We start from the raw sequence: 72,089 nt of genomic DNA, 5'->3' as shown, positions 1-72,089 counted from the left end.
GCCGTCACAATCCTCTACTTGTAACTAGTTCTATGATCTGGTTTAGTTATATACCTCTTATCATTAAATCGTTAGAAACTGATTCTAACCATCGTCGTCTTGGTCTCCCCCTTCTTCTCTTACCCTTCATAACAGAGTCCATTATTCTCCTAGGTAACCTATCCTCCTCCATTCGCCAATCATGACCCCACCCCCGAAGCCGGTTTATGGGTACAACTTCCATCATGTTCATTCGTAGCTTATCCTTTATCTCCTCATTCCGCATACCTTCCTGTCATTGCTCCCACCTGCATGTACCAGCAATCATTCTCGCTATATTCATGTCTGTTATTTCTACCTTATGATTAAGATACCATGAGTCCATCCAGCTTTCACTCCGTTAAAGCAAATCTGGTCTGAAAACAGACCGATGTAAGGATAGTTTCGTTCGGAAGCGGACTTTCGTCTTACAGAATACTGTTGATCGCAACCTTCAGCTCACTGCATTAGTTTTGCTTCACCTTGATCAATCTCACTTACTATATTGCCAATCTGGGAGAACAAACATCCTAAATACTTGAAATTATCTACCTGTTCCAGCTTTGTATCCCCCAGTCTGACTTTAAAACCTCTGGGATTTCTTATCTACTTGCATCAATTTAGACATGGAAAGTCTAATTTTCACGCCATACTCATGACACCTATTTTCAAATTCCAAGACATTAGACTGCAGGTTTTTGGCACAATCTGCCATTAAGACCAAGTCGTCAGGTCGTCAGCATAGGCCAAACTACTTACTGCATTATCACCTAACTGAATCCCTCTCTGCCACTTAATACATTTCAGCAGATGATCCACGTAACCTATGAACAGCAAAGGTGAAAGATTAGAGCCTTGTCTAACTCCTGTAAGTACCTTGAACAAAGAACTCACTCTACCACCAATTTTCACTGCTGACAATAACATAAATGTCTTCGATTGATTTTAATCATCTACACTTAATCCCATAGTCCCCCAGTACGGCGAACACCTTTTTCCTCAGTACTCTGCCATATGCCTTCTCTGGACCTACGAAACATAACTGTCTATTCCTGTCGTAGCATTTTTCAATTACCTGGGGTAATATGAAAATCTGGTCCTGACAGCCCCCCTATAGTCTGAAACCACACTGGTTTGCATCCAACTTACAACCTCTGATCGCACCCTCCCTTCCAAAATCCCAGTGAGCACCTTGCTTGGTATATTGATCAATGAGATACTTCGATAGTTGTTGCAATCCTTCGTTTTCCCTTGCTTGTAGATACGTAGATGCATTGTCGTTCAGCAACCTTAGTGTGTCCCTGAAATTTTTTCCATACTCTAGAGACAGCGTCACTCCGACTCACTCAAACACGAGTATCGATATCTACTTTTCGCCGTCCTTCTTGCAGCAATGTCACAATTCGAATGCTGTCAGTAGCAGAAATGGGTACACTGACCATGTTTACTCCAGTCCTAAACGTGCTAGCCATACACCACCGACCTCACAAGTGATGGTGTTAGACTTTTCGACACGACAAATGCTTCCTGTCGGAAAAATACGAAACCTCATCTGGGTTTAGCGTCACTACTTGCCTCAGACAGTAGCCAACAGCGCATATCGTAAACATATTTTAGGTAACGTGACATATACCATGTGAAATCGTAATGTGCAAAACTGTTTTGAGAACTGTACTAGTCTATAAGTAGAGCCGTGCGCGGATATACAAAATATTATCCGCGAATAGTTATCCGCGGATATTCTAAATATTTTACTACAAAATATTACATCCAAAGTATTGAGACGGATAGATCTGTTAGCATAATACACAAGGCCTGACACCTGGCACCAGAACCCCTACAGTCACAGGTCTAGAAGGGATTTTCTCTTGCGACAACTACCGACGTATTGACCTTTGTTCATTTCTTCCATTTATTGCTGCCAGGAGCCAGTTAGGCCTACTTCAGATTTACGGCTTTATGGTCTCAACGCTCTTCGTATATCACCATTCTCCCATACCAATGCCAACAGTCGCCTCACAACAACCAAAAATAACAGTATACCTGAGTGAAAATCAATTAACTTCATTATTTAGAAAGTATCAGCAAAATTATCCGCACTGGCATACAGTTTGCATCCGGCAAGACACTAACTTCGCGGATAAATTCGCGATGTTATGGTTATGGCTTCCCTCTTCAAAAACAGTAAAATATTCCCATGATTAGTGCAAACATTTGAGACACTTCATAAAAGAAACCTACCCCGTAAGCGAGTAATTTTTATGTTAAACAATTACAAATATTATAAAGGAAACCTTACATTGTTTTAAAATATCCGTTTCTTAAACGTTTGACAGAGAAGAACATTCTAAAGTGTATAAATCTGTAAAGCAATTCTTTACCTCCAAAACAAACAAAAAAGGACCAGAAAGTTAATCTAAACATCTCTCCAAATAATCTTCAGATAAATATGAAAGTTATGAAAGAAACTAGAGTGTGAATGTTAAAACAAAATAGTTTGGCGACTTATATTGGAGAGTTTGCAGGAATACCATTCTCAGACATTGCTAGAGAGTGACCTAATACATTGACAAAGAAATATATGATTAGTTCAAATTTTAAATTTGAGGACCATCTCTTGTGATGAAAGAATATCTGCAGGGAGGGAAATAATATAGTCTCTGTCAGTTCGAGTATGTTGAACATGATATTCACGATAAAATACTAGTTGCATGACTTTTAATGAGGCGTCCGTTTAACCATTGGAACCCTCAGAATATAGATCGGGAGAGCCATTCAAGTTGAAACTTTCCACTTCCGCCTTCAAATGAAGTTCTGAGGGATTGTATCTCAAATGAGAGTGGTTAGGAAGGGAGAAGTACTGGTCTTTCGTCTGGAACTCTGAAAGTGCTGTGGAGGCCACGTTATAGCATCCTGACTGACCGGAAGATCTTCGCACACAGACATTTTATCCGCTACACAGAAAAACAGTGTGCCGTGGAAAATGCGCCGTCCATCTCCAAGAGACTGCTCATAATACGTGATTTTATGGTTATGGCTTCCCTCTTTACTCTTCACAGAACAGTAAGTAAGGTAAGGTAAGGTAAGTAATGCGCCATCCATCTCCAAGAGACTGCTCATAATACGTGATTTTATGGTTATGGCTTTCCTGTTTACTCTTCACAGAACAGTAAGTAAGGTAAGGGTTATTCTGCCCGAAGGCAGGTCCGAACCTCCGCAGAGGTGTTCCTGAACCGGAGTTTACGTGGCCAGTTCCTTTCCGCTCCTCCATTCCCTTACCCCCCACCAACAGCGCGTGGCAACCCATCCAACTCCTGACCACGCCCAATGTTGCTTAACTTCGGAGATCTCACGGGATCCGGTGTTTCAACACGGCTACGGCCGTTGGCACAGAACAGTAAAAGCAGCAAAAAATTTGAACACTTTTGAATGTTCTTCTGTGGCAAACGTTTAAGGAAATCAGTGTAAGGTTTCCTTTATAATGTTTGTACTTTATTAATATAAATTTACTCGCCCATTTGAATATGTTGATCTCCACAGGAGAGATAAATAGTTCCACAAAATCGCAAGAAGAATGAGTGAATCCATAAAATAATAGTAAGACTCGTGAATTGTGACAAACCGAAAGACATTCTAGGCTTTGTAAATACATTATTATTATTATTATTATTATTATTATTATTATTATTATTATTATTATTATTATTATTATTATTATTATTATTGTCCGCCTCTGTGGTGTAGTGGTTAGCGTGTTTAGCTGCCACCCCCGGAGGTCCGGGTTCGATTCCCGGCTCTGCCACGAAATTTGAAAAGTGGCACGAGGGCTGGAACGGGGTCCACTCAACCTCGGGAGGTCAACTGAGTAGAGGTGGGTTCGATTCCCACCTCAGCCATCCTGGAAGTGGTTTTCCGTGGTTTCCCCACTTCTCCTCCAGGCAAATGCCGGGATGATATCTAACTTAAGGCCACGGCCTCTTCCTTCCCCCTTCCTTGCTTGTCCCATCCAATCTTCCCATCCCTCCACAAGGCCCCTGTTCAGCATAGCAGGTGAGGCCGCCTGGGCGAGGTACTGGTCATTCTCCCCAGTTGTATCCCCGACCCAAAGTCTGAAGCTCCAGGACACTGCCCTTGCGGCGGTAGAGGTGGGATCCCTCGCTGAGTCCGAGGGAAAAACCGAACCTGGAGGGTAACCAGATTAAGAAGATTATTATTATTATTATTATTATTATTATTATTATTATTATTATTATTATTATTATTATTATTATTATTATTATTCATCGTTAGGGCCACTAAGGACCGTGGGATCTCAACTGTTTGTCTTCTTGCGAGCCCACCAGGTTTTCATCCTTTCGAAGTGCGCTTTTTTCCATGCATCAGGATGGACAGTCTTCAGTCGAGTTGGGACGTCTTCTTGAACCTGTCTAAGTCTGTCTGAGTGGTGCTCGGAGTTTAATGTCTGTTTCTGAGATTCCATACTTTAAAAATATCTTTATCGATCTCCATCAACCAAGGAGGAATCGTTATGAGACTTCTGAAGTAGAATAACAAACGTTTGCAGATTATTATTATTATTATTATTATTATTATTATTATTATTATTATTATTATTATTATTATTATTATTATTATTATTATTATTAGCCAGGTCTGTGCTGTAGAGGTAGCGTGGCTGTCTCTTTTTCCAAGGCCATGTATTCATTTTTGGGCCAGTTCAAAGATTTTAATTCTGGACTGAGGTGTAGAATGGCGTTCACATGACACGTGATTTTGTCAAGCTCTTAGTTACAGGAAGAAAGTGCACAGTGAGAAGATAACGTAACTGATTGAGTATACAGAGATGAACACTGGCTGCTATGGCAACAATAGTGTCGTTAAACTGATGATATCAGTTCCAGATAGACCCCAGCCCGAAAACATATCCATGTTAGTAGTGGAGCAATAGGGTTCCCAATCCACCTCGTCAACACTTTTTCTGTTGCGTCAGTACCCGAGGTCATTGACCCCGGCTATTGACCCCGTGAGGTCATAACCACGTGCTCTTGTTTGTAAACAAAGCCACGTGCTTTTTGACAGCTGTCAGCTACCATCTTTAAACAACAGACGATCGCAAAATTCAGTGCTGACATCTTGACGGCACTAAACTTTATAGCTACTACCTTATACACGTGGTAGCGATCGGCTAGCTGCCTTTCCCGACGTCTAAGAGAGCTAGCCTAACCTCTCATCCACCATCTTGAAGGGGGCTATAGTTATTTTTACGGCAAGATGCCCTTCTAGACGCCAATTGCACAAGATGGCTGCTATACACAGGCTCTTATGAGATTAACTCCTAGAACCTGGATCAGAGGTTACTATGCAAGATCGTGGCTATACAAAGCTATTATGAGACGGCTTAGGGGCGCTTGCGCAAGATGGCGGCTATACACAGGCTTATATGGAGAAAGCTAGCCTAGAGGCTAAACAATCTTGACTTAACCGCTAATGTGATAATAGTGTAAGCTTAACCTATCAGGTACGGATTCGACTCCAGACTTAACCTGACATAGGATATAAGCTTGTAGCTCATGCAGGAGCGAAATTAAACAGAACGCCTAGTGCATTAAGAAATACATTGGTTACACTTAAGACCCTAGCAGTCGAACAAATTATCGGATAAACATGTAACTTGAAATTTTGGTTCGTAAATATACTATTTGAATCTGTTGGCATAGGTTATACGCATGTATCTTATGCAGGAGCGAAATTAAACAGAAAGCCTAGTGCCATAAGAAATACAATGCTTACATTTAAGCCCCTAGCAGTCGAACAAATTATCGGATAATCATGTAACTTGAAATTTCGGTTCAGAAATATACTATTTGAATCTGTTGGCATGGGTTTTAAGCATGTAGGTCATGCGGAAAGTAAAATAAGAAATACATCAGTTACATTTAAGGCCCTAGCAGTCGAACAAATTATCGGATAATCATGTAACTTGAAATTTTGGTTCGGAAATATACTATTTGAATCTTTTGGCATAGGTTATACGCTGGTAGCTCATGCAAGAGCGAAATTAAACAGAAGGCCTAGTGCCATAAGAAATACATTGGTTACATTTAAGCCCCTAGCAGTTGAACAAATTATCGGATAAACATGTAACTTGAAATTTCGATTAGGAAATATACTATTTGATTCTGTTGGCATGGGTTATAAGCATGTAGCTCATGCAGGAGGTGAAATAAACAGTTCGCGTAGCGCTATAAAAAATACATTGGTTACATTTAAGCCCCTTATATTAACACCTTGAACTGCAAGTTGCGTTTTCGAAAGGTTCCATTGCGAGTCGGGGTCGAAACATCCACCTAGGGCTCTACCGTCTGAGCCACTCAGCCCAGATTATTATTATTATTATTATTATTATTATTATTATTATTATTATTATTATTATTCTCTATAATGTTGACTAGGAGATATTGTAAAACTGTTAGTTCATGCTTTCACTTCGCTAATATTAAATCATAAATCTTGCACTGCGACATCAGACGTTATTTCACACGTAAAACATTCGTCCAGATGTTTTATATTAGACTAGCTGCAGTACCCGGCTTTGCCCGATTGGTTTTTGAATGTTTACTTAATATTAGTATTAATAGTTAGTTATGTGCGAAGTGAATTGTTATAGAATTTATTTTTGGGATATTGATTTTTAACATCTATTATGAAGCTTTAGAGTTATTTAGATGTGTCTGATTTCAAGTTTTCGATTATTTAATCATCAAGTAGAACTTTATCCTTGTGGAAGCCCGAATTGACTGGGAAGTATTTGATCCTTTCAAAAAATTAATAAGGGGTAACTACATGCATGTATTAGTCGCGCTAAAGTTATCATCTACACGATTTCAACTCTCTTTGAGACTGTCACCAATCAGCCTTGTGACTCCAAAAGCAGTGGATTCAACACTAATCTCGGTCATTTTAGATTACTTACTATCAAACCCCATTCTTCCTCCCGTCTCAATGGAGGCTGAACGTGGACTTAAACGGTATTCAGAGCGTCACAATTCATTTCAGCGACACACAAACATTGGATTAGACTTTAATGCCGGTTATTTCCTGTTATTTTCAAATGCCATCTCCTCCCATTTCCCACCCCCAGCGGGGATTGGTATGTTTTATCTCCATAGTATTATTCTTCCGGGTTGTAAGTCATTTGTGTACCAAGATTCGTTGAGAGCTATTCTGGAACTAACCCACATACATCCATATGTAAGACTTAACCATCCAGAGTATCACAGTTTAACTCAGCGACCTCGTAAACGATGGTATTCGACATTAATATGTCATTTTCGTTTATTTTCATATTTCACCACCTCCGCTAGGAGTGCTAGGGGTGTTTTACACAACAGTATTTTTTTAGATAGTAGAAAATATGTGTACCAATTTTGTTTGAGGGCTATGTTGGAAGAAACACTTGTACATCCGTAATTTCGGTCGTTTTGGGTAATTTCCTTTCCATCCCTTCTCATCTCCATGCCGATGGGGGCTGAAGATAGACTTCAGCGACGTCCGGAGTGTTACTATTCTTCTTAGCGACCACAAAAACTATGGATTCGACACTATTTTCGATTATTTTTACATCTCAGCCCCTCCCACCCCACCCCTAGGGGTTCTAGGGTAACCAAACGTTCTCGCAGTTTGTCTCCTGAAAGTAAGTCATAAGTGTGCCATGTTTGGTTGAAATCTCTCCCGTAATCCAGAGAAGTATGGATTCAACGCTAATATAGGTCGTTTTTAGTTATAATTATATTTCGCCCCCTTCTTTAGGGCTTCTAGGGGTGCCTTGCGCCCACAGTATTTTTTCCAGATAGTCGGTAATATTTTTACCAAGTTTAATTGACACATATGCTGGAACAACATATAAATATCCATAATAAATGGTCATTTGGACATTTTTATTTCTTCGCCCCTTCTCTCGCCCCTTCCGATTGGAGCTTAACTTGGACTTATACGACATCCGGAGTGTCACTGTTCATCTCAGCGACCACGGAAACTATGGATTCGACACTATTTTCGATTATTTTTATGTGTCACTCCGCCCCTCGCCCCCCACTCAGAGGGTGCTCAATATGGACTTCAGAAAACCCAGTGTGTAACTATTCATCTCAGTGACCCCAAAAACTGTGGATTCAAAACTATTTTCGACTATATTATACCTCTCCCCTTCCTCGACCCCTACCTGTAAGGGCTAAAAAGTCCGGAGTGTCACTATTCATCTCAATGCCCCCCGAGAACTATGGATTCGACACTATTTCCGATTATCTTTATATCTCACTCCCCCCTCGCCCCCACCCTAAACGGGGCTGAAATCGGACTTGAACAAATCCGAAGTGTCGCTATTCATCTCAGCGACCCAGAAAACAGTGGATTCGACACTATTGTTGATTATATTTATCTCACTCACACCCTCTCCCCCACTTCAAAGGGGGCTGAACTTGGATTTTAAAAAATCCGGAATTACACTATTTACCTCAGCGGCCGCGAAAGCTATGGATTCAACACTATTTTCGATTATTTTTATATCTCACTCGCCCCACCCCAAACGGGGCTAAAATTGGACTTTCAAATTCCAGAGTGTCAATGTTCATCTCGGCGAGCCCAAAAGCAATGGATTAAACACGTTCTTCGATTATTTTTATATCTCCCCCTCGGCCCCCACCCCTAAGGGGTACAAAATCCGGAGTGTCACTATTCATCACGGCGACCCCGAGAGCTGTGGATTCTACGCTACTTTCGATTATTTTATATCTCAATTCCCCTCCCCCACACCAAAGGGGGCTGAACTTGTACTTTCAAATATCCGGAGTGTCACTATTCATCGCAGCGACTCCGAATATGGATTCGATGCTATTATCGATTATTTTTATAAATCAGCCCCTGCCCCCCCCCTCCACTCGCATTTAAGGGTGCTTGTGATGTCTTGGCCCCATTAAGTTTGTCTTCTGATACTAAGTCACAAGTGTACCAAGTTTGGTTGAAATCGCTCCAGTGGCTTAGGGAAATATCCACATACAATGACATTGATGTATATAGATCTATAGATAGATTTCATAGACTCACTTTTGCTCGTTGGGAACCCTCAGTTGATCTTCGTTAGGAGTGGGTGAAAACTCGTGTTATTCCGCCCTTGATATTCTCTATGTTTCACAGTTTCTTAAATATTTTACACATCTAATAGAGAGATACATTCTTCAAACTGGGCAGACCTATCAAAGTTGGTCCTATATATTGAAAGTACGTCTCGAACACGACATGATGGATTGCTATTTTCAAATAATAGCCACTGTCGTTCATGAAGCTCCTAGCAAGAGATGGTACTTTATAAACCATGGTGACGTGTTCCCATCCTCCTATATACAGCATTTCTTAACGGACTATCAGTATATAGCGTAAGCTGCTGTCGCCTAGCAACAATTTGTCTATCAAGTCGATTCAATCTTGGTGCGGCTTCGCAATTTAATAAAAATTGCATAAAATTACTCATCATAATAAAACTACCTATTCGATTTCGTTCAAACCACATCATAATCCCTCTCAGATGTAATAAGGACAAATTGCGAAAATTTCAGCGAAACCGGTCCAGTAGTTTTTGAGTCTATTAATTACAAATATACCAACATCCAATTTTACTGTAGATACATATTTTCGTACTAGGGAACTTAAAACATACATTCGAGTACTATGACTTTGCAGATTGCAGGTTTTTCAATGAAACGGACGCTTTAAGAAGTTTCGTGACTCTGATTGCTCGGGAATTACATATTATAGAGTTGAGGTAACCTACAGACCAGAAGTGTAATTTCATTAATCAACATGCTCGGTACACATTGACTGCAGACACGCGACCGACAGCGATCAGAAAGCAAATGAATTCTATCGCGGTATAGGCCATGTTCTTTCATTTCTTATCTTTTTGTCTATTATTAAAAACTTGATGAAAAACATGGCCATTATATAGTGAACTGACTAAATCGGAAGAGACGACACGTTTTAACATTGTTTTCTGCCATTGCTACGTTTGTTGTTCATTTATTTTAAGGGCCAGAAGTGTCTTTACCCGTTCAATCCCCATACATTTAATGTGAATAGGAACTGTCTGATATCCTATTTCATTATTGTATTGTCATAGGTGCGAAACTAAAAGCAAGCTTGTAGTTTTACATCACGGGACATCAAAGTTAACGTGGATTCCGAGCCACAGCGACGTGACTTTATATTTCAAAAATACCACCTGCACTGGACGAGATTCGAACAGTGATCAACTTGATGAAAAGTCGGTAATATTGTATCTCGGCTATCATGCCCCTCATAGAGAATGAAACTGTAAAACTTCTTAACATAAAAGTCAGAGTATATTCGAGGATGTAATTTATACAAATATACTAGCTGTGGTACAGGGCGTTATCCGGATAGTTTTTGAAAGTCTACCTTTAAGATTTGTATTACCTGATAATTAGGAGTAAAGTTAATTTACTAGAATCCCTGATTGAGGTGTTGATTGGTATTTTACGACCTATTATATAGTTTAGAATTGTTTAGATGTGTTTGAATTCAAATTTCTGATTTTTTTTTTTTATGTTCGAATAAAACTTTGTCCTAGTGGAAACTGGAATTGCCTGAGAAATGAAAATGAAATGTCGTATGGCTTTTAGTGCCGGGATATCCCAGGACGGGTTCGACTCGCCAGGTGCAGGTCTTTCTATTTGACTCCCGTAAGCGACCTGCGCGTCGTGATGAAGATGAAATGATGATGAAGACAACACATACAACCCAGCCCCCGCGCCGTAGGAATTAACCAATTTAAGGTTAAAATCCCCGACCCGGCCGGGAATCGAACCCGGGACCCTCTGAACCGAAGGCCATTACGCTGACCGTTCATCCAACGAGTCGGACGCCTGAGAAATATTTGATCCTTTCAAAATAAGTGATAACTATATGTATTTACCCGTCATGCTATATACATGATGTACACCATTCCAACTGTCATTGAGACTGTCACCAATCAGCCTTGTGACCCCAAAAGCATTGGATTCAACACTGTTCTCGGTCATTTTAGACTATTTACTTTTAACCCCATCTCAGCCCCCGTCCCAATGGACGCTGAACGTGTACTTAAACGGTATCCAGATCGTCACAATACATCTCAGTGACAGGTAAACAGTGGATTCGACATTATTTTCCATTATTTGTACATGTCGTCCTCATCCATTCCCCGTCCTTACCGATGGTTGGGTTGTTTCATTTTCGTCGTGTTTCCCTCCAGATGGTAAATCATATGTTCATCAAGTTTCGTTGAGAGCTATTCTGGAATGTACCCGGATGTGTCTATGAACTCGGTTATTTTTACATTTATTTTCACCCCTTCTCAGCCTCCATTCTGACTGCGGATGTAGAATGAATTAATCGGCATCCAGTGTGTCACTTCGTAAACAATGGATTCGACATTAACATCAGTTGTTTTAGTTTATTTTTATATTTCACCTCCTCCCCTAGAGTGCTAGGCGTGTTTTATCCCCACAGTATTTTGGCATATAGTAAGTCATATGTGTACCAAGTTTAATTGAGAGCTATTTTGGAACATACACACATACATCCCTAATCTCGGTAATTTTGGACATTTTCTCTTTCACTATTCTCAACTCCTATGCCGATGGGGACTGAAAGTGGACATAAACGACAACCGCACTGCCACTATTTATGTCAGTGACCCCGAAAACTATGGATTCTACATTAATATTGGTCGTTGTCTATTATTGTTATATTTCACCACTTTTTCTATATTTTTTATCATTCATCCCCGCCCCTTGAGGTGCTAGGGTATCTTATACCATAGTAGTTTTTTTCCAGATAGTAAGTCATATGTGTACCAAATTTGATTGACACACGTCATAATCTCGGTCATTCTTCTTCACCCCTACTAACTCCCATTTCGACTGGAGATAAATTTTGACTTACAAGGCATCCAGAGTGTAACAGTTCATCTCAGCGACCCCGAAAACTATGGATTCGACACTAATATCGGTCGTTTTTAGTTATATTTTACCCCCTCTTCTAGGGGTCCTAGGGGTGTCTTGTCCCCTCAGTATTTTTTCCAGATAGTACGTAATATTGGTACCAAGTTTAGTTAACAGCTATGCTGGAACATACACACGTACATCCAAAATCTTGGTCACTTTGGGCATTTTCTTTTCTTTACCCCTTCTCATCCCCCCCCCCCCCCCCGACGATTGATTGGGACTCAACTTGGACTTAAAAGATATCCGGAGTGTCACTGTTCATCTCAGTGACCACGAAAACTATGGATTCGATACTATATTTACTTATTTATATAGCTCACCCCCTCCCACCCCGCTAGGGGTGCAAGGATTGTAATACCCCCTCGTGGTTTATCTAAGTCATAAGTGTACAAAGTTTGGTTTAAATCGCTCCAGTAGTCACGACACTATTGTCGGTCGTTTTTAGTTATATTGCTATATTTCATCCCCTCCCCTATGAGTTCTAGGGGCGTCTTTCCCCCACAGTATTTTTTACAGTTAGTAATCAATATCTGTACGAAATTTAGTGGACAGCTATGTTGGAACATACACACATACATCCCTAATATTGGTCTTTTTCGTCATTTTTCACCCTTTCTCATCCCCTTTCCCAAAGGATGATGAACTTGAAGTTTAAGAAAGCATGAGTATTACTATTCATCTCGGCGACCCCGAAAACCATGGATTCGACACTATTTTCGATTATTTTTATATATTACCCCTCAACCCCGCCCCCTAAGTATACTAGGGGTATCTTACCCTCATAGTGCTCGTCTCCAGGTAGTAAGTCATAAGTGGACCAAGTTTGGTTGAAATTGCTCCAGTGGTTTACGAGGAGATGTGTAATTTACATACACACATACATTATTTTTATATATAGACCAGTTACAGTACTGAACCCTAGCGAAACTCTCAGGTGCACTTAAATTTTGGGCAGCGGTGGGTTTGTAAAGCTTGACCGTTAACAGTTTTGTTACTCTGTAGGCAGAAGATGATGACACATTAGCTTGTACGGCGAGACACGACAGGGATTTTGTTGGAGTTCTTTGCAATAGAGCTCCTATTTCATCGAGCTTTTCCTCTGTTAAAACAGATCGTCTCCTGCGTGTTTTCTTGTTAAGAATGGACCCAGTGGTGCGGAACTTCTTCACTAAATTACAGTACTTATCGTATTCTTAAGGGGAGGGATGATTGCAGGATATTCGCGAATGAATCGAAAGCGGCACTGTAACAGAATAATGCTTCGGATAGAACAACATAATGAATACACGATGTTCACTAACACTTGTACTGTATTCATACAGAAACTACGCTATTTCAAAGCTAACACACTGAACACACTATCAATGCCACAGATGTTAAACTAAACAATTGCTTAATCGTTAAGAAATTAGATCATATTAGCCCGACATGAATCAAAATATCTCTCGGAAAATGAGTTACCCGGCCGTGCCATCGCCTTTCCGTTTAGATTCCCGGGCACTCGCCCAGAGCTAAAAAAAAGAAAATAAGAGAGAGACCCTGTAGAACAGCGTGGTGAAAGTATTATAATTCTATCGTTGAAAAATCGAATGACGAAAGAAAGAGCAAATACAATTGTAATGAAAATGTATGCCAGTATTTAGATGTATTCATGCACCACTTAACCTCTTAAGCAGATTTATTAATGTTGTTTACAATAACAGGTAATGAATTGCCTAGTTACATGAAATCTTCCGTGAAAGTGCATCTCGATCACGGCATGTTGGATTGATATTTCCAAATAATAGTCAATGACTTGTCCAGTTGCATGGAACATGACGGCGTGTTCCCATCCTCCTATATACAGTCGCGGTCATGAACCTCCTAGCAAGAAAAGTACTTTATAAAACATGGCGGTGTGTTCCCATCCTCCTGTATACTGCATTACTCACTGGACTATCATGATGCAGAGTTAGCTGCTGTCGCCTAGCGACAATCTGTCCATCGATTTCGATCCAATCTTGGTGAGGCTTTGTAATTAAATGAATTATATCAAATTACCCATAAACAGGAATACCCGTCGGATTTCTTTCAAACCACTTCCTAAACCGTCTTTGGAGAATAGAAACAAGTTTTAAAAGGTTCATCGAAATCGGTCCGGTAGCTGCTGAGTCCATTCGAGACAAACACACATACTAGTTTCACTTTTATAATATAAGTTTTCTTTTATTATCTTCTTAACGTCGCACCTTAATTAATTCCACAGCCGCTTCCTTCCCAATCATAGCCCTTTCCCATCCTTACGTCGCTGAAAACTTTCAATGTGTTAGTGCGATGTTGAACCAGTAGAAAAAATGAGCGTCCGACTCATGATCCCAAATTCGTGGGTTCGTTCTCGGCTGGGGTAATTGAATTTTGGAGGACGATATAAACTCTTGGCAGTCCATGTCGTTGTTAGCATGCTAAACATCTCTGGTGGTACGCTCAGTGTCATCCAACAAAATGAAATTAAACCAGTCATAGTGTCCGTCCAGTAGAATTCTGCTTTCGTTGTTATGCAACGGAATGTCGGAATTGATTGACAGGTCGTCTACACGGCGTCGTCGTCTACTTTAGGAGTTCTGCAACTTGGTAGCAGAGGCCATTCAGTTATTATTATTATTATTATTATTATTATTATTATTATTATTATTATTATTATTATTATTATTATTATTATTATTATCGCCAAGATACCGGTAATGGGTTCTATCGCATTTGAGGTCGTTAGTATTTAAGGGAGTTTGAATATGAATATTCCATGCCATTAGCTCTCCAGTGCGCCTGCTGCCTGTTTCTTTCTTGGCACAGATCAGCGCAAAATGCAGCTTGCAATGAAGTCTCAGTATCATTTATGACTGTAAGAGTGTGGGAGCTGCTGAGGTATGTGTAGGTAATGACATTCGGAGCACTACTTACTGTATGTGTCTGGATGTTACGATTAGTGCTACTCATAAGACCGATGGTGCTGCAATAGCATTTTCTGGCTCAGTGAGAAAAGCAATGGCAAACTAAATCACTCCTATTCTTGCCTAGTAGGTCTTATTTTAGCATCGCCATTGGTTTTTGTGATTTACGTAGATTTGCGTAATCTTGGTAGTGCTAATTGAGGATGGAACCAACCTCCGGGCTGATGACCTGAGATACAGACAGTTCTCCCGTATCTTAATGAATTACTGTGCGATAAAATTTCAAAAGCCTATCAAGACCGTTTGCTTTTACTTTCTCTTAATTGTAAAAAAAAAAACCTATCGAATAATTACATTTTCTACTTTATTTTACCTAGAAATTTCGGGCGATCATGCCCAGGTCACAAATTATAAACTGATGTCAGGTTTTGCTTCGCCTGTGATCGGATCAAGCCGAGTTAGGTAATTTCAAAACTTTCTGCCCGTGCCGATCTCTGCTAGTGAGTTGGCCGTGCGGTTAAGGGCCCGCAGCTTGAGCTTGCATTCAGAAGATAGTGGGTTCGAATCCCACTGTCGGCAGCCCTGAAGATGGTTTTCCGTGGTTTCCCATTTTCACACCAGGCAAATGCTGGAGTTGTACCTTAATTAAGGCTACGGCAGCTTCTTTCTAACTCCTTGCCCTTTCCTATCCCATCGTCGCCATAAGACCTATCTGTGTAGGTGCGACGTAAAGCCACTACCAAAAAAATAGTTCTATCAATGAGCGTATGTTGACGAGCTCAGATGCGAAGCTTGGAGACTAGAATAATTATTACATTAGGTGTAAAAGAAAAGAGAAGTGCGATGTGCAATACTGTTAGATAACCGTTCAATAGATGAAATATAATCAGTAGTTTCTGCATCGACTCTCTCTTCACCAGTAAGGAAGCAGGCTCTTCCTACCATGTAAATTAAAATCAAAGGATGTAGCTTCCTACCACATCACGGCAGCAGACGCTCTAGCGTCAGCAATCAATATCTGAAACACAAACAATAGAGCATAAACAGGCACAGAACTGCATTGGACATAGATATATGACGCCGTTTTGAACGAGTGTTTGTTGGTCGCGTATCCGTTTTAGGGCTGGAACCGTCGATATTTTTCATTTTCTACATCATACCATATTAACACATGTAGGTTTTCAGGGACGCTAGAGTGGGAAACAGCTAGTGATAGGAAAGTAGTGACCGTGTACTTAATTAAGGTAGAGTCGGTCATTTGCGTAGTATGGAAATAGGTAACCACGGAAAATCTTTGTCATTGTGGTTTGAACTCGCCCTCTCCTAAATTCAAGTTTCGTATGTAGTACTGTATCCTATATAGAGTCGTTCTTTGCCCATTACACCTTTATTTTCATAGTTAGGTGTTAAATAATTTATAATGTACGCTCAGAGTACAGAAATAATGCGATAGGCACCTAATAAAGCGTGACCCCTGTCTGACTGGGCGAAATTCAGCGACTCGACGTGGCAAAGATTCAACAAATGTGCACAAGACTTTAAGTCATTACATTAAGTCGTGCCGTTTAAATAGCTGTCCAAAGCTTCCTGGTATTTGTAGGTGGTGGATCATGGGTACGAATAAACCTTTCCACAACTTTCCAAAAATGTTCGATCGGGTTCATATCGGGCGACAATAAGGCCACACAAGTGTTTTTAGTACTCTCCAAAATACTGAGCAAACCACTCCCGGGCATTGGCTGTCCTATTCGCAGACGCATTATCTTGCTGGAATGGTTTACTGCAGTGGGAGTACGTGAAGGCCACAAGGGATATAAATGGTCATCAAACAAGCCAAACATAGCGGTCAGAATTCGCTGACCGTTGTAAATAGATCAGTGGACCCGACACGAGAACTCACACACACATCATCAGCCCGCATAGCGCCTTCTTGAAACTATCATCCATGGCCTTATGTGGTCTGCATTACGCTCGAAACTGACCATCAGCTTGAAACAACTGAAATCGGGACTTATATGGTAATGTCACATATTTCCAGTCACCTATATTCCACGTAGCGGCGTCACGAACCAGCCACGGCGTCCAGAGCCGCAACGACTGGGGTCGCCAAATACTGAATCCTTGACTTACCACGTAGAATTATGGGTTCAATACGTTGGCGACAGCAGCCGCAAGCGACGGGCACGTGGGGTGCTTTCTTAGACACAACTCCAGCCGCCATTCACGCAGTCCAGTCAGTCAGAAATGGACGAGAGCACGGGCGATTTCGTTAGTGGCAGGGCTTTCCTTGACATTTGAATGGAAGAAGAAGAAGAAGTATCTCGGCCCGAAAAGAAGGAAAGTCAACAGTATATTTGCATCGCACTACGAGGAAGGACGCTATAACAATTTAATTAACAGGCATCTTTTAAGTGATGAGACAAAGTTCAGGAAGTATTTCAGACTGAGTGTTTAGTTATATTCTCTAACATTTAAAATGTGAAATTTTGAAAACCCCATGCAATCGGTACAAGAAGCCTATCAACCCAGCTGAGAGGAAACTTGCACTCACTCTCAGGTACGGTTATTTTAATCTTATTTTAACAGTGTTTAGCTCAGCTGAATAAGTGTTTTTACAGTAAGACATAACGATCAGTAAATCTTTGGTCGTAATAGACTTCAAGACTTTTTTTGCTAGTGGCTTTATGTCGCACCGACACAGATAGGTCTTATGGCGACGATGGCATACGAAAGGCCTAGCAGCTAGAAGGAAGCGGCCGTGACTTCATTAAGGTACAGCCCCAGCATTTGCCTGGTGTAAAAATGGAAAATCACGAAAAACCATCTTCAGGACTGCCGATAGTGGGATTCGATCCCACTGTCACCCGGATGCAAGCTCACAGCTGCGCGCCCCTAACAGCACGGTCAACTGGCCCGGTAAACTTCAAATTTAACAAACCCGCAACTTAATTGAGTGACACAACATTAATCGCACCAATATGCCAATTATTTACATGCCATTCCATCGGTGTAATCTAGGAAATGAAGGAATCTATAAAAACGCATAAAAATGATAATTGCAGAGTGGGATTTGCATTTTATGTAAAAGTACATATTATACTGTATATTCATTCCTATAAATTATGACCCAGTAATCTTGACAAGTTATGAAGACTGTTTACATCTGAGCACGGCTCGGCTTTTATCGGCCCGCGATTGTCAGAGGAGAATGGTTGCGGAGGAGGTGTTGAGCAATGGTCACTTCCGTCGCAGCGATTGCGGTTGCCAGCACTGCTCACTGACCAGTGTGGCGGCTCAAGCCGCAATCGCAGCGAGTCGCAGACCAAATTCAAACTGCGCATGCGCGGAGATGGAGACCGCTGTCGCCGTGCGGCTACAGTCGCCGTTGCGGCTACAATCGCACCTTGGAAAACGCACCTTAACCGAGCACTCTGCTGGCTCGGCTCCACCATTATCCCATGGGTGGTATTGAACATCTCACTGCCCTGTTGCATACGCGTCTGGAAGCTCGAGCACTGAAGTCTAACTGAACTTAACCAGCGTGGACTGTCGATTGCTACGAACCATTTTCCCAAGAAGCCGTGGTTGACCAAGTGCTGTCTGCCGTAGACAGTAATGCCTTCCTCGCGGTATTCACTATCCGCATGCGATACTGTGGGTCGTGGGGTAATTAACGTCTGCCCAAATTCGGAAATGAAACGTTCCATCCTTCTGGCATGACTATCATGTACTTTAAACTCCATTAGCTCAAGTTGTCTTTTCATGAGAGTGGCCCAGCTTGTGTCCATCGACACTACAACAGTTCTAGCTGAGGTTCGTGTACATTTTTAAATTGCGAAAGCCGATCCTACACATGCGTACGTAATTGTTAATTCGTCGTCACGCAGACCCGGTGTTCTACAGTATCATTCAGGCGAGTCAGCAATAGGGAACATGCATGATCCGGGGTTTTAATTAAAAATATGCTAATCTGATTCAAAATTTCATGCAGAATTCAAAAATGTGATCAGAATGTACAAATAATAACTGCAAACATGATAAAAATCTACGAAAATGTCACGTCACGCAAGTACGCGATCTCATTGGCCTGACGTCATCGTACAGGTTGACTGCATTAGCAGACGAAATAACACATAGTGTGCTGTGAGAAGCAGGATACACTTCGCGTATTTCTACTTTACGTTAGTGTCTAGTATGGTTAAATTCGAGGTCTATACATTGGATAATAATCTGAGTGGTATATTTTAGACTTAAAATGAATCCTGCGCAGACAGTGAGGCAGAAAACTTGTAAATGGTGTAGAGTTCCGATGTGCAATAGCACATCGCATACCATACCAAACAAATTGTTTATGCATGTTCCAAAGACGCTAAAACTAGGGAGAAATGGATTTTGGCGAGCCGGAGAAATGCTGGTGATATATCGGAAAAGTCTACAGTTTATTTTTTTGAAGATTTTAACGTAAGATGAATTTGTTTGAATTTTCAAATCACTTTTCCATGTCAGCTGTTCTAGTGGTAAAACTTTAAATTTTAATGTATGATGCTTTATTTAAATGCTTCAATTACATCTTGGAATATGAAAGTAATAAACAGTGCATTAAATAATGCTGATTATTAAAGTATTCTCCAAACCTAATCTATGTTTTGGGTGATCCATGTCAAGATAATAAATCAAAGGGGTTATGAACCATTTTGACAGTTCTAATTCTACCAATATATCTTGGCATGGGACAGTTATGTATGTCTTTATTGAAGAGCTTAATTGGTAAAGAAATTTAGGCTATATCTAAATACTCTATAATGTAACAAAGAATAGGCGTGTACATCATGAAAGGAAACAACGTGAATTTAACAAATGTATAACTCTGCACAAAACCAATGCGTGTCTATTGGGGTCTTATAAGTTAACAATGCTCAATTATAATAATTATCATAATATTAATGAAATAAATAACATAATTACACACAGGTGAAAATAGTGATGTAGGTGTTTAAAATATTATCCAACTTAGCCTAAGTTTTAGGTTATACAAGCCAAGTCAATAAACCGAAGGGTAAAAATACCGCGCGAGTTGGTCGTGCGGTTAGGAGCGCGCAGCTGTGAGCTCGCATCCGGGAGATAGAAGGTTTTGAACCCCACTGCCGGCAGCCCTGAAGATGGTTTTCCGTGGTTTCCCATTTTCACACCACGCAAATGCTGAGGCTGTACCTAAGGCCACGGCCGCTTTGTTCCCATTCCTAGGCCTTTCCTGTCCCATCGTCGCCATAAGACCTATATGTGACGGTGTGACGTAAAGCAAACAGCAAAAAAAAAAAAGTAAAAGTCACAGCACCCAAAGACATTCCTGTATTGAGCGACTAAAATGTCACCAGGACACTTTTCTTTCCTGATATGCTCAGCTTGTTAAAAGCCAAATGTAATTAATGTTATTGGCTTCACGCCCCGCTAACTACTTCTACGATTTTCGGAGACGCCGATGTGCAGGAATTTAGTCCTGCAGGAGTTCTTTTACGTGCCAGTAAATCTACCGACACGAGGCTGACGTATTTGAGCACCTTCAACTACCACCGGACTGAACCAGGATCGAACCTGCCAAGTTGGGGTCAGAAGGCCAGCACCTCAACAGTCTGAACCACTCAGCCCGACTTGTGAAAACTAGATGAAGTCATATTTATCTTTATCATGTTTAACTTTTTCCCTCCACAAAGATATTTAATTCTCTTTCATGGGCCCCGGAAGTGGGTAGGCCAATTGCCCCAACCATAAATATATACTTTTTTCAGAAATGATAGGTTATAGACCTACAGTACTATGATCTTTCTTTCTTTCTTAATCAGTTTATCCTTCAGGGTTGGTTTTCTCTCGGACTCAGCGAGGGATTTCACCTGTACCACTTCAAGGGCAGTGTCCTGGAACGTGAGACTTTGAGTATGGTGATGAAACTGATGAGGAGGGCCATTACCTCGCCCAGGCGGCCTCACCTCTTATGCTCAACAGGGGCCTTGTTGGAGGATGGGAGGATCGGAAGGGATAGACAAGGAAGAGGGAAGGAAACGGCCGTGGCCTTAGGTGCCTGGAGGAGAAGTAGGAAAATACGAAAAACCACTTCGAGGATGGCTGAGGTGGGATTCGAAACCCTTCTACTCAGTTGACCTCCCGAGGCTGAGTAGACCCCGTTCCAGCCCTCGTACTATTTGTTTTCAACTTTCATGGCAGAGCCGGGAATCGAAACCGGGCCTCGGGGAGTGGCACACATTAACCACTACACCACAGAAGCGGACTAGTACTATAATGCTACCTATATCTTTATGTTAGTGCTGAAATCCGATTTCTTACTTTACTAATGCTGAAAGCCCGAAAATGTAATGTTATTCTTTAATAGGGGAATCGGTCTAGAAGGAAATGTTGAAAGTGATGTGATATCTATCCAGGTTCGTTGTTATCCTAATACTATGGTTTACAGTACATTGCACGTATATAAAGGACGCCACTTACAAACTTGCTTGTTATCCGCGAATTTCTGCGGCCACAAAAGTCACATTTTTCAAGAATGATGACTACACATGGTAGATTGTCTGACTGTGCTGTTTTGAACCTTTCTTCTGTCATTTCGAAGTTATTCGCGATCATGAATAATAAACAATCGGCTTTTAGCAACGGCTGATGCACAACGGCTGGCAGAGCTCCATGCGGTACTGGATCGTGACGTCACAGCGCGCCGCTTACGTCAGAGGCCGTTTCACTCGCCTTGCGGAAAGGCACTATTAAATATTTTTTAATGGTAGAAAACAAGGCAACATACCACAATGCAATACGTTTACGTACTATTTCATTGGGGTACTTTTCAAAAAAAATATTTTTGAAAATGATGCATGTTCCGAATTGTGCGGACTTGTCGGGCCTGCTTTAACGGGAATGCACTTAGCCTATCGAAACGAGTTCTGTCTACGCTCAGGTACCCCACTACAACTACCTCCGTTAACGCACGTAAAACTCATCCTGGCCATGATGAATGGTTGACATCAGATCTGAAGTAATGTTGATGGAACCGTTGATGGAGACCAGTTTACATCTTGTAAGGGTTGGCGATTTGGCTACATATTGGCCGTACAGTAGAGAATCTGTTATTTAGCTAGTTGACTATACGGTTTTCAACATGTAGCTGTCAGCTTGCATACGGGGGATCGTAGGTTCGAACGCCACTGTCAGCAGCCCTGAAGATTACTTTCCGTGGTTTCCTATTTCCACACCAGTCAAATGCTGGGGCTGTACAATTAAGACCATGGTCACTTCTTTCCCTGTCCTAGCCCTGTCCTTTCCCATCGCCGCCGTAAGACGAATAGAAGAAAGAAGCTGTTTGTCACTTCTGAGAGTTTCGTTGTCATTGTTTATTTGGTATGTTCACATACTTTGAGGACGCGCTTGTAAATGGTCGGCTGTTGAAAGTGCTCTTGCATTATTGTAGTGATAAAGTAGTTAAAACTATTGAAATTGTTTAATTTTGTGTGTGTGTGTGCGTGTGTGCGTGCGTGCGCGCGCGCGCGCGCGCGTGTGTGTGTGTGTGTGTGTGTGTGTGTGTGTGTGTGTGTGTGTGTGTGTGTGTGTGTGTGTGTGTGTGTGTGTGTGTGTGTGTGTGTGTGTGTGTGTGAGAGAGAGAGAGAGGGGGGGGTCCATTTAATGCTATTTATGTATTGGTAGCAATTGCTTGTTGGTAGAAAATGGGAATAGTGATATTTATTTGGCGTTCAGTAGATGACTTTTTCTAGGTTAAGTAGGCTAGGTAGGTGTACTTTGTTTCAAATTTATCTTTAGGAAATAATTTAGGTAATAATAATAATTTTTGCATTTATTAAAAATATATGTAGATATTTTGTTATAATAACTTACAAAGGCAGATTATCATAAGGAGTTGTAACTTCCGCAGCTTTTACATTTGTTCAGACAATAGACCCGGTATTTCGTACAGATATATGTTCAAACTATCACGAAGGTAATAATTTATTCCATTAAATAACACGATACGCCTGTAAAGTTCGATTTAAAAGAAGTTAAAGAGAATACACGGTATTTCACTGGAGAATTACTCAAGAGTCTTTGGATAATTGACGATTGTTTGCTGCCTTCCGACGAGATCAAACAGTATATAGTAGTTGAGTAAACAAATACAAGAATCAGCTGATTACTGTATTCCGATAATTTGTAGTTCTAAATCCCGGCATTGTTTGTACTTTGCACCTTCGTTTATTCATCGAGTAAAAGTTAATAATCAAATTCCTAAATCCCAATAATATTGCAATTCAGGTCTCCGGCGTAGTTTGGACAGAAGGTATTTTTGAGAAGTTATTGTAGACAACCTCTTATTTCTCAGAATTTATGGATATTTTTATTCTCCGTCCGGTGTAGTAGGGAAAATAATAGTAATCCACCAGCTCTAAAAATCAGACAAGCACATTTCTGTTGAGCATTGTAGTGTAGATTCGATATATTAGATAGTACCTTGCCTGCTATATTCGCGTATATCTCTCTCTCTCTCTGTGTATCTTTCGTGTGTATCTATTAGAGCATAGTAGGATAAAATAGTATGAATAATACACTGTCTACGCATTTAGTTTTGTTGGTGATCTTAGAGTAGTTCTTGCGAATTTCAAACTTTACTTGCAATTTTCATTTCTGTTTGTGCTTAGTAATGACATATTGAAATTAGGATATGTCTGAATGTAGTTTAAAATTATTGTAGTGTATTGTAGTACATAAAATTACATGATTAATCAATTCTTATTAGAAATTAGCGACCGGGCGAGTTGGCCGTGCGCGTAGAGGCGCGCGGCTGTGAGCTTGCATCCGGGAGATAGTAGGTTCGAATCCCACTATCGGCAGCCCTGAAAATGGTTTTCCGTGGTTTCCCATTTTCAAACCAGGCAAATGCTGGGGCTGCACCTTAATTAAGGCCACGGCCGCTTCCTTCCAACTCCTAGGCCTTTCCTATCCCATCGTCGCCATAAGACCTATCTGTGTCGGTGCGACGTAAAGCCCCTAGAAAAAAAAAGAAATTAGCGTGCTTATTCTATTACTAGCTATGTACCCGTGCTTCGCTACGGAATTCTACATTGTATACAGAATTGTAGGTTAGGTACTCTACACGTTGTGAGCAAGACTGTATTAAATTGCATAGCTCTTTACGTTACCCTAGAAACGCGACGGAGAAATCACCAAACGTCTTTTCTCATATGAAGACTGCGTTAGAGAATTTTCATTGTAAAGGTAGGTCCGCCTGCATACCATCAGTCACAATCAGGTTGGGAAATTTCATTATAATTGCGGACACTCGCTCTCCACCTGCCTTTTTACATCCTCAGAAAGACTGTCTTAGTGGTTTTCCCAACTGAAATGAACATAGGTCGTTACAATGACGTCAATAGGAATGACGCGAGTAAAAGCAATGATTTCACATTAAATACTCGGAGAGTCCCAGGGCAAAAACTATGCCCTTTTACTAATCTGTTTCCTAGGAGTACCCGATTAGTCGGAAAATCTCAATTCACTACACTGGCGGCGGAAAAATCTGTCTGACTTGGAGACAAATTTTTCCTCCAAGCCAGAGGAGAAATCCTCACTTCACTGCTAATTTTGAATAAAATGAAGGTAGAATTTAATAAAAGTGAAGAAGAATAAGAAGAAGAAGCTCTTTTTAAGAATCGGCTCTTTTCAGGGTTGAATTTTGAGTTATTTAGTGAATTGTGGTGCTATAATTTGGAATATGCCTAAATTGCAATTTTAGACCAGGTCATACTACTACTACTACTACTAAGTGAGCCTTTGTCTTAAGTCTGCACACTGCTCATTCAAAACAGCGCGTCAGAGTAGAGATCGAATAGCTGGAATACTATGATGAACCAGTGTGTTACATACCAGCAGTACGGTATCAGAAAATGTATGAACCAGAGGAATGGCATGCTAAAGAAGAAAGTTTTCTAACTCCCCAGCTATTTCCCGCCACCCACGGTGTTAAGTGGCAGCATAAGAGAGAAAAACATCACAACAAACAATGGTCAATGTAATGTTATTGTTGATCAGTGTTATGGGCTTTCATTATTGTAGGCCTTCACATTTACTTTTCTTCCGACTCTAAAATAGGTACCACTCTTATCATAGTCGGTACGGTAAGACTGAATAATGAAAATGAATTCTCTATAACTTTTGTTGGTAGAACTTTTCGATAGGACCAATAACATACACATTTTAAAATTTAAATTTTAGGCGCCTTCCCCTAAACTACAATTTCATCGAGGGTGAATACAACTGTTTATAACTTAGACTGTACCGGTAGTTTCTTATTCCCCGACTCTACATACCGACTTCAGTTAAATTCTGTTAAACCATTTTCTTGTGGCTCGGCGTCGATATGGACTTGGCAACAAAAATGCGAATTCATGAATGTCTGTGTTATCAAAGCCTGTATGGTAACAATGTATGACATAAATGATCGGAAATTTAATTCTATATAACTTAAGTCATGTAGTATTTATCGATAGGACCACTAATAATATAAATATTTGAGAATTTAATTCTAGGCCTTCCCCTAAACTACCATTTCACTCAGCGTGAGTAAAATTATTTATAGCCTAGATTGTAGTGGCTCATCCCCCGACATCACATACCGATTTTCATTAAATTCTCTTCAGTCGTTTTTTCGTGATGTGTGTACATACATACATACAGACAGACAGACAGACGGAAATTACGGAAAAGTAAAAAAGTGCATTTCCTTGTTACTGTGGACATGACCGATACAGAAATACCATTATTTTCAAATTCTGAGCAATGTACAGACAAAACTCATATCCATATATATAAAATAACTTGTCCTGACTGACTGACTGACTGACTGACTGACTGACTGACTGACTGACTGACTGACTGACTGATTCATCATCGCCGAGCCAAAACTACTGGACATAAAGAAACGAAGTTTCGGGGATACATTCATATTAAGATGTAGGTGCTCGCTAAGAGAGGATTTTTGGATATTCCGTCGATAAGGGGGTGAAGAGGGGGGTGAAATTTTAAAATGAGTGTATCTATATCTCAAAACTTTAAAAGTTTACAAATGTAAAAATTAGTATTTAGAACCTTCTTTAAAAATAAGGGAACAAGTATTTTTTTTTGTTTTTAGAAAATCCCAATAGGAGGGGTGAAAAAGGGGTTGAATGCCTTAAATCAGGATACCAGTACTTATATCTCAAAAACTGAAGATATTATAGACCTGAAAATTGGTACTTTTGATCTCTTTTAAAATAAAGAAACACTTATCTTTTCGTTTTTGGAAAATCCAATTAATGGGAAGGTGAAAATGGGGGTTACTTCTTAAATGAGTGTATCTATATCTCAAAACTTTGAAAGTTTACAGAATCTTCTTTAAAAATAAGGGAACACGTATTTTTTTGTTTTTAGAAAATCCCAATAGGAGGGGTGAAAAAGGGGTTGAATGCCTTAAATCAGGATACCAGTACTTACATCTCAAAAACTGAAGATATTATAGACCTGAAAATTGGTACTTTTGATCTCTTTTAAAATAAAGAAACACGTATCTTTTTGTTTTTGAAAAATCCAATTAATTAAAAATTGGTATTTAGAATCTTCATTAAAAATAAACACGATTTTTTTTGTTTTTAGAAAATCCCAATAGGAGGGGTGAAAAGGGGTGAAAAAGAGGTTGAATGCCTTTAATGAGGATTCTTATATCTCAGAAACTGAAGATATTACAGACCTGAAAATTGGTGTTTGCGATCTCCTTTAAAAATAAAGAAACGCGTATTTTTATTTTTTTTTTGTTTTTGGAAAATCCAATACATGGGGGTGAAAAGGGGGTGAATTTTTAAAATGTGTGTATCTATAGCTCAAAACTTTTAAAGTTTATAGATGAATCGGTGAGTCTAGAAAGGCACTAACTGACATTTTTGGGTAAAATGAGTTATACATTGGATAGTATATTTTCGAGGTAGGCGCATCGATTGGTGATGAAAGGAACGAGTTGCGGTAGCTGTGTATGGATGTAATGCATAACCTCTTCAATAGCGTCGGTGAAGAAAGGAACTAATTGCTGCATTTAATTCTGTTCAGTTCCAAACGTTGCGCCAGCTGATGTGATAGTGGCTCCATGGTGCAGTGCTGAAGGTTGCGTGACAAAGGAAATACGATATCTATCTGCGCAGTTTGTATGTAGCAGAGTTTATTGTGTGTAAAATAGTATTTTTCAAGGTCTTCTGGAATTATTTAGCATACAGACATTTTATGAAAGACTTCTGCAATGGCCTACCACAAATGCCTGTAACATTGATGATGATGATGATGATGTCTAATGTGTGTACAGTTGTGTTTCAGAAGTTGCAATTTATGTTACGAGTTGAAAAAATAACAATAACATAATATAACATGCCAATCTTTGTCATATGATCTCATTCGGAATTAAAAGGCACTAAGTACAATACATTCATGTCTACTTTATAACTATTAAAATGCCTGAAACATTGGTGATGATGATGATGATGATGATGATGATGATGATGATGATGATGATGATGATGATGTCTAATGTGTGTACAGTTGTGTTTCAGAAGTTGCAATTTATGTTATAAGTTGAAAACATGCCAAATTTTGTAATATAATCTCATTTAGAATTAAAAGGCACTAAGTACAATACATTCATGTCTAGTTTATAACTATTAAAATACACAATGGCAAATGTTACTTCTATTTTTATACTCAGTGGTCCTTTCTGTACTACTTGGAAAAATAAAGTACATGAAATTTATAAAACTGCAATACTCAAACAGTTTTTATCGATTTACCAGAAAGTACTCAATGCGTAATTAGTTCCTTTCACGACTCACCGATTCAGATGTAAAAATTGGTATTTAGAATCTCCTTTAAAAATAAAGAAACACGTAATTTTTTGCTTTCGGAAAATCCCAATAGGAAGGGTGGAAAAGGGTGAAAATGTATTGAATGCCTTTAATGAGGCTACTTATATTTCAGAACCGGAAGATATTGCAGACCTGAAAATTGGTATTTGAGATCTACTTTAAAAATAAAGAAACAGGTATTTTTTAGTTTTTCGAAAATCCAAATAATGGGGGGGTGAAAAGGGGGGTGAATTTTTAAAATGAGTTTATCTACATCTTAAAACTTTAAAAGTTTACAGATGTAAAAATTGGTATTTAGAATCTCCTTTAAAAATAAAGAAACATGTATTTTTTGTTTTCGGAAAATCCTAATAGGAGGGGTGAAAAAGGGGTTGAATTATTTTAATGAAGATACTTATGTCTCAGAAACTGAAGATATTACAGACCTGAAAATTGGTATTTGGGATCTCCTTTCAAAATAAAGAAACATTCCTTTTTGCTTTTGGAAAATCTAGTGGGGGGGCAGGTGTGTGAAAAAGGGGTGGATTTTTTAAAATGAGTTTATCTATATCTCAAAACTTTAAAAGTTTGCACATGTAAAAATTGATATTTAGAATCTCCTTTCAAAATAAAGGAACACGTATTTTTTTGTTTTCTGTAAATCCCAAAAGCAGGCGAGTAAAAGGGTGAATAATGGGTCGAATGCCTTTAATAAGGATACATATATCTCAGAAACTGAAGACATTACAGAAATGAAAATTTGTATATGGGATCTCCTTTAAATATAAACACTAATCTTTGTTTTTGTAAAATCCAATGAATGGCGGTTAAACAGGAGTGACAAATTGGGGTGAATTTTTTGAAAGACTATATCTACAGAATACCTGAGAAACGTAGAATATTACAGACGTAAAAAGTGGTATTTGGAATCTCCTGTAAATGTAAAGAAACATAGGTGATTTGTGTTTGGAAACTTCTCTTAAGGGGAACTGAAAAGGGGGTGAAATTTTAAAATGAGAATTTCTACAGTATATCTCAAAAAACTTAACATGTTACAGAAGTGAAAAATGGTATTTTTTATCTCTATTAAAAATAAAGAACCGTGTATTTTTAGTTCGGAAATACCACCTGGGTGGACGGGGGGGGGGGTGTTAAAAGTGACTGAAAATGGTGTTGAATTCTTTTAATTAGGCTACTGTTATCTCAAAAATGGATATGTTACAGACGTGAAGTTTGATATTTGGAATCTGCTTTAAAAGTAAAGAAACACGTATTCTCGTAAAATCCAATGAATGGGGGGGGGGTGAATAGGTGAAAGAATTGAAAAATTAATTGACTTAATTGTATGAGAATACTTACATCTAATAAAAACTAAAGGTGTTAGGGCCTACAGCCATGAAAATTGGTATTTGGATCTCCTTTAATAACAAAGAAAAAACCCGTTTGGGAGGAATCATCTTGGGGGGCGGCAGTGAAAAGGAGTTGAATTTCTTTCATCAGGACACATAAATTGAAAACTGAAGAAGTTAGAGTATTTAGAAGATCTTTCACTATTAAAGAAACAAGTATTTTTTGCCGGAAAATTCACTTAGGGGGGTGAATTATTTTTATCTCAAAACTGAAGGTAATTGACGTGAACATTGGTGTTTGGAATCTCCTTTAAACATAAAGAAACGTGCCTTCTTTTAGTTTTTTGTGGGGGGTAAATAAACGGCGGTGGGGTGTAAAAGGAGGAGAGACCAATTGATTTTATTGTTCATAATGTTTTTATAAGGAGCCTCCGTTGCTCAGGCGGCAGCGCGCCGGCCTCTCACAGCTGGGTTCCGTGGTTCAAATCCTGGGCACTCCATGTGACATTCGTGCTGGACAAAACGGAGGCGGGACAGGTTTTTCTCCGGATACTCCGGTTTTCCCTGTCATCATTCATTCCAGTAACACTGTCCAATATAATTTCATTTCATTTGTCATTCATTAATCATTGCCCCAGAGGAGTGCGACTAGTTTCGGCAGCCGGCACAATTCCTATTGTCACCGCTAGATGGGGGCTTTATTCATTCCATTCCTTACCCTGTCGAATGACTGGAAACAGACTGTAGATTTTCGATGTACTTATTCTGATCATAAACCGATCAGTTTTAATCTTTCCTGGGTTCGTTTCCAAGAGCCATCTTTTCCTTCGGAGAACGTTCTTAGATTTCAGTAGATTCTCCTGGCATATAAATAAAAATTTAAACATACTTGAAATAAACGATAGGAATGAGATAGACCGTCCAATTGTTCACCTCTATAATAAGGTCAATAATGCACGGAAGTATGTCATTCGTATCGCCAGAAATCCCGCACACTTGCCTACGCGCGACAATGGTGCTGGTCACATTCTCAACAATGACAATGGCAGCAGATGTAATTTACCGCCAAGTAGAGGTCTTGCATCTTGCTGTGGGGTTCAGAACATCTATAATAATTGTTCCGAGGTATCTGTGGAGCAGCAGAGGTGAAAGAAGATGCGGGGGTGAACGGGTCTCAAACTACGAAATTAAAGTTAATTTAAAATTTAACAAGGTTATATTTTCTTTGCAAAATCAAGAAATAACAAGCATTGCAGGTACAGAGTAGCAAGGCAACAAAAGTACAATTACAGTATTTACCGGATTTGGGCTTCGAGCCCCGAACTCACAATTCTCGGGCAATTAGCCCAACTTTACTCCTAAATAAGTTTTAACAGAGGGGCAGAAAACCCCATTCATGCCCATGAGCACTTGCTCCAAATTACACAGAAAAGCCTCCTCGAAGCATACAATATTCAATTTTCAAGAAAGAGCCACTCGCTCTCAAACTTTAAGCCTATCAAAGGCCACACCAAACTCCACCTTCAAGTTGTCCTCTAAGGGCATAAACACAGGGGTAAAATACCCAACCTACTGAGGCCTATTAAAAGAGAAAAGGTTAATTACATGGCCTCTAAAATACCAATTTGAGAGGAGGCGATCTGCACTCCTAATACCTTTTGTTTAAAACCTAATCTGGCTCTAGGCCGCCAATGCAAGGGCTAATCCCATACTAAAGAGGTGACTTTAGAAAGAAACAATTTACATTACGTTAAGGAAGAATCGGTTGTGAAAAATAAGTTCACCTCAAAACAATATGAGTGGGAGCTCGAGAGGGTTAAGCACCCTCTATCCCAATATGTAGCTTTAAAAGAGAATAGATGCTAAGAGTCTTTACATTTTAGGGAAAGTTACATGGTGGAAACGCTTCGGACCCGCCCCGAGAGTTAAACTGCTGAGCTAGCAAGAAAAGAAGTTATTAAACGGCCATTACCTTGTTGTTGAACTGCTGCCCGAAGAAGGAGGCGCTTCCCGCCCCCTGCTACGTACTTTACACTTTGAAAGTTGGTACTGAAGTGGCGCAGAGACCCGAAAATCAGCAGTTTATATACTCTCGTGGAAAGTTCGAGGCGTTTCAGAAATGAGAACACCCACCCACAAAATCTTTACTGGCTAGGGTTAAGCAAGATATTCAAGTTGGAGAAGATACACCTGATTGGTCAGAAATTAATTAAGGAAATTCGGGATTGGCTAAATTCAAAACCAGGGGAAAGAAAGGGTTATACAGCCAACTTAAACAATAACAGAAAGAAATTTAACAAGGAACAAACTTTTGAAATAAAAATTTCTCCAAAAAAAAAAAAACAGTTCTTTCACTTCGCACTAGGGTGCACCATTGTAGTTCTTCAGTAGTGTCCTCTAGAAGAGAAAGTTCACACTTCTTACTACAGGTAAAACAAAAATACATCGAAAACGACCCAGTTCAGAAAATCCAAAATTTCCAAGTAGTGACATCTTCTGAGAAACTTGAAAATTAACACCTTAGATAAAGTTCAGACTTCCTCCAGTAGGGGAGTTTCAACTGGCGCAAAGTTTGAATTAGCGGTGTGGAGGTGTACCGCCCGGTACAATAATAATAATAATAATAATAATAATAATAATAATAATAATAATAATAATAATAATAAATATAATAATAATAATAATAATAATAATAATAATAATAATAATAATAATAATGTTCTGGACCGTCGTCAAATGTGCGGACCGCGCTGGAAACGGGTCCTGGACGGATAATGACTAAGAATGCAGTCCAGCCGCGGGTTCAGTATCGCCAAGGCACCCAAGAAGACTCCACGCTGGATCTCCTGAAGGATTTGATCCATATTAAAAATGCTTATAGGACAAGATGGCAAAGATTTAGGGACCCAACTGACCGGGTGGAATACCTGGACCTAGCCGGGAAGAACGAAATCGATTGCTGGAAAGAAAGTTTGAAAATGGGAGGAAACTTGCCGTAATCTATTAGAAAACTAGTCAGATCGCGAATTTTGGCGGATTCTCTCAGAAAACTAGTCAGATCGCGAATTTCGGCGGATTATATATAAAACAATAAGCATTCAATTATAAATTTCAGTATAATACCGTAGCGAAGTAGAAGTATCTGTAGAAACTCTCTTACTAGTATTCTGTTGTTGTAATTACGGTAGGCTAAACTGCTGTTTAGAATTGTGAAATTCTTGGGTATTCTTTGCGGTATTCAGTAATAAACGGCAGTTTTTACCCGCTTAAGGTGTTGTAGGATAAAAATATATTACGACTAAGTAGTATTGAAGTGTAGCAGTATATTAATTACATTAATGTCGTGTGATCTTTGTGTACTATCCTAGATAATAATTCTTTACTTTCATTTTCTTGCACAGATTTATTTTTTTCCTTTTCTTTTCATTTTCCATAAAGAACGCCTAATGAATGCAAGTGTAGGAACTCTGGGTGTGGCCAAGCATTGAGGATTATGAGGGAGGAGTTGGAGAGTTTGTGGGAGATAATTAGGATTGTCTCAGAAGACAGGAAGGAAGGTAGGCCACCTCAAAAAATGTACAGGATATAGTAGCTGTAAAAGATGGATGAGAAGGAAAGGGAGGATTGTGGAAGACAGTGGTGTAATGTTTTCAGGGGAAGGAGTATGCAGGCTAAGGGATTTATTCAGAATCAGAATTCAGGACATGTTTCAGTGAGAAACCGGTACGAGTCACTGCAGGTAGAACAACACAGGGAAGATGAGTAACAGGGAACTGTTGCTGAGAAGTGTGGAATTAGGAGGAACGGAAAACGTATGAAAGGGAAATGTACAGTAGAGGATAGGAAAAGACAGGTGGAACAGGGTCATAGGAGGGAGAAAAGAGGAGAGGAAGTAGTTTCTGTCGCTGTCAAGAAAGAGCTGACCAGGAGGGGAGGGATCAAATGAGGTGGGTCATGGTCATGGGAGATCCCATTGTTAGACATGTGGGGAAAGTGTGTGGAGGAAAGAGAACCAGTGTTTTCCAGGAGTTAGCTTGATGCATGTTTGAAGAAAGTAGAAGAGAACGAGGAGGGAAAGGAGAAGGTGGTAGTGTTTCACGTTGGTACCAACAACGGACGGGAGGTATAAGTACCAACATATTTGGGGATGTGTGGGGTCTGGTAAATGCAGCACGGGTGGAGTTTAAGGAAGCGGAGATTGTTATCAGTGGAATACTGTGTAGGAGGGATACTGACTGGAAGGTGATTGGGGATTTAAATGAGACTATGAAGTGGGTAAGTGGGAAACTGGGAGTGAGATTTCTAGATCCTAATGCGTGGGTAGGAGACAGGGATCTGCGCTCAGTTGGTCTTCACTTAAACCGCAGTGGACCGGGCGATTTGGCCATGCGGTTAGAAGCGTGCGGCTTTGAGCTTGCATCCGGGTAATACTGGGTTTGAATCCCCCTGTCGGGAGCCCTGAAGATGGTTTTCCATGGTTTCCCATTTTCCCACCAGACAAATGCTGGGGCTGTACCTTAATTAAGGCCATGGCCGCTTCCTTCCAACTTCTAGGCCTTTCCTATCCCATCGTCGCCATAAGACTTATCTGCGTCGGTGCGACGTAAAGCCATTAGCAACAAAACCGCAGTGGTACGTATAAGTTAGGACAATTGTTTAGAAGGGTAATAGGGAGGTATATTCAAATAAACGAGGTGGTCTTAAGGAGCGGTGATAAGGGTACATGGATCTGGAGTTCAAGTAGGTATGACATAAAAATGTTTTATTTCTTATTTATTTAGTCTGATCCAGGACACCCTAGATTTGCCATAAGACACAGAATAATACACAATAACAATTTTGAGGGAAGATAAAAAAGAGTAATGTTTTAAAAAATGAGAGGTTACTATTAACCATGTTAAATGGCATGAACTCCATATAAATGGTGACGAAGAATCGAAACGGAGTACTTGATGAGTGAGACGACTATCTCATCTTGTAGGCTTCTCGCTAGTTTATATTTTTGTCGCCATGTGACGAAAGATTTGGGAATTGTTCCCCTCGCGCCAAAGAAAAGTCCAGTCACCGTAATTCTTTTAAGGTTATACGACTCAAGAAAGAAAGGGATGGTTGGATTATAGATATCCTTTTTCTCATTGTCTACGTCAGTCGGCTGAGAGGCTAAAGATTCAAAGCGTACCGTAGGATCAATAATTTCTGCTTCGTTCCTCCGTCTGTCAATCGCTATAATATCAATCCTGCGAGTGCTGCCTCCTTCGGCGAGGCAGTGGACTTCTTCGAACACTTCCAGATTTTTGAGACGAAGAGCATTATCAATCAGGTTTCTGATGATGTTATGGCGTTTGATCCTAAGCAGTTCTCCTTGAGGGCAACTCCCCAGCACATGTGGTAAGGTTTCATACTCACTGCAGTGTCTGCAGTGGCCTGTGCTGGTAGAACGTCCCGGCAGAGTACGTACTGGTGCAACCATCGCGGTCATCTTCAACATCTCCCTCCATTCCGAACAAGTTAAACCATCTCTTCTGGTAACCCAAGAATTAGCAGCAGGAACTTGAGCAAATAACTCAACACCTCTTCCTTTTTGTAGACAAGCACATTAAGCTTCAAATTCGCGTGTTCTAAGTATATCGCGCAGTTGTCTAACAGATTTCGTTGATGTCTCTTCATTGAGTTGAAGTTCAGATAGGCAGCGAGTTTTTATTGCTGTGAAATTTCGAACAGCATTTACGTGCGAATCATTCACAGCTTCTAGCTTAAGATTGATGTTCAGCTGTTGAAGGTACGCTTCCCAAGTAGCGCGCATTAGTGCTAACCCTTTATATTTGTGGCTCGAATAGATCATACTTGTCGGTGTGTCACTCGGAAGTTGTAGAATTTCTTTAAGTGCGCTTCTGATCATGTTGTCGGCTTTTAACAGACTTGATTTGGGAATTTTCTCAACCGAAACAGTCTGGAAGGGGTATATCAGTGTAGGGCCAATAAACTGATTTATTACAGTCAATTTTTGATGCGGTTGGAGTAAGTGAGTCCTGGTAATCTGATCTAAGTTAGCTTTCAATTTTTCAAGTACCTGATGTTCATTTAAGACTAAAGTCTGTCTGAAAGTTGCCCCTAAATATTTTATTTCTTCACTATCATTTATATTTCTAATGTTTCCAGAGACCGTCACGATATCATCAGAATGAAGTTTACCATTTTCTATAATAATGGCATTTGATTTGTCTGCATTTATATGCAAGCCTATTTCTTGAAGCAGATTTATGACAGAACTGACTAGGATAGAAGCTGCTGCTTGGTCTTTAGCTATGATCACCAGATCGTCGGCAAAGCATAGGGATGTTAAAGGTACAGTGTTAGGACTCAATTGAAAACCATACATTTCCGATACTTTGATATCTGTGAGTTCATCAAGGATGTGGTTTATACCCCAGTTAAATAAGAAAGGTGAAATGGGATCTCCTTGCATCACTGTAGAAGTACTATAAAGAAAGGAATATAATTAATTTAATAGATATATACTTTCCAGATATTGTAATAGGACTTGAATCACGGCTGAGAAATGATATAATGGATGCAGAAATGTTCTCACGGAACAGGAGTGTGTATCGTAGAGATAGGATAGGAATGTTAGGAGAGAGAGTATTCATTCTGGTGACAGAAGAATTTGTAAGCTATGAAAATATTAAAGCTGGCAAACATGAAATTCTACGTGCAAGATTCATTTCTAAAGATAATAGGCAACTTGATGTCTTGGAAGTGTACTGGCCGGGAAAGGGTAGCGCTGACGCTGATTCAGAATTATTTGATAAGATAATAATCTATGTGGGAAACGATATGGAAAGGAATGTAACTGTAGCGGGAGATCTCAGTTTACCAAATGTCAACTGGAAAGGTAATGCGAACAACAGGAAGCATGACCAACAAATGGCAAATAGGTTAATATGGGAAGGACAATTGATTCAGAAAGTGATGGAACTAACTATAGGGAAGAATAATCTGGACGTGGTGCTAGTAAAACCAGATGAGTTCTACAGAGAAAACGAAGTAATATATGGTATTAGTGATCACGAAGCTGCTTTTTTCGTAGTTAAAAATAAATACGATAGAAAGGAAGGTCTTAAAAGTAGAACTATTAGGCAGTACCATCTATATATATAAAATACGAGTTTTGTCTGTACATTACTCAGAATTTGAAAAGAATGGTATTTCTGTATCGGTCATGTCCACAGTAACAAGGAAATGCACTCTTTACTTTTCCGTAATGTCTGTCTGTCTGTCGGTCTGTCTGTCTGTCTGTCTGTCTGTCTGTCTGTCTGTCTGTCTGTCTGTCTGTCTGTCTGTCTGTCTGTCTGTCTGTCTGTCTGTCTGTCTGTCTGTCTGTCTGTCTGTCTGTCTGTCTGTCTGTCTGTCTGTCCACGCATCACTAAAAAACGGCTAAAGAGAACTTAATGAAAATAAGTATAAAAAGTCGGGGAATAAGTCGCTACAATCTAAGATATAAATAATGTTATTCAAGCTGAGTGAAATGGTAGTTTAGGGGAAGGCATAAAACTTAATTCTTAAGTATTTGGATTATTAGTGGTCCTATCTCATTGAAAATTGGTATGCGAAGTCGGAGATTGAGCCACTACAATATGTGCTATAAACCATTTAATTAACGCTGAGTAAAATGGTAGTTTAGTGGGACGCCTAAAATTTAATTCTCAAATAGTTATATTATTAGCGGTCGTGTCGATTAATACTACATAACCAAAGGTATATAAAATTAAATTTCCGACCATTTATGCCTTATACATTTTTACCGTACTGGCTATGATAACATAGATATTCATGAATTTGTATTTTTGTTGCTAAGTCCATATCAACGCCGAGCCACGACAAAATAGGTCAACAGAATTTAATTAAAATCGGTATGTAGAGTCGGGGAATAAGAAACTACAGTCTAAACTATGAACAATTGTATTCACCCTGGATGAAATTTTAGTTTAGGGGAAAGAACCTAAAATTTAATTTTTAAATACACATGTCATTGGTCCTATAGAAAAGTACTACATAACAAAAGTTATAGAGAATGCAATTTCCGGTCATTTATGTTTTCTTCAGTTTTAACGTACCGACTATGATAAAAGTGGTATTTCAGAGTCGGAAGAAAACTGAATGTGAAGGCCTACAAAAACGAAAGCGCATAACATTGATCAACAATAACATTACATTGACCATTGTTTGTTGTGATGTTCTTTGTCTCTTATACTGCCCCCCACCTCCAATAGATGGGATTACTGCTCCGCACCGAGTATAATAGCCTGACTGAATATTGGCGGGAAATAGCCAGGGAGTTAGAAAACTTTGTTCTTTAGCATGCCATTCCTCTGGTTCATACATTTTCTGATACAGCTGGTACGTAACACACATTGGTACATCATAGTATTCTAGCTATTCGATCCCTACTCTGACGCGCTGTTTGATGGAGCAGTGGGCATACTTAGGCAGAGGCTCACTTAGTAGAGTAGTAGTAGTAGTAGTAGTAGTGGTAGTAGTAGTATGGCATGGTCTAGAATAACAATTAGGGCTATTCCAAATTATAGCAGCCCAATTCACTAAATAACTCAAAATTCAACCCTGAAAATAATCTTAAAGAAAGTTTCTTCCTCTTCATTTTTATTAAATTCTAAATTCATTTTATTCCAAATTAGCAGTGAAGAGGCGTTTTCTCCTCTGGCTTGGAGGAAAAATTTGCCTCCAAGTCAGATAGATATTTCCGCCGCCAGTGTGGAGAATTGATACTTTCCGACTCATCGGTACTCCTAGGAAACATATTAGAAAAAGGGCATGGTTTTTGCCCTGGGAGTCGCCACTATTCGACCCTCCCCTCTCCCCACCGAAAAGGGACGAAGAGTGTTCACGGCCCACGGCAGTCTGCGCCTTGGTCATTCCAGCTCTAGAACTTTGGGGTGTTAGATCGGCAGCGCAGTCCTGTTCGTTAAAAGTGAGAAAATGTGTGGTTTTCCATTTGATCGAGTATTTCATATGAAAGCATTGCTTTTTATCGCGCCATTCCTACTGACGTAATTGTAATGTATGTTCATTCCAGTTGGAAAAACCACTAAGACGGTCTTTCTGAGGATGTAAAAAAGCAGGTGGAGAGTGAGTATCTACCATTGTAATGAAAGCTCCCCAACCTGGTTGTGACTGATGGTATGCAAGCGGGTCTACCATTACAGTGAAAATTCCCTAACTCAGTCTTAATATGAGAAAAGATGTTTGGCGACTTCCCCGTCGCGTTTCTAGGGTAACGCTAAGAGCTATGCAATTTCATACAATCTTGCTCACAACGTGTACACTACCTAACCCAGAATTCTATATACCATGTAGAATTCCGTAGCGAAGCACGGGTACATCAGCTAGTAGACTGATAAAACAGGCATGAGGAAGTTTAAAAAAAAGTAACTGTGATCGGCGGAAAGCGAAACAGACTCTGGGATGGGTTTTAAGCAGTTCTTGAGGAAAGTTAAAAAAGGTTTGTACCTTTAAAGGTGATAAGGAATGGTAAACACCCCCAGAGATGTAAAGAGCCTAAGAAGGAGGTGCAGATTGGAAAGAAGTAAAGAGAAATTGAAGGAACTTACTAGGAAATTGAATCTAGCAAGGAAGTCAGCTAAGGATAACACGATGGCAAGCATAATTAGCAGTCATACAAATTTTAGTGAAAAATGGAAAGGGTGTGTATAGGTACTTTAAAGCAGAAACAGGTTCCAAAAAGGACATCCAGGAATTATTAATGAACAAGAGGAGCGTGTATGTGAGGACCTTCAAAAGGCAGAATTATTCAGTCAGTAGTATGTAAAAAATTGTTGGTTACAAGGATAATGTCCAGATTGAAAAGCTGAATAATACTAAAGAAGTATTAAAATGTACCTATGATAACAACGACATTTACAATAAGATACAAAATCTGAAAACTAGAAAAGCGGCTGGAATTTATATGATTTCTGAGGATATACTGAAGACAATGGGTTGGGATATAGTACCATATCTGAAGTACTTATCTGATTATTGTTTGCATGAAGGAGCTATACCAAATGAATGAAGAGTTGCTATAGTAGCCCCTGTGTATAAAGGAAAGTGTGATAGGCATAAAGCTGAAAATTACAGGCCAGTCATTTTGACATGCATTGCTTGTAAGCTTTGGGAAAGCATTCTTTCTTGATTAATTAGAAATGTTTGCAAAATAAATAACTGGTTCAATAGAAGGCAGGTCGAGTTTGGGAAAGGTTATTCCACTGAAGCTCAACTTGTAGGATTCCAGCAAGATATAGCAGTTATCTTGGATTCAGGAGGTCAAATGGACTGTATCGCGATTGACCTGTCTAAAGCATTTGATAGGATAGATCATGGGGGACTACTGGCAAAAATGAGTGCAATTGGACTACACAAAAGAGTGACTGAATGGGTTGCTATATTTCTAGAAAATAGATCACCGAGAATTAGAGTAGGCGAGGCTTTATCTGACCCAGTAATAATTAGGAGGGGGAATTCCTCAAGGCAGTATTATTGGACGTTTATATTTTCTAATATATATAATATAAGTAAAGAAGTGGAATCAGAAGGTTTTTTGCGGATGATGTTATTCTGTATAGAGTAATAAATAAGTTACAAGATTGTGAGCAACTGCAAAATAACCTCGATAATGTTGTGAGATAGACAGCAGGCAATGGTATGATGATAAACGGGGTTAAAAGTCCGGTTGTGAGTTTCGCAAATAGGAAAAGTCCTCTCAGTTTTAATTACTGCGTTGATGGGGTGAAAGTTCCTTTTGGGGATCATTGTAAGTATCGAGGTGTTAATATAGGGAAAGATTTTCATTGGGGTAATCACGTAAATGGGATTGTAAACAAAGGGCACAGATCTCTGTACATGGTTATTAGGGTGTTTAGGGGATGCAGTAAGGATGCAAAGGAGAGGGCATATAAGTCTCTGGTAAGACCCCAACTAGAGTATGTTTCCAGTGTATGGGACCCTCACAAGTATTACTTGATTCATGAACTGGAAAAATCCAAAGAAAAGCAGCTCGACATGTTCGGGGTGATTTCCGACAAAAGAGTAGCGTTACAAAAATTTTGCAAAGTTTGGGCTGGGAAGACTTGGGAGAAAGAAGACGAGCTGCTCGACTAAGTGGTATGTTCCGAGCTGTCAGTGTAGGGATGGCGTGGAATGACATTAGTAGACGAATAAGTTTGAGTGGTGTCCTTAAAAGTAGGAAACACTATAATATTAACATAAAGTTGTAATTCAAGAGGACAAATTGTGGCAAATATTCGTTTATAGGAAGGGGAGTTAGGGATTTTAATAACTTACCAAGGGAGATGTTCAATAAATTTCCAATTTCCTTGAAATCGTTTAAGAAAAGGCTAGGAAACAACAGATAGGGAATCTGCCACCTGGGCGACTTCCCTAAATGAACATCAGCATTGATTGATTGATTGATTGATTGATTGATTGATTGATTGATTGATTGATTGATTGATTGATTGATTGATTGATTGATTGATTGATTGATTGATTGATTGATTGATTGATTGATTGATTGATTGATTGATTGATTGATTGATTGATTGATTGATTTATTTATTTGGAGGCAATCAACTTCAAGCCAGAGGAGAAACCTCTTCGTTGATAATTTGGAATATAATTAGTTATGTTGGGGAAGGTGAAGAGGAAGGAGTTTTCTTAACAAAGGGCGCTTTTCGTGGTATATACAATTTGGATGTATTTAGTGGAAATGTGGTGCTAATTTTTTGAAAAGTCCGAATTTGTTATTCTAAACCAGGACATAAGTGAGACAAGGGCCGCGGTGTTTATAACGAGTGTTAGGCTTCTTTGTCCTTATGACCTGTTTAAGAATGGAGATACCCTGATCGGTAGACTGGGCTAGGAGAATTCTAGCCTTGGTCATCATGGCTACCTTATTTATCTGAGTCCTGATAGTCGGACTACGGACGTCGAAGCATGTCTTTCTATCAGATCTCAGAAGAGGAGCTCGTGTCATCTTTCTAAGTATTTTGCTTTGAAAAACTTCTAACTTTGAAAGTGGAGCCTTGGGAATATATCCCCAGGCCTCGCAGCCATAAAGCAGTATGGGCCTGATACATGCTAAATACATTTTTCTCTTGATGGAAGTAGAGATATATTTATTAAAAAGCAGAGGTATCAAGTTTGCCACACGTACCCATACTCGTTGCAGGGCGTGTTCTATGCTCCCACTCCACGTGAGACATTTGTCCATTGTTAGGCCGAGATATTTAACTTGATTGGTCCAGGGCAGAGGGACATTGTTGATATGAAGATGACCAGGTCTAGGCCTTCTTTTAGAAAAAAATAATTGCCTGAGTCTTGTCGGCATTCATTTTTATTCTGTTCCGAAGGCACCACTTCCAGAACAGAGAGATCCAAGTTTTCAGTGCGAGGATGGTATCTCTGTTTCTCCTTTTAGAGGCATAAACAGCTATATCATCGGCGTACTGTTGGATTTCCACTCCCTGCCACTGTGATAGATCATTTACATATGGGACGTACAGGAAATCTAAGATGCGAAGGCCTTGTTACTGAACACGTAGGCAACTGTGGTAAAGAGCATGCAGTATAAAACGATTGAGGTGGCGGTGTAAAGGAACAGTCCGCACTAGACATCACAATTCTGCCTTGTATTGTATGGGTAAATACAGTAGTATAAAATGTGATATGAAGCATAATAAAATGGGTGTGACATGACTCATTCCATATCTCACGCAGCTGTGCGAGAGGTCCACTTAAACTCACTTTGTTGAGAACACTAAGACAAAATGATGTGAAAGAATACTTTAAAACACCTCACTATATGAAAATCCAGTTGTAAAAGACATTATATTCTGTTAAGAGATTTAGAGTAATTGTCTAAGGGACACAGTTCATTTTATTATCTCACCCTTTCAGAGAAGGATGTTGTCTTTGTTCAACGTGGTCCTGTTAACTACACATGATGTGATAGCAACTCAATTTATACGAACAATACCGCTTCATTGATCAACTCAATTTACGAACTGCACATATACTATGAATCGGAGTTTCAGGCGAGGGCATATTGCTAGTCGGATCTCAGGCCTCCGTCTACAACATTTTGTTTTCATTGCCAAGTTGTGTTCTGTGATATACAACACATATGCCTTTAAACGTAGTCCTGTGATATTCAGTACTAATTACTTTACTGAATGGTGGAATAATAGTTACCGTACAAGTGGCTGTGTGGTTCGAATCCCACTGTCGGATGCCCTGAAGATGGTTTTCCGTGGTTTACCATTTTACGCCAGGCAAATGCTGGGTCTGTACCTTAATTAAGGCAATGGTCACTTCCTTCCCTCTCCTAGCCCTTTCCTATCCCATCGTCGTCATAAGACCTATCTGTGTCGGCGCTGCGTACAGCAAATTGTAAAAAGAATCAATAGTTACACAATTTCACACCTTTCAATTGAATTTATATTATGGAATTCATCGCACAAATGATCTATACATTGACTATTACATCTTCCCTAGGGATTGATATTCCAGATGAACGTCTCTCCTTTAAAAAAAAACAATCACCATCACTACATCTTTCTAATAAAATGATTTCGTTTTGAAATTTCCCGTCGCTATCTGAATTCACAGGCATGAAGCAGTATAATTTAACGAGACACATGTTCACTTAGATGAAACTACCAGTATTGTGCAAATCACAGGCTACTGGTTCATATGTAGTATTAAACACCGCAGGTGATGTAAGTCATCAAAAAAGAATAGAAAAAAGAAACAGATCCCTGTGAAGTAGAATTTTCACCTGAAGAGACACCTCGTGTTAAGGAGGACATACGACATTAAACCACTCTCCATAATAATAAAGAATGGTTCCAACAACCTCAGAAATCACTAGTATAAGCTGAGGAGCCTTTTCCAAGTAAAACTGGAAGGAAAATATGGGAATGCATGAGCGACTTGAACCGAAATCACCCACTTTCTGACGAGAGCCACTTTCGCCATCTAACTCCACGAATATATGAGAGATCCGTATCTCTGTCCAAATTTATCAAAGCTGTGAGCTACAGCAATGCCGGTCGAAATAGCACTGTCTTTTTAACCACTACTTTCGTCAACCAATTTCCGAAACCTGACTGCTGTTATAACACAGCTTTGGAGGCTAACTTCTCCATAAAATTAAAAAAAAATTAATATAATCCTCTTTCTCCAGCAAACTTACTGAGGCATATCTAATAGATCTATGGTTTCCTTCCTTAGATTACGACTGAGAACTTCGTGGATAAGCGTTGTGGACCCTTTTGGATTGATATAGACAATGTAAGCAACGGTCAACAATGCTGAACTCAGATCTACCAATTGTGACTCTGTAGATAAAACATCTTGTGGTTTCATAGTTTGAGCAAAGCCTAGAGGTTTTTTCCCTTCCAAATCTCTAGAAATAAAAATACTTCGTAATTCTATACAAGTCATTTATCATAGTAATAGGATACTAAGGCGAACTCCTACCAGCTTTACATTTTAGGAATTCGTAATCACGAATTAGTAATTCGTGAAATTTGAGTGTTAATAACAGAATACAAGGTTTCAGCTCAATGATGTGTAAATGTTGCATGAAATTTGCTCCTTCACTAGTGTTACATGCTATATACTTAACAAATATTCTCAGTTTCATCTTCCCTCCTTTCTTAGTCTTTGTCTTTCTTTACCTGATACCTCATTTCTTAAGGGTCCTCTTTCTCCAGCAATTAGCGTTAATAATTCCGTTGTTTTTGGTCCTTAAGTCAATATAATATCCATAATTATCGCATTTCTCGGAGCCACTTTATCCTTATTTTTATTGGCGCTGAAGTAATGTGCTTGACATAGCGGGATGAACTCAGATTTGAGTCTCGAGTGAGTCTATCATTCAAAACTCAGTGAACTTATAACTAGGGTTACTAGAGCGGTGAATTGAAAATAAGATTGAAAATAAGAGTTAATTTGTCAATGACTCTTGGGAAAATGACTAGATTTAACACTGATGGTGGGGGTGGTGGCTGCAATAGGCACTATATGGCTAACTCTTACTTTGAATTATTAAGACAAGAAGAAAAATGCATCCTAATTAAAATGACCAGGCTTGTCCTCATCATGTTAACTATACGCATATTTTATATTATTCATTTAATATGTAGTCGTATTTTGAAGAATTTATAATGTTATGAAGTAGTTCTTTGTTCCTCAAACAATATTCATAAGATTGGGTATAATTTGGGGTAGATCTTTAAAATCGGATTGAACAATCAGTTTTTTCACTGGATTCACTGACATTCCAATTCTTCCTAGAGTCCACTGAGCTTTCACTAAACTAAAACGTCCACATTTATTCTGTGAGCAGGCACAGCACAAAAAAACTCACGCATCTTCATAAATTCTGAAGAAGGTGTAATTTCAGTAGCACTGAAATAGCTAGGCAACCTTTCATTGGATAGTAGTGAACGTAATTCCTTCATATCTTCCTTTTCTCTTTCTGTTTCTCAGGGACTCTTTTTTGCATTTGAAAATTTATCAAATAAGAGGTATTCCTAAATAATGTATAAATTCTACAGACAAGTCAATATCAGCCCTTCGTGGAATTTCATTATCATAAAATTGATCAATATTCTCGGTCCATTTCTTTACATACTGCAAATAGTTGTCATATACATACAGTAGAGTAATATTTTTTCTTAACACTAACCTTTTCTTTATGTTCACTTTGCTGGCTATTTTTAATTATTTCTTTTAACTTTTATTGGAAATAATTATGTTTTCTTTTAATTTTCTTTCCACTGGGGTCCTTAATTTGTTTGTTAATTCAGGTACGTAGCGTTATGAAAGATGACAAAATAACACTCTACTGAATAAAGAGAGAGTACAAAAGCAGAGACCTAAAACAAAGGGTATAAGAGAGGACCGAGAGCTACTTGTAAAGGCATAAATAAATAAATGAAATAAATGTAAATAAATAAATAAATAAATAAATCTGGTATTCCTATATATAGTGCACTAGTCAGATCTTGATCTTCTCTCTCCCGCTGAAAACCAGAAATGGTTTCGCTGACGCAAATGTTCATTGCGTTGAAGCGATGTAATAAAAACCCTTTAATGGAAAGTGCCACGTGAATTCCTTCCAGTTCTGGGAATTTAACCTTCCACGAATCAATGATTAATTTATGAACAAAACAAATTTTTCCCCAGTCACCATATATATATATACAGGATGGTCGGGAACAACGTGAACAGAGTATATGAACGTTAGAGCGTTGGTCATACTGATAGGTAATTTGAAAAAATATCAGCATCTCGCACCGTTATCATTGTATCAGCTATTGAAGTTAACCAATCAGATCGCTTAGTGGGCGAATTCAAATGGACTTCACGAGGCGATGTTGCTAAATCTGTACGTGGCTTGGTTGGGCTTGAGAGTCACGCCGAGAAATGAGCATCAAAAGCTAACACAGGGCATGAGATTCAGCAAATCCCACCGTAGCGTGCTTGCTGTGCGCCGAGCCTATCAGCAGAGAGTTTCTTGTTCAGGTTCCTCCCCTGTGGAAGTGTATTTCTCCTATTGAGTTCTCAAGCCGGTCATAATCCAGGTGCAGATTTAGTAACACCGCCTCGCAATGGCCGTCTAAAATCGCCCGCGAAGCGATCTGATTGGCTACCTTCAGCAGCTGATAAAATTATAACGGCGCGAGATATCGACGTCATTTATTCAAATTACTCATCAGTACGGCCACGCTCTAACGCTCATATATCAGGTACACGTTGTTTCCGACCACTCTGTATATTCTGTAGAGAAAGAGTTTCGCATGAGTTGAGGTCAAGAATAATCAAACCAAAAGAATCGACCACTGGTTTCCCTCAGGACAAATTCTCAGGCGGAACAAATTCCTCGTTACGGAAAATGACCCGAACTTGAGCCACTTAAAAAGTTAAAGAACAAGTTAAAGTTCCAAAGTACGCTCGAGGATCGAACGCCGCCTTCCTCCAAGAGAGTGAGCAGGCGATATCACTGAACCTCTCAGAATATTAATAGCTACATATTTTTCGCGTCGATTAGCATTTTTTCAAACTAATTTAAAAAATACCTTGGAAAAGTTACTTAGATACTCGAAGTTCAACTATCTCAATAGCGAGTTCGCTCTTGAGCGCGGGTTTTTAAGAAAATTATTTGACGCCTGTCAAGAAAACCAGATAGTCTCCAGCAATTTTGTAAAGAAACAACCACTTTAAGAGCAACTAACTTCTGAAACGAATTAAGTTACTTTCATAACAATTATCGTACATATTTTAAAACATTTTTGCCTATTCTAGTTGCGGGGACATGACAGCTGAGCGATATCGGCACTGGCTTTTCACCAAGGCGGTCGTGGTTCGAATCCCAGCGAATCCTTATGGAATGTTATTCAACGAAAAGGCACCCCGTGGTTTGGATTGCGGGTAAAACTGGCGGTGTCATGACAGTGATCATGACATCAGCTGCCATGTACACTTTAACGAGTAATACGATGGCAATACATTATAGCAATAATTCGAATTGCGCATGAGATGGATACAAATCCAACTTTCAGTCTAATCCGCCCAAGCATATACAGTAGATAACGCACTATCCTACAAAGTACCGTAACCTCGGAGTACGGAGACCGCATTGCATTTACCAATGACAATAACAGACCAGATGTCATATTTGTTGATACCGAGCAAGTGACCGTGCGGTTTGGGTCACATAGCTGTGAGCTTCATTCGGGTGATAGTGGTTTCGTACCCCATTGTCGGCAGCCCTGAAGGTGGTTTTCCGTGGTTTCCTATTTTCACACCAGGCAAATGCTGGGACTGTACCTTAATTAAGGCCCTCCCATTTTTAGCTCTTTCCTATCCCATCGTCGCCATAAGACCTATCTGTGTCGGTATAACGGCGTGTGGCCTCCGAAGAGGCCTGGTGCAGGTTTTTCGAGTTGACGCCGCATAGGCGATCTGCGCGTCTGTGAAGATGGAGCCCTACCTATGATGAATTCTAATGTTGAAAACGGCACTCACACCCAGCCCCCGAGCCGTTGGAATTAACCAATAAAGGTTAAAATCCCCGACCCGGCAAGGAATCGAAACCGGGACCCTCTGGAGTCTGGACCAAAGGCCAGCACGCTAACCATTTAGCCATGGAGCCGGACATCTGTATCGGTGCGACGTAAAGTAAACTGCACAAAGGAAAAAATGTGTAAGGATTGGGAGACTGTATGTCTTATCGAGACTGTCTGCCCAAACATGTGTAATGTGCAGACAACAACAGCAACTCAAAAGTTGTTCCTCTGAATACCTGCGGCAATGAGAGGAAGTTACAGTGAACCAACCAAGTTCTCAGGTGGTATATGACGTCAGAACATATAATAATATAACTAAGACTTAATCCCATTGTTAATTTTCTAATAAATTCGTGGTAAGTTATTTAAAAACTCTGCATTTTAAGTCACTTTTTAGATTAATTAAAAGTAACAGACAGAAAACGTCCGTCATCCAATGTGTATTCATCTGACGAAGGACCGCACGTTCCGTTCTCCTCTGCTCCCCACCCTCCTACACCCCACCCCCACCCCCAACCACATACGGCTGCAGGATAGCGAATTGAAACTGTCTGACTTAATGTGGAATATTTTATTTACAAAGATTATTCTATTCTGCAATGAATAAACAATAAATAATCGTTTCAATAAAACACTACTTAATACACGACGGACTAAATATTTTAATTGTCGGAAGAGTACAAGATCACACGGCTGACAAATATACTGAACCCTTTGGTCCATATTGAGGGATACCTACCTTTCTTACCTATCAGCAAACTTCATGAGATCTGTCTCTTGGGTCGTATCGGGTTCTTCGTCACTTGCTGAGGTAAAGGTAGGGTTCAGTAATTCTAATCTATCTACTGGAATGAAAGGTCTATTTAAAAGATTCCTATTTATTCAGGAAAATTCTGAAGCAATCTGATATATCAACGGTACCATAGAAGTCAATTGTGTCCACCGGACACCACAATCATTTTTACATAAAGGTCAGAACACTGGTGTGAGACTTTAACGTAACTGCCTGATGGGCATTCTTACTAGAAACCATTGTCTCAATTATTAATTATTTAAGAAAGGAAAGTCTGGAAATCCTTAAATTCGGCTACCATGTGAGACCACATGTACCATCATAGTGATTCGTTATGGTCCAGCCCTCGTAAACGAACTCTGGACTCTGGGTATAATTAAGGCAGTCCAATTGGTGTGTGCCACACAGTGGTTCTACGGCATGGACCCTTAATTGAATCGATGTGACCTGCGTCTATGTCATGGACCGACATCTAATCTTCTAAGTTACTTTAAAGTCATTGTGGATGATGACCGCAAGGAAATGATGCTACAATGGCATATGGCCCTAATCTAAGTCACTGAGGTTGATGACCCCCTGACCATCCAAGTTTCTAGGCTGAAGGCTAAACACAATTAAGTTACATCGGTTGATGACCAAAGTTTCCACTTTATATCCCCAGCACATTCACTGCTCAATCAATCAAAGTTCAATAATTACAACAATAGCAATGCTCACAAACTTTGTGGCAGTACAATCCATTTCCTTCGGATATGTCCCCTTAATCGTTACTTTACATTTTAATATTCCCCAGAAAACAAACTAAAATTTCCAGAATGCATCTCCAAGTTATTCGCTTGATTAAAGTTATTTCAAAATGCGGTTTCACTGAATTTAATAATTAAATAAATTTAAATGATTTATCGAAATGTTAAAGAACAGTAAATTTTATCTCCGCGGACTCTGGTTTCCTCACAAATTTCTACGCAGCTGTGATGTGAATTCAATATTGCGATGTTTATCTGGCTGGAAAAGAATTGTTACATAATTCATGTCCAGTTATATATCTTGTCTCGTGATCTCACACTTTTAAAATCTAATCTAGTCCTAACCGTTATTAACACTTGGATATCCTAATAATCTACGTACAAACCAAACAACTCGCCATATAATTACGATGTCATCTCTCGTCATACCATTTATGAATTTTGCACACCTCTCACAGACAAACCGATCATCACAACCATCGCTCTATATTTTGGACAACCCTGAATTTGGTTACTCTGTTCCTTATACTCAAAGTTCGTGATTTCAAATGTTCATTACGTCCCCAATTAAACAAATTTTACAGTATTTCACAATACTCAGATCATTACCGGCTATGAATTTCAACTAAATCCAGCATTTTAACGTTTTCCCCGGCCGAGAATACAGTACAATCTCAATTCCACGCCTGTCCCGTTATCACAGCTGAGGCCTCTCGTCCCCAAGTTCGCTTGGCAGTAACATGAAACACCTGGTTTATTCCAGTTGACTGGCTTCTCAAAATGCTCTCTTTAAACTCTGCCGACAAAATTAAACATATACGATATTCTAACCAACAAAATGCACAGATTAAGCTTCAAGATGCCCACACTAATTATACGCGTCGCCAATTAATACCGCTATGGATTTCTATGAATTTCTTTCCATTCCCAACATTATAAAATATTCCTCGGGCTATCACGTCCCGGCTTCAATGACAGGACTCTAACCTGATTCACACATCTCATCTCAACTCATATAAAACATTCCTCGGGCTTCCGTGTCCCGGCTTCAATGGCAGGTCCAACCTGATTCACAAATCTCATATCAACAAAACTAACCTCTGTTTCCCAGCTCCACAATTATCATCGACAAAGAACTGGAATAAAATCCTTACTAGAAATCTCGACGTCTAATATCGCACAATGCATTAATCATGAATAACTTCGCATAAAGGATATCGTATTTAATAACTTGATTTTTACGAGAAAATGACTGAAACATTCTACTAGATCTTTTATTGTCAGTCAACACAGTTTAAAATGGGCCTAGAAAAACGTTTCTCTCCGTGACCAAATTCATCACCCTAGGTTCTCACCCGACAGCGCGCTTCCACTCGATTGAAAATGAGTGACAATGGATTCCTATATTATTAACGTCAAATTGCAGACAGGAAAAATTTTACGTCGAATGAACATCTTAATTTGACATCACAAAATATAGGCAGTACAGTCTCACGGATGACGATCTACATTGGACGTGATATCACTTCGAAACCCTATTCAATAACTTTTACAACATTATACGGCACTCGCAAGACTTCAAAAATTTATCCAAGTGGAAAATGAAACAAATGACTCTTTTAGTCGTATCCTCACATTTACAAAACTTAGTAGGGGTGACCACTGCGTCGTATATCCCCATTCAAATACACTTTTAGAGATCATGAGACAAGATATAAGAGGTAGTAAGATGGAAAGTCACCTACCTCATGTAGTCACACCATTGTTCGTCATAGGGCTCACCTGCGACCCTGGCATTTTATTTAGCCATTTTTACATTCATGGCTGTACAGATCATTATGTTTCTTCAGGTTTCCTGGAATAAAGCATAAAAAAAGAAAATACCCTTCACTTGTTTGCTGAGCGCACACGATGGACTATAATTATTTCCGCACACGAATTACTTAATCACATTAGAATTTATTCAGTACTTTGACCGTCCTATCTGGTACAATTATTTCACTCAAGGAAACTATCTCCTCATGGAGACAAGACCTAGCCACAATGGCTAAAATCTGCAGTTGAACTCAGTCTACTTTTGTTGGTTTGATTTCGCAGAGCAGCTCAACAATTTTTCGTCCGCTTTGTATCACAAATGCCGGAGAAGGAGACTTCGTCATGGCGTCCCTTCATATTTATAGCAGTTACTCCCTCTCTTCGGATATCTCCCTTTGCCGCCAAGAAAATTTCTGACTTACCTAAACTGTAATTTCAAGAGTTTTGAAAGTGACTACATGCTTGCTACATTTCTGGCGGTAGTGTTCATGGGCATTTAAAATGTATACGGGTTCGATTTGTGAGATGATTGACCTCCTTTGATAGGCACTATATTTTTTTGACTTGGCTTGGATCACGCCATGTACACGCGCTTTGAAATAGTTCATAAAAATGACTTGAGATTCTTCCGCCGTCGACACGTGTGGCTGACGTCACGTACCCCAGAGCGTGGGACCGAAGGTAATCACCCCCTCGTCACGTGTCAAATCCATGCTATCAAGAATCCTACTTTTAGTTTAATTGTTAATTTATGCATAATGTTCTTAGGGCACAAAGGTCATGGGTTCAATACATAGTCCCTTTCTGTATGTATTCAATTTGCACATCTTTGTTAGTCAGTGATTCAAGTTGTACGTTTTTGTTCTGACCGAGCTCGATAGCTGCAGTCGCTTAAGTGCAGTCAGTATCCAGTAATCGGGAGATAGTGGGTTCGAGCCCCACTCTCGGCCGCCCTGAAGATGGTTTTACGTGGTTTCCCATTTTCACACCAGGCAAATGCCGGGGCTGTACCTTAATTAAGGCCACGGCCGCTTCCTTCCAATTCGTAGGCCTTCCCTACCCCATCGTTGCCATAAGACATATCTGTGTCGGTGCGACGTAAAGCAAATAGCAAAAAAAATGTTTTTGTTCTGGCCACTGAATGAATACAAGGGAAGTATTAATTGTGGATGTAAAACGTTTTAGAACCCGTCACGTACGTGCGCTTTCCCCATCTTTCCAAAAGATGAAAAATCAATGACGTCATATTTGAAGGCAGCGTTATTGGAAGAGTGACGAAAAATCCAAGAAACATGACTAAAACTATTACGAAGACAGTGATGAATAAACTGGCATAAGTTATCAATGGAAAAGATGGCTGCACGAAGTTCTGAACTCCAACATCAGTGTTTAAAAAGCAAGAACAAGGCAGAGACGAATAGTTCTTGGAAACCATAGTACGAACTGATACGATGTCTTCATTTATTTTGTCAATAACACAGAAAAATGTTCAGTTTTCCTTTTTCTTGGTGAAAATTATTATTTATGAAGATTTCAAAGAATTATAACATCATGTCTGAGCCTATATTTTCTTCTTAATAAATAATCTTACATTATGAGTTATAGTGCGATGAATACTTCTTGGAGCCTCTGTATGTAACGAGTTTTCCTCTTCTAGTCTAAGTGTACATATGAATTGTGTAACCTTTACTAAGGTGGTTACGCCAAAACTAGTACTAAACACAATAAAGGAGGGAAGTAAGAGCAACTACACACTATCGGAAAACACTATACACTCGGAGAAACATCAGCTGACCTACGCGGATCTCAGCCAACAAAAACATAATACGAAATATCAGTAGGGCCAACTAGTGGATAATAAAACAGGAAAAGTGGAAACAGGCAGGACCTACCGAGGGCATGGACAAGTCTTGGATTGCAGATTCCGAAATGAATCACTGTGATCCTTAAATTTGAAAAATATTATTTACAAGTGAAATTTTACAAATACATTCCGAACAAAATCCACCAAATTACAACTTACGAACTATAAGCTCCGTGATACACATATCTTAGAAGTTCTTTGATAATGGGCTTCACTACGAGTTTCTAACTTCAAACCAACTATACAACTAGTTACAAATCCAGTAGTACAATGCAAGTTAGTGGGTTAAACGCAATTACAATATACAGTGAAGTGAACGTATTCTCCTAAACTCGTACATCAAGTGACACTGAACTACCAGAGGCAAACCCCAAGGTAAATGTATTAAATTACAATCTACATATCGAGTGAAATAAGAAGTGGGAATGCCTCGAAAACAAACTGGGAACCCCAGCAGAAAAGCTAAGGCGTCGTAAATAATTAATTTGGTGAATCTAGGTTAGGCTAGGGCAGACTCCTATACGAAATAGCAACCGAACATAACGGAAATTTTAACCGGGACGGAAAGTGAGAGTGCTTACCCGAGGGTGGCCCATCCCGGAGGCGAGGCGTAGCACACAACGCAGACCAACACAGGCTAAAGGCAGACGGGCCAAGACACGACCGAATTTTCGCGAACGCAGCCTCGCTCACTTTATATAGGAAAACTCTGGCCTTGGAGTAGCCAATCAGAATGCATGAGTCCGCCCATCCCCTCCTAGGTACACCAATCACAATTCCTACTTCCACCGTTGGACCCCACCACCTGGCCGGTAGATAGGTAGTAGCATAGCGCCAGGCTGCGGGCCTAGGACTAACAGTAGGCTCCCCATACTTTTTCTCCTGCCGAATAGCGGCCATCATAATCTCCCCTCGCAGCTGGGCTTGTCAGCCGGCCCAGCCGCCTCAGTGCCGATGAAAGACCGGGTTCGTCGTTGTCGTCGTCGTCTCATCCAGGCAGCTTTGGAGTCTGGCCAATAACAAATTTTCTGTACTTATTTTTCAGCCAAGCATAGGCTTCTTGTAGCTTTCTGTTTAGCCAATAAAATGAGAGGGTGTATCCGGATTTAGTCCAGAGCCTTCTCGAATCGTCCTCTCGGGTATAAAATCTGCGGCCTTTTCAAGTTGCCTTGTCTTACAGTGTGTGTGTGTTAAGGCAAGAGGCGGAGGCCTCATTCTTCGGCAGGCAGAACAAAGCTAAGGTAATGGCCAACAGTTTTTCCATCTAAGTAGTTATCTCCGCAAAACGACACGAGGGGAAGGTTCCAACGTTTAACTATAACGTCTGTTTTCTAAAATGTAAACTTTATGCTTTTTCGTGTAAAATTTCATGTAAGTCCTAGAGTATTTACTATGGATAGACATAAGTCATGCTTTAGGGGAACAGTAGTCCTCAGATGTCTATACGATCAGCATATGAACGGCAAAAGTGAAGATTGTTTTAGGAACCAACCATCCCTTCCTAACACATGAGAAGTGGAGGAGTTGTTCTGATTTTTCGAAGGATGGACGTTCCTATAGTTCAGATTTCACGTAAAACAATATATCTCTGTCTGCCGATCACAATATAACCGGAATTTGACTTTAAATTTCTAAAATCTTGCAAGCAAATGTGAGTATTCGTACCATGAACATGTCATTGAGTGGCTGGTGACGATGTCGCAGAGTTATCACACCCCTACCGAAGAAAGAGAGGAATGAGGCACAGATAAGTGCTCAACTCTCCAATGCTGCCGTAATTGTCACACACATACACCTCGCAAGTGTTTCGGCCATGGAGGACGGAAGGAAATATAAACTGCTAAAAGGACAAGGTATGCGATACTGTACGTGAGTTCTAACTCTCGGCCTAGAAACTATCGCTTTAGCTTTCACAAAGGGAAGTACTTGCAGTGGAGAGAGACAACATGTTGGTTTCTGGATTATGCTACACGGAGCGTTGCTTGGAATAATAATAGTAATAATAATATAATATAATATAATAATAATAATAATAATAATAATAATAATAATAATAATAATAATAATAATAATAATAATAATAAGCGTTACAGGGATACCGTGGAACAAAGAGGTGAAAGAAGGTGTGGGCATGAATGGATGGATAGAGAAAAGATCAAATTTTAAAACTCTAAAAGTTGGAATTTTATTTCTTTCCTGGATTTTTTGTTTCTTTTCAGATTTGAAACTTTGTTAAACAATAACAAATAACAATAGTACAAAGGTTAGCTCGTGAGCTCGAGAAACAATTTTAGAAAAGTCTAGAACAACGATTTAGAAAATGAGCTTGAAGCTCCCAAGTTACAAATTTTACAAGAGCACCACTGCTCCCTTCAATAAATCCTCAAGGAGGCTGAACTCCACAATTTACTACATTTACACGGAGCGTCTTTGCTTCACATACTTAAGTAGGAGACATTCTTCAAAATGTACAACTTCCAAGCCTCTCCAAGGCACAAACTAACTTTTACGAAACAAACAGTTTTCACTGTCTTATCCGCTCAACAGTGGAATTTACATAGAAAATAGAATAATAGTAGTTAACATTAACAGGGGTAATAAGTACTCAATCTGCATGGCCTCAGTGAAAAAAAGAACAGGTTAACGTTATTGGCCGAAAATCAAAATGTTACGAGGTGAACACTTGCACTGCTTTGAAATTCACCAGAATATAATTTAAAACCCTATATGGGCTTATGACCCGACGTTACAGAGGTTAAGCCTATACTACGGAGGTGACTAGATGGAGTGAAAATTTAAATTACAAAAGGAAGAGATACATTTTAAAGTTTACGAAATGATAGTCACCTTAATACCAAGTTGAAGGGGAATACAAGAGGGTTCTCGCTCTTTATTCCCTAAGTCAGACTATGATATTTACACTATGTTTAAAGTTTTACACGTACAGAGTTACATTAAGAACGGATTCTGAAACCTTCCCCTCAAACTAGCTTTCTGAGACTATTACATGATTAAAAGACGTCTGCCATTACCTTGAGCTGGTGGACCTTCCGGAGATGGACGAGGCAAACCCTCCCATGCCTCCTCTACGAACACACTCTACTGCTGGACCGGAGCGATCGAAATACAATATGGCCCGAAAGGTGCCAGCTTTCATAGCAGAGGGGAAAGTTCCAGAATTCTCTGGGCCGAATCCCTGGACACACTCTCAAATATAATTGGGTAATCAAACAAATATCAAAAATTCCTGATTGGTCGAATATTGGAAGCTGGCGGGAAGAGATAGAAGTGCTGATAACCTTAGAATACCAAAACAATCTACAAACAATTCAGTTTTACCAACTAATAACTACAAAAATTTCTCTTGAAAATTAATTGTCCATCCTCTCACCAGAGAGAGCACATACGTTGACAGTAAAGACATCTGACGATAAACGTTCAGACATTTTCCACTGGAAGATTCGCAGTTCATATCACAGATGGCCTTTAAAAAGGCGCTCGTTTTAAATGCACGGAGAGCGGGTGTACCTCCGGTAGAATAATAATAATAATAATAATAATAATAATAATAATAATAATAATAATTGTACCGGGAGGTACACCCCAACGCCGCGCATTTAAATCTAGCGCCTAAACGAACTTCTCTATTGGTGAAACAGTGAAACTGAAACTATACCAACTTAGAACTTTACTCAGAAGATGTCACCACTAAAATCTGATGTGATTTTGTTATTGTGAAGTTTCCTGAACTGACTGTATTTCTACTTGTTTTGTTTGCCATCCATCAAGAAGTTTGGACATTCTTCCACAGGTGTCACTACTAAAAACTATGATCATGCACCCTGGTGCGAATTGAAAGAACTTTTGATTTAAAGAAGTTTTGTATTCATAAGTTTTTTTACTGATTGATGTTCATATATTTTGGGGTTGGCAATATTTATCTTTTATTTCCGCCAGTTTTGAAACTAGCCAATCCCAAATTTCTGTAATTAATTTTCAACCTATCACAGCCGTCTTCTTCGATTTTGAGTGTAACTTTTAAACTGGCCAATAAAAATGAGAGGGTGTGGCTAGTTTAATCTTGAATGGTCTCGAACTTATAAACTGCGGATTTTTCTTGGCCAATTGATTGTCATCTTACTGAGTATGTGTGTGTCAAAGCAGGAGGCGGCCTCTTCGTCAGCTGCTAGAACTTCGACAAGGTAATGGCCACATAACATCTTTATTTCTTGCTAGCTCCGCAGTTTAACCTGAGGAAAAGGTCCGAATCATTAACTATGTAACCTAGTTTTCCTAAAAATGTATCTTTCTGCCGGCTAATGTAATGACTTCATAAAAACTTTAACTGTAAATCGGAGATAGAGAGTGTAGTACCCTCTCGAGCTCCCCTTCATCTTGGTTTGAGGTGCCACGTTTTTTAACCTTTCGTTTCTGCAATGTGGTAAAGTTATTTCCATGCGAGCAACCTCAGTAGTTTGGGAATAGCCCCTGTTTCGTCGCCCAAGCGCCATATAGGTCTTAAATTTGTTTTTGGAACTCAGTCTTCGACTCCATTCAAATTGTACTCGAGCCGTTTATTTAACCTGTTCTTTTTCACTAAGGCCCTGTAGGTTCGGTACTAGATAGGCCTACCGCTGTGTAATAAGATTTCTATGTGTAAATAGTGCCTTGTAAGGCCAGAGATTATTAGTTCCATGTTATGTTGCCTTGAGTAGGCTTGGGAAACTGAGAGCACGTTAGCTGCTTTTTGTAAAAATGCCTCTGGGAGGCCTGATAATGTGATTTAGGGAGCAAGTGCTCCATGTATTAGGGGATTTCTGCCCTTGTGTAAATTTGTGCTCTTTGTAAATTTGAGCTTGTAGCTCAGGAAACGTAAAGCTAGGGCTTAAAGCCTAAAGAGTTAAGGTCCTGAATCTTGGATTTTTCACAATCCTGTGTAATGGTTGCTACTTGTACCTGTAAAACTGTTAAATTTTGTGTTTGAAAATATAACCTTCAGTTTACGTTTTAAATTCAATTCTTGACACTGTAGTTAGACCCATTCAACCCGGCACCTTTCACCTCTGCGATCCACAAAATACCACGGAACAATAATAATAATAATAATAATAATAATAATAATAATAATAATAATAATAATAATAATAATAATAATAAATTAACAAAGTTCGGGAATTTTATTTGATGCAATTTAGACTACCTGCATGTCAGTGTCGATATTCCGCTTTGCTCTACCAGATAGTACAGAAGCCAGAACGCTATAGGGTGACTATTATCGACTATTTCTGTTTAGCCTGTTATTATTACCATTACTATTATTTAATTATTTTGTCTGGTAAAAATCGAATGTACTAGCTCCGGGGGATAGTGTCTCTTCATTTTAACTGGAGGCCCCAGGTTCGACTCCCGGACAGTCCAAGAATATTAATTCTGGACTGAGGGCTGGAACGAGATTCACTCACTCCCGTGAGACAAACTGATGAGTTGTCTGACACGATAGGGAGTGGTCCGGTCACGAAAATCAAGGAATACGGCAGGGGTTGTCATGACGATTGTCACGTGTCATTCTAGTATCTACAGGTCATCTGGGTGGGTATCAGTCGACTTGGCAGGCCAAGGCCTTAGTGGATTATTGTAGCACAGTTTTGTTGTTTATTCTTAAACACCAAATGTGTCACCAGAGATCTTTTATATGCCGACGATATGGAGTGTCGAATAGACTCCTTTCCTCCATCCGAAAATCCGACTACCTCTGCTCGATGTGTACTTGTAATCTTGGAATCGGAAAGCTGACATTCACATTGAAAGGGTTCCTTTATAGTCAAGGACGTACATTGAAGCGATCTGTTAGAGAGCGTGGAAGGTGGAAATGAACGTGCAATTTTCCCAGATAAATATTAATACCAAAGCCGTACGATATTGTTATGGATCCAAAACATAGTCACGATATTGATGATACTAATTACTTGGAAACCATCGAACTTTAATTCTTGTAAGTTAATCGTAACGCTTTACAAATTAGAAAAGATTCGTGGTCCTGTCTCGAATTTGAAGAAAAGCCGGCCAATCACATCCCCCTAGGCTCTCCATGGATGCAGACCTGCTGTAAATTGGACATGGAATATTGGTAATAATATTTAAAATAAAATTATAAATTTGTCTGTACACTTGCTTGCTTCATGCTTCGTTCCTGTATCGGATTAGGCATACAGAAGTCGAAAGTCGGTGCAGGTAGAAAGAGAGTCATAATAGGAAAATGGCTTAACAGACTTGATTTAAAATTAGTACTTAGTTTGGGATAACCGGATTGTGTATTGATTAGTGAACAGTTGCGTAGCTATATTAAGGGGTCTAAAACCGAAAAATTAAAATAAGACAGCGAAAAATTACCAGCACTTTAGCCGATCCTGCCGTACAGGTGAACTGGCGAAATCCTTGCTTTGTTTCCGAGAGTCGAGGATAGAGTGTGCGGGCAGGCAGCGCAGTGAACATGGTTAGCGGTAAGTGACAGAATTAGTAGTTTACGAGTGAAGTTCTTGTTCAGAGCACGTTATTAACGCTGTTAGTGTTGTATTCCCACACTTGTTGTTGAACGTTATTAGTGTTAGCTCTCAGTATGGCAACGCATAATATTGGACAATGGATATTATTTTCTAGATGAGATATTTCTCCTCAAGAGGAAATTGTATGACAAAACCGCTAACTTCTATGTCGTTTGCGTGGCACCGCAAATCCTTCGAGGCAATACATAATCAAGTTATTCAAGAAATGGCGAGAAACAGGGTCTTTTTTGAACAAAAAAAAGAGAGAACCACAGAAAAGGGCTTTAACAAAGGAGAAACTTGCCAGACCTGTAGCTTAGTTCTTTTCCAACAGAACAAAGATGGCCTAGGCCACTATAGCTCAATTCGTAGAGCAACCGACGTGAAATCGGGAGGTTGTGGGTTCAGATCCCACTGGTGTCCGGTTGGCCACTTTTGTTCTATACTTAACATCTCTTCAACACGTACTAAATGTACGTAACACGACCTAATAGGTTAAAACTTGCAAATATTCAAGTAAGAATAGTTATCAGCCCAGTACCCTGGATTCTGAGAATCCAGGTACTCACTTAAATGGATATGATAATCGGAACGTTTTGTGCAAAAACATACTGCGGCCATTTTTGACTGAGGAAGAAATGCAGTGTGGCTACTTCCAGCAGGATAAAGCCACTGCCCATACGTGCCACTACGAGCATTAGAACACGCATTCGACGATCGCATAATCAGTCGTGATCTGCGATTTTCATTTCTAGGGAACATTAAAACAGAAAATATACAAGAACAATTGAAGTGCTCCTGAATCCTTGGAAAATGTGATCAGGCGACTGGTACGGAAAATCTGAGAGGCGGAGATACTGTACAACGAGTGCCTCGGAACTTAGTACTGCGATGTAACGTTTGTGTCGAGAACGATGGACATCATTTTCAACAGGTGGTTAGTTGAAAGGTAATATCTACATTAGTTTTCAACTTCATTCTTAACTCATAATTTAAGCTTACTCTAATGAACCTGGACGTCCGCCCCCGCTGCTACAACTTACCGGTGAGTCTAGCTATGGTCTGCGGACAATCTGTTCCCTCAACATTCCCTGCATACTGCGATAACGTTTCGCTGCATTTCTCTGTGTTGGCTGAGTGGAAAAACTGTGCAAAATAAAAGTTCTGCAAAATATAATTCCTAAACTTTTGTTTTTCATGCGTTTGTACCGTACGAGGAGTAATAACAGAGAAAATAGTGATTATTGCATTTTCACAAATGTCTAATTATCTTCGTAAATACCACTTCTATGTAATACTTCTATACAACAAAAGTTATGAAAAATACAGTTTCCAACGTTGTCCCATGTACACTTAACATGAGTTATAAAAATGCAGATACGAATTTTGAAGTCCATCTTCAACGAGCATCACAGTGGTGGTAGTGATGGTTATTGTTTTGAGAGGAAGTACAATTAGGCAACAATCCTATATATCACACTAATTAGAGAGAAAAAAATGAAAGGGATCCGACAATTCGAAAAATGAAGGTATCGGCCAAAGGAAGAAAAGGACCACGAAGGGCGTGAAAATGAAAGACTCCCTAGGCCTCGACTGCTCTAATACCGTCGAGATCGGAAAAGAACAAGAGTTGACCAAGGAGGTCGGATAGGATAGATGAAAGTGAGGAGCCTGGCACAAGTAAGTGGAAGCAATGCCAGGATTCAGCTGAAGGCCCCATGGTCACCAACCCACACTAACAAGTTAAGAGCTCCTGAGAACCCTTTTAGTCACTTCTTACGACAGGCAGGGAATACCGTGGGTGATATTCTACCGCCCCCACGCACAGGGATTCGAGCATTACATCATAGGAATATTTCTAGTTAGTTTCTTCTACTAACCCTACGGTTATGCTTGTGAGTAAGCTGAGGATATTTCCTAAACTGCTTATTTATTCCTGTAACTGCCTAATGCCTATGTTGACCGATTAGCACCCGTTTTGCGATAAATTCCCACTTAAACGCCTAAATGATACCTTTTGCTTCGATATATCTCGTCGATCGGCCACATGGTCGTCGGAACAGCCAACAGACGATTTGGTACTCTTTGTGTTCTGGTCCATCCATTCATTGTGCAGACGCAAGATTACATGGCAACTTCATGCGACGAATAGAGAAACCTTGACGTCGTGCTGAGTTTCCTTCTCCAGGGCTGTTGGAAGTTGGTTGTGTTTTATGCAGAGCAGTGAGATTTCGGTATAATGGTATCACTGGAGGCCAGCGTGCTGCTGCTAGTGAATACACTGGACACGGTGTGGAATACAGAAATTAGTCTGGTGGTGTGGTGCTAGTGATAATTGTTTTAAGAGGAAGTTCAACCGGGCAACCCTCCTCTAAATTAGTCTGGATGAAATTCATGGAGATATGGGCAAAACCTTCAGGACCAAATTCAGAAAGATTTTTAAAATGAATCCTGGTTGGAAAGATGTAAAATAAATAAATGATATATTTTGCGGAACTTCTTTAGCCACCACATTAGAGCTGTCACCAGTGGAAGTAGCCTCGTTTAAGTATTGCCCGATCACATACTGAGAGGTTTGGAGCATTCCTTCAGTTTTAAAATATTCTGACTGAAACGGGGCATCACTTTACAGCAGAAAACCTTGAAAAATACACGGTAGTGAACTATAAAGTAACTGAAGAACAAGTTGTTTTAGTTGTACCCGAACAGTTTCAGTGTACCCGAACAGTTTCAGTATACCTTCACAGAATCGAGATCAATACCAAACCGGCACGTCTGAATGCAATAAACCCCTTATTTAACATTGTTCAAGGGATAATTTACATTTTTAATGGTTAAGTACTTAATACAAGTACAATAAAACCTGTACTTCACGAACCGTGTACAAGTAGAAAACTCGTAAATACGGAAGAATAGAACGGAGTGTTTTGATGTGTAAAAATACCTTGTATTAACTGGAAAACTCCGCAACGCAGAAACGGGATCGCGAGTTGTGTTTTGATAAGACGGAAATTTATTTTTAAGCTGATGGTATGTGCTGCCTTTTATTGAAGGCTATCATAAACTAAACACGTGAAACGAAATACTGTAAAATACACGTTCTGTGTTCTTTATAGTTATTATTCAGCAGTTCTCAACCTTTGAGAGACCGCATACCGGAAATCAATTTTCTATAAGACGAGGGCCCAGTGACAACAAATTTGCTCGTGAATACGTTTCCAATGTTTTAAGGTTCATACATTCAATTGTCAATAATTAAGTATGACGCAATCTTCCATATGCTTGTAGTCTTCACCTCATTAATTACCCCACTGGCACCAGTATGGCACCACAGTGCTCTGTGGACTTGAAGACGACGCATCTCTAGTAGTTGCGTCACAAATTCCTTCAGTTTGGCATTTCATAAAACCAAAATTAAGCAAAGTCCCTAGTCTTCCATTTATATTAACATTTCATCTTTACCGTTATTACTTTTAAAAAGGGGGATATAACTGATGCGAAATTTTTAAAATTATGTTTTCTAACTTAATGGTATTTTCTTTACATTGTGTGAAAAATATCAACCTTGTAGCTCAACAGGAAGTTTTTTAATTGCGCATGGTTTATTTGTAGCTGCATTAATAGGGCCATGCGGTTAGCAGTGGTCTATTTAAGCTCTCAATTTTTCACCACACCGGTACACTTTCCTCTAAAACTATGATTGCTTTAAAATTGCCAGGGTGATTATTAATTAGTAGACATATGCTTTTTCTGAAGAACCGTATACTAATACAGATTTTTACAGATTTATAGGAAATTTTATTACGTTTTCGTGTTTCAGAATATAAATCACCACAGGAATTTTACTTTCGCCTACATATTTATAACTCTTCATCATGTGTAAAATTATATATTGAACCCATGACCTTTGTGCCCTAAGAACATTATGCATAAATTAACAATCATTTAAAAGTCCTTCTCCTGGATTTGTGATACAAAGAGGACGAAAAATTGTTGAGCTGCTCTGCGAAATCAAACCAACGAAAGTAGACTGAGTTCAACTGCAGATTTTAGCCATTGTGGCTAGGTCTTGTCTCCATGAGGAGATAGTTTTCTTGAGTGAAATAATTGACCAGATAGGACGGTCAAAGTACTGAATAAATTCTAATGTGATTAAGTAATTCGTGTGCGGAAATAATTATAGTCCATCGTGTGCGTTCAGCAAACAAGTGAAGGGTATTTTCTTTTTTTTTATGCTTTATTCCAGGAAACCTGAAGAAACATAATGATCTGTACAGCCATGAATGTAAAAATGGCTAAATAAAATGCCAGGGTCGCAGGTGAGCCCTATGACGAACAATGGTGTGACTACATGAGGTAGGTGACTTTCCATCTTACTACCTCTTATATCTTGTCTCATGATCTCTAAAGGTGTATTTGAATGGGGATATACGACGCAGGGGTCACCCCTACTAAGTTTTGTAAATGTGAGAGTACGACTAAAAGAGTCATTTGTTTTATTTCCCACTTGGATAAATTTTTGAAGTCTTGCGAGTGCCGTATAATGTTGTAAAAGTTATTGAATAGGGTTTCGAAGTGATATCACGTCCAATGAAGATCGTCATCCGTGTGAGTGTACTGCCTATATTTTGTGGTGTCAAATTAAGATGTTCAGTCGACGTAAAATGTTTCTGTCTGCAATTTGAGTTAATAATGTAGAAATCCATAGTCACTCATTTTCAATCGAGTGGAAGCGCGCTGTCGGGTGAGAACCTAGGGTGATGAATTTGGTCACGGAGAGAAACGTTTTTCTAGGCCCATTTTAAACTGTGTCTGACTGACAATAAAAGATCTAGTAGAATGTTTCAGTCATTTTCTCGTAAAAATCAAGTTATTAAATACGATATCCTTTATGCGAAGTTATTCATGATTAATGCATTGTGCGATATTAGACGTCGAGATTTCTAGTGAGGATTTTATTCCAGTTCTTTGTCGATGATAATTGTGGAGCTGGGAAACAGAGGTTAGTTTTGTTGATATGAGATTTGTGAATCAGGTTGGACCTGTCATTGAAGCCGGGACATGGAAGCCCGAGGAATGTTTTATATGAGTTGAGATGAGATGTGCGAATCAGGTTAGAGTCCTGTCATTGAAGCCGGGACACGATAGCCCGAGGTATATTTTATAATGTTGGGAATGGAAAGAAATTCATAGAAATCCATAGCGGTATTAATTGGCGACGCGTATAATTAGTGTGGGCATCTTGAAGCTTAATCTGTGTATTTTGTTGGTTAGAATATCGTATTTGTTTAATTTTGTCGGCAGAGTTTAAAGAGAGCATTTTAAGAAGCCAGTCAACTGGAATAAACCAGGTGTGTCATGTTACTGCCAAGCGAACTTGGGGACGAGAGGCCTCAGCTGTGATAAAGGGACAGGCGTGGAATTGAGATTGTACTGTATTCTCGGCCGGGGAAACGTTAAAATGCTGGATTTAGTTGAAATTCATAGCCGGTAATGATCCGAGTATTGTGAAATACTGTGAAATTTGTTTGATTGGGGACGTATTGAACATTTGAAACCATGAACTTCGAGTATAAGGAACAGAGTAACCAAATTCAGGGTTGTCCAAAATATAGAGCGATGGTCGTGATGAATGGTTTGTCTGTGAGGGGTGTGCAAAATTCATAAATGGTATGACGAGATATGACATCGTAATTATATGCCGAGTTGTTTGGTTTGTACGTAGATTCTTAGGATATCCAAGTGTTAAGAACGGTTAGGACTAGATTAGATTTTAAAGTGTGAAATCATGAGACAAGATATATAACTGGACATGAATTATGAAACAATTCTTTTCCAGCCAGATAAATATCATAAGATTGAATTCACATCACAGCTGCGTAGGAATTTGTGAAGAAACCAGAGTCCGCGGAGATAAAATTTACTGTTCTTTAACATTTCGTTAAATCATTTAAATTTATTTAATTATTAAATTCAGTGAAACCGCATTTTGAAATAACTTTAATCAAGCGAATAACTTGGAGACGCATTCTGGAAATTTTAGTTTGTTTTTCTGGGGGAATATTTAAATATAAAGTAACGATTAAGGGGACATATCCGAAGGAAATGGATTTTACTGCCACAAAGTTTGTGAGCATTGCTATTGTTGTAATTATTGAACTTTGATTGATTGAGCAGTGAATGTGCTGGGGGTAGTAAAGTGGAAACTTTGGTCATCAACCGATGTAACTTAATTGTGTTTAGCCTTCAGCCTAGAAACTTGGATGGTCAGGGGGTCATCAACCTCAGTGACTTGGATTAGGGCCATATGCCATTGTAGCATCATTTCCTTGCGGTCATCATCCACAATGACTTTAAAGTAACTTAGAAGATTAGATGTCGGTCCATGACATAGACGCAGGTCACATCGATTCAATTAAGGGTCCATGCCGTAGAACCACTGTGTGGCACACACCGATTAATTATACCCAGAGTCCAGAGTTCGTGTTACGAGGGCTGGACCATAACGAATCACTATGATGCTACATGTGGTCTCACATGGAAGCCGAATTTAAGGATTTCCAAACTTTCCTTTCTTAAATGATTAATAATTGAGACAATGGTTTCTAGTAAGAATGCCTGTCAGGCAGTTACGTTAAAGTCTCACACCAGTGTTCTGACCTTTATGTAAAATGATTGTGGTGTCCAGTGGACACAATTGACTTCTATGATGCCGTTGACATATCAGATTGCTTCAGAATTTTCCTGAATAAATAGGAATCTTTTAAATAGACCTTTCATTCCAGTAGATAGATTGGAATTACTGAACCCTACCTTTACCTCAGCAAGTGACGAAGAACCCGATACGACCCAAGAGACAAATCTCATGAACTTTGCTGATAGGTAAGAAAGGTAGGTATCCCTCAATATACCAAAGGGTTCAATATATATATATATATATATATATATATAAGCCTGAAAAATATCAGTGTATAGGATTAGTCCTGTAATACGTACCAATTTTAGGGCATACAATGGACTTTTGTCCGTGACTGTACTGCCGTCATTTTGTCAGCTGAGGTGTCGGTACTCTTATCATATAGTATTGTATACGAAGTTTAAATTGATGACTCTGAAAACTTTCAGTATTCTATGTCTCAAACTGTGGGTTCTGTACATTTTCAAATCCAGTAATAATAATAATTTCGTGTGGCTATTTCTAGCCGAGTGCAGCCCTTGTAAGGCAGACCCTCCGATGAGGACGGGCGGCATCTGCCATGTGTAGGTAACTGCGTGTTAATGTGGTGGAGGATAGTGTTATGTGTGGTGGGTGAGTTGCAGGGATGTTGGGGACAGCACAAACACCCAGCACCCGCGCCAGTGGAATCAACCAATGAAGGTTAAAATCCCCGACCAGGCCGGAAATCGAACCCAGGACCCTCTGACCATTCAGCCAACGAGTCGGACTTCACAAATCCAGTGATGTATTCTTACATACTATTTGCTCACATGTAACGCATATATGCTTAATAGAATGTTTTGACGACTCTGTGTGTGGCATGGCATTGAACAGAAGTAAAACATTGGAAATAACCAGTACACAAAAAAAGAGAATAGAAGTGTTTGAAATATCGTGTTACAGAAGAAATTTATTGATAAGATAGGTAGATCGGATCGAGTTGGAGAGAGGAGAACGATTTGACAAATTTTGCCTAGAAGAAGAGATCGATTGATATGATACATCTTGAAATACCCAGGATTTGTTGAGTTAGTTCTTTTGGGAAGAATATGGTATAAGAACCGTGGGGGTTGAATATCGCGTGAATATGATAAAGAGGTTAGAGAAGTAGTAAAAAAAATGGCGTATGGCTTTTAGTGCCGGGAGTGTCCGAGGACAAGTTCGGCTCGCCAGATGTAGGTCTTTTTATTTTATTCCCGTAGGCGACCTGCGCGTCGTGATGAGAATGAAATGATGAAGACGACACATACACCCAGCCCCCGTGCCAGAGAAATTAACCAATTATGGTTAAAATTCCCGACCCCGCCGGGAATCGAACCCGGGACCCCTTACCATTTAGCCATGGAGCCGGACAGAGAAGTAGTAGTTATGTAGGAATGAAAAGAATGAAAAGGTTAACGGATAATAGGGTGGCATGAAGACCTGTATCAAATCGGTATAGAGTACATCGGGGGAAGATGCCATACTTTTTGGTTCCACATGAAATTAGGAGGGGAAATACTGCGATTTTCAAAACGAGATTTATCGCACATGTTTGGCAAGGTTTTTTCAAAATGAAAACCACTGTATATCTTAAAAGCATAATATCTGTATCCTGTAGTATAATATTTTTTACAGGTTAGCGTACTAGGCATCTCACCCCGAAGATTGGGGTAAGATGGCAAAATAAATTGGATACAAATATATGAATGTTACCAATTTTAGTATGTGATTTATGTTCAAATAATACAAAATAACAATAATACATTGTAATCACCAACCCTGTCCGACTCGTTGGCTGAACGGTCAGCGTAGTGGCCTTCGGTTCAGAGGGTCCCGGGTTCGATTCCCGGCCGGGTCGGGAATTTTAACCTTAATTGGTTAATTCCACTGGCACGGGGGCTGGGTGTATGTGTTGTCTTCATCATCATTTCATCCTCATCACGACGCGCAGGTCGCCTACGGGAGTCAAATAGAAAGACCTGCACTTGGCGAGCCGAACCCGTCCTGGGATATCCCGGCACTAAAAGCCATTCGACATTTCATCACCAACCCTTCTACGGTTGATGTTTACTGTTTTTAGCGCAGTCCTTACACATATCTGTTTCATCTGTGCATGTTACATGAAGCTATTTCTTACAGTGAATGTACTGAATTCGTGGTTCGTTTCTTTCGTAATAGTTTCTTTTGCACACAACACAGTTATTGTCTTCAGCAGTCGATTTTCCTTTTCTCTCTTGTTTGCTGGTAGGAGGAGTCTTTTTTCGGGCCGGTACTTCTGTGTTTTGCTTCTTTTGAACATTTTAGGTTTTTCTGGTTTGTCAACACAGATCCAGTTTTCTTCCTTCTTTTTTCGAGTGGTTCCAAAATTGGTATCGGTGCAATCTTTTCAAACGAGGTCCCTGGTTTAGCTGCAACACTTGTACTAGTTTCAGTTCCCGAGCAGGCTGTTGAAAGCCATTATTCTGCAAGAGAACATCCTCTAATAATTTGAAATAATTTCCAATGTCTTCTCTGTTGGGTCACATTACCCTATCGATGGAAAGACCTTGGGGTTTCCTCTTCACAAAATCATGAAAACGTTTCAAGAATGACTGCAACCAATCCTAGCCTGCCGTGCAAGCATCCTTTGTTGAAGTGATAAGGAATATTATTCGCCTCGTCAAATTGAAATGCTAGTTTTCGCAGGAAATCAGGAAGCCTGTAGTCTCTTAAAGTAGAGTACAAGTTGTTTCTCATTTTCTGCTCCAAGGTAACCTACGAAACAACACACAATATTTATTACTAAAAAGTGATATTGTTTTATGGTAATTATCATTATTGTCATTAGTTCTGACTTTTGTTTTATTATTTATTTATTTGTTTATTTATTTATTTTTTATTTATTAATTTATTCATGGTTTGAAACTCAAATAAATATGTTTAAATGTCTTACTTTGAGGTCCCATTCCTCGTTTGATTATTATTATTATTATTATTATTATTATTATTATTATTATTATTATTATTATAGCTGAGAGTTATGTCCAATGACTACAGCATTTTATCGGTTACGTTTCTGAAGAGGAGAACTAAAAAGAGACAGCATTCGAAGCACTACGAACTGTTTTACCGAGTAGAACATTATCATCTAATGTCTTTGTATTCAGTATCGTCAAAGGTATCTCTTTGTATTGCCCACAGCTTTACTTGGCATCAAAGCAAATCCTGTGCCTTTTCATTGTTGCAGATTCATCAAAATATTTCCCTCCCCTCCCTTTAATAGAAAAGGTAGAAGAAAGGAAAAATAATGAAATATAGACAGTATCTTACGGGCTGTAATCCTCTTCCATTGGCTTCGTAATCTTTGTGGGGCTTTACAATCAGAGCAGTTGGCAGTCCTGTGTCAGATCGATTCGGCAACAGAGCACTGTGCTATGGAACGGAGGGGCAAGGAAGGAAAGAAAGTTGGTCATGGTAAAAGGAAGTGAGTAGGTAGACGGAGACGCTAAGCCCTTCACTTCCTTTACGTTTCAGATAGCATGAGGCTAAAATATCACAATAGCTACGGCAAGTTTGTCATTCACGTAGGACTATTGTCTGCTTCTTTCTGTTACACCAGCCTTCCAGTTACCCACTGGCTCTATTACTAGTCGCTGATGGGTTATTCAGCAACTCATTATCAAGTATTTCCATCTATCCGGTGAAGGGAAATCTGAGAGAAAATGTCATTTGCCTGTGTGAAATTTCTAAATAATCAGCTTGTTCTCTTTTACTGTGGGGCTGTTCATATATTCTGTTAAAATGTATGTGTCGTCGCCATAAGACCTATCTGTGTCGGTGCGACGTAAAGCCCCTAGCAAAAAAAATAAAAATGTATGTGATTCTAGTTGATTATATTATGTTATGGGTAGTTGTTGGCGAAGCGTTTTTATACCTGCAGCAGTGATTTCCCCTACGATGTTACATTTATCATGTTAAATTACCGTCATTCGTATAAAATGTGCGTTATATTTTCGTGTTAGCCAATACCAGCAGTACGGCTACTTCAGCCGCCATATTTTTATTATTCTGAAATAAAATCAATATTGTATATGTTATATTATCGACGAAAGTTTTGCGAGCAGAAAGGAGAGGAGAACTTATCTATGGAAGGAACTAGCAACGAACGTGGACTTGGTCCGGTGTGATACAGACAGCTGCGGACGAAAGCCAGAAATAATTCCCTCTACAACTGTATCATCGTGGTAATGAACAAAAGAACGCTGCAGAGCGGAGTGAGACGCTCCACTGTCTAACGTATCCCTTTCAGACCGAGTACGCACAATTGTGCGGGTTCGTATTTTAGTTATCCCTGACCGTATTTGATGTTTTTTCGGCGCTACACCGGACTGCAGTGATTGTGCAGGACACGTGGCGTGTATTTCAATTGATTTTAGTATGCGCTTGACCGCCAGGGCGAAGGAAGAAGAGTTTAAAAAGCACAGTTGATCAGCGAGATGGCAGGAAGCAGTAGTGCCGAAAGTACGTATTTATTTACTGCGTTTATATTAATCTAGAAGCTTTACTGAATACCGGAATATATTCAATGAAGTGTGTACATTGGTTAGTGAACGTAAATTTTGAAGCTACACCATCGTACGTGATACAACGAGGTTTTGAATTTTGATACGCACAATTGTGAGGGTCCTGTTTTTAGGATGTTAGTTTTTATTTTATAAAATAAACTATTAATATGTGTATTGAGCAGCATTTTAGTCAGTTCTTGACGTACAAACAAAAATTCACACCTCCAGTTTTCTTTCAGGTCTGAAAGGGGTAAGAGTGAGATTCATCGGACAGAAAATAGCAATTTTGGGTGTATGAATTCCTGAAGTTTCGAAAAGTTATATAAGACTTCAAGTGCTAATAATATACTTGGTATCATTTTCATGAATTACTTCGGTCAGATAATTTATTTTTATTTCAGTGGACCGAGCTCGATAGCTGCAGTCGCTTAAGTGCGGCCAGTGTCCAGTATTCGGGGGATAGTAGGTTCGAACCCCACTGTCGGCAGCCCTGAAAATGGTTTTTCGTGGTTTCCCATTTTCACACCAGGCAAATGCTGGGGCTGTACCTTAATTAAGGCCACGGCCGCTTCCTTCCAACTCCTAGCCCTTCCCTGTCCCATCGTCGCTATGAGACCTATCTGTGTCGGTGCGACGTAAAGCAATTAGCAAATACACATTTCAGTCATCCTCATCACGACGCGCAGGTCGCCTACGGGAGTCAAATAGAAAGACCTGCACCTGGCGAGCCGAACCCGTTCTGGGATATCCCAGCACTAAAAGCCATACGACATTTCATTTCATTTCAGTGGAAATTACGTACCCTCCTCGATTACCACACGACAGGATAATTTCTGATTCACTTCCTGAAACGGCGGGCTGAGTGGCATAAACGGTTGAGGCGCTGGCCTTCTGACCCGAACTTCGCAGGTTCGATCCTGGCTCAGTCCGGTGGTAGGCCTATTTGAAAGTGCTGTTAAACGTCAGCCTCGTGTCAGTAGATTTACTGGCACGTAAAATAACTCCTGCGGAACTAAATTCCGGCACCTCGGCGTCTCCGAAAACCGTAAATGTAGTTAGTGGAACGTAAAGCAATTATTATTATTATTATTGTCGCTAGTTGCTTTGCGTCGCACCGACACAGATAGGTCTTATGTCGACGAGGGGACGGGAAAGGCCTAGGAATGGGAAGGAAGCGGCCGTGGCCTTAATTAAGGTACAGCCCCAGCATTTGCCTGGTGTGAAAATGGGGAAACCACGGAAAACCATCTTCAGGGCTGCCGACAGTGGGGTTCGAACCCACTATCTCCCGGATGCGAGCTCACAGTCGCGCGCTCCTAACCGCATGACCAACTCGCCCGGTATTATTATTATTATTATTATTATTATTATTATTATTATTATTATTATTATTATTATTATTATTATTATTATTATTATTATTATTATTATTGGCCCAACGGGCTATACGACCAGTACGACGCGGCCTACCTAAGACCCAGCTTAAGGCTTGATTATCTGTCTCCAGGTCGAATTTGACATGTTCCAGATAGAGACGGAACTTTTCTAAGGCGAATAAGACTGCCAACCCTTCGAGCTCATAGATGGAATACTTGGCTTCTTGAACCGATAGAGTCCTAGATGCATAGGCGATGGGACGCCTCCCTAGTTCAGTCTCTTGAAGAAGGACTGCAGCTAC

This window comes from Anabrus simplex, chromosome 1 (assembly GCF_040414725.1).
Source record: "Anabrus simplex isolate iqAnaSimp1 chromosome 1, ASM4041472v1, whole genome shotgun sequence".
Lineage (NCBI taxonomy): Eukaryota > Metazoa > Arthropoda > Insecta > Orthoptera > Tettigoniidae > Anabrus > Anabrus simplex.
This window is presented reverse-complemented; position numbering follows the sequence as displayed.